The sequence below is a fragment of the Brassica napus genome, chromosome C4 (assembly GCF_020379485.1).
Source record: "Brassica napus cultivar Da-Ae chromosome C4, Da-Ae, whole genome shotgun sequence".
Lineage (NCBI taxonomy): Eukaryota > Viridiplantae > Streptophyta > Magnoliopsida > Brassicales > Brassicaceae > Brassica > Brassica napus.
In genome coordinates, this window is record NC_063447.1 from 26,117,021 (window position 1) to 26,189,109 (window position 72,089).

General features: G+C 35.6%; 4 protein-coding genes, 1 long non-coding RNA gene and 1 pseudogene across 8 annotated transcripts in view; 4 read left to right on the plus strand and 2 right to left on the minus strand.

The window, feature by feature from the left end:
• Positions 1-18,336: 18,336 nt before the first annotated feature.
• On the minus strand, positions 18,337-20,556 carry LOC106395336. The gene is made up of 2 exons (XR_001279212.3): positions 18,831-20,556; positions 18,337-18,590 (listed from the first exon to the last, which is right to left on the minus strand). It is a non-coding gene; the product is annotated as an uncharacterized LOC106395336 (long non-coding RNA).
• A 19,026-nt stretch (positions 20,557-39,582) lies between these two features.
• Positions 39,583-47,284, plus strand: LOC106396061. The gene is made up of 2 exons (XM_048753765.1): positions 39,583-46,408; positions 46,497-47,284. The coding sequence occupies exon 1, from the start codon at positions 39,768-39,770 to the stop codon at positions 40,719-40,721; it is 954 nt and encodes a 317-aa protein (XP_048609722.1). The 5' UTR covers positions 39,583-39,767; the 3' UTR covers positions 40,722-46,408; positions 46,497-47,284.
• Positions 45,163-46,776, plus strand: LOC111213257 (DUF724 domain-containing protein 2-like). The gene is made up of 6 exons (XM_048755666.1): positions 45,163-45,615; positions 45,702-45,784; positions 45,919-46,141; positions 46,211-46,408; positions 46,497-46,584; positions 46,748-46,776. Exons 1-6 carry the CDS (start codon positions 45,163-45,165, stop codon positions 46,774-46,776), a joined length of 1,074 nt encoding a protein of 357 aa, XP_048611623.1.
• Positions 47,285-47,489: 205 nt separating the features above from the next.
• Positions 47,490-50,814, plus strand: LOC106393088 (annotated as a pseudogene).
• An 18,222-nt stretch (positions 50,815-69,036) lies between these two features.
• On the plus strand, positions 69,037-70,399 carry LOC106391255 (autophagy-related protein 8c). 4 transcript variants are annotated; one of them, XM_013831859.3, is made up of 6 exons: positions 69,037-69,250; positions 69,331-69,414; positions 69,641-69,696; positions 69,787-69,863; positions 69,971-70,089; positions 70,194-70,399. In XM_013831859.3, exons 2-6 carry the CDS (start codon positions 69,378-69,380, stop codon positions 70,286-70,288), a joined length of 384 nt encoding a protein of 127 aa, XP_013687313.2. In that variant the 5' UTR covers positions 69,037-69,250; positions 69,331-69,377; the 3' UTR covers positions 70,289-70,399. The 4 variants fall into 4 exon arrangements, with proteins under 4 accessions (XP_013687313.2, XP_013687315.2, XP_013687314.2 ...); XM_013831861.3 differs by having other exon boundaries at positions 69,043-69,250; positions 69,787-69,839; XM_013831860.3 differs by having other exon boundaries at positions 69,048-69,250; positions 69,358-69,414.
• LOC106390494 (ankyrin repeat domain-containing protein 13B) overlaps positions 70,250-72,089 on the minus strand; it is a 4,070-nt gene continuing 2,230 nt past the window's right edge. Inside the window, exons 2-3 of the mRNA XM_013830973.3 lie at positions 70,843-72,089; positions 70,250-70,679 (exon numbers count right to left, since the gene is read on the minus strand). The exon at positions 70,843-72,089 is cut by the window's right edge and continues 119 nt beyond it. Coding sequence (XP_013686427.2) covers positions 71,858-72,089 — 232 coding nt within the window. The 3' untranslated portion in view covers positions 70,250-70,679; positions 70,843-71,857. The remainder of the gene's footprint in view (positions 70,680-70,842) is intronic.

The following is a 72,089-nucleotide window of genomic DNA, read 5'->3' on the forward strand; positions in this document are numbered from 1 at the left end:
TAGCTAAACAATACTCAAAACATAAAATATCTATTGATTCTCTTAGGCCTGGGACTTCGGATATTCGGATCGGGTTCGGATAAGATCCATTCGGGTTCGGGTCTTTCGGATAACTGAATTCTCTACCCAATAGGTACTTGGTAGATTTTGGTTCGGGTTTCGGGTCGGATACCACCGGTTTCGGGTCGGTTCCGGGTACCCAGTTATTATGTAAATCATATACATATTTACTAAATACAATAATTTACATGTAAATTGAAGTGGTTCGGTGGTTATATACTCTACCTTTAGTGTAGCCAACCCAGGTTCAAGTACTTTAAATGTCAATTGTATAAAAAAATTAATATTGAAATAATATATATATTTACAATATAGAAGAATACATATAGTTGAAGTGGTCTGGTGGTAACATAGCCGGTTTTCCAACTATCCAACCCGGGTTCGAGTAGAGGTGTTGAATCTTTTTCTAAAATTATGGGTTTTAGGCTATCCATTTCGGTTTAAATGGGTACCCGGTCGGGTTTCGGGTAATAACCGGAACCGACCCAATACCTACGGGTATTAGAAGCAATGACCCATTGGGTTATATGGTCATATCCGAAATCGAACTGAACCGGTCCATTTCGGGTCGGATCCGGGTAAACCGATTTATTTGTTAAGTTTAGGTATTTTTGTTCAAATTTATATGTAATATATTACTTTGTTTTATATTTTGAAAAATTTAAAGTATATAATGAATTTAAAATTTTAAAATAATTTAAACGGGTTATCCGAACTTTAACCGAACCCACAAAAATCTGAACTAATCTGAATCAAAATTTATAAATACCGGAAAGGGGCTAAAACCTTTAACCCAAAAAATCTGAAATCCTAATAGACCCAAACCAAACCCCAAATGGGTACCCGAACGCTCACCCCTATCGAAAGCTATATATCAATAACAAATTTATAGTTTTTATGTATATCTAATAAAGTTAAGACCAAAAAATATTGATTAATCTATATAGTATGTAAATAACAGTTTTCAAAATATTTATGTTGATAGCTATATGTTAACAAAAGTTTTCAATATCTTTATGTTGATAGTTAGATGTTAACAACAACCTATATTATTTTGCCTACAATATTCTTTGAATATTTGCTATATCTAAAAACCATTATATCCAAAGAATATAAAATAAAATATAAACCACAAAGTCGAAAGATGTTTAATAGATTAAACAATCATGATAGAAGCGAAAAAGTTCTTCCCACAACGTAAATTCAAATACCAAAATACACACAAATGTAAAACATCAGTAGATCTCTTAAACTGTTGTAACTAGAGAATTTAGAGACTGAATATTTCTGTGTTCTTATTAATGATCAAAAGGGTTCTTTTATATAAGGATTACAAGAGGAAGATAACTGGAAAGTATCCAAAACCTAAACTCATTAAGATTAGGAAAACTACTAATACATAATAATGGAAATATTACATCTACTAGGAAAAGGAAAGGGTTTCCTTTTCTCCAAGCTTTGTGGCCGTCTCTCTCTCTCCTAAACTCGGATCTCTCTCTCCTCTCTCTACGGCTTCGGCCGTCTCTCCATCTTCTAGGTATTGGGCCGGTCTTGGTCCGGGCCTGGTTAATGGCAATCCACTCCATGATTTATAACACTCCCCCTTGGATGCCATAACCAAACAGGATTTGTAGTACGCTTCATGTTGCCTCATTAAAACCTTATCAGAAAAACCCAATGGGACAAAACCATGATGAAGGAAAAAGAGTACAACACGCACTACTCCCCTTGATGTGAACCTCATTGTAGGTTTCTACATTCTACGCATCTGGTGCGTGATCTTTCCTGTATATGTAGGAAGGGAGTAATCGGCCAGTTTCATTACTGAACCGTAATTAGACCACTTTGACTTCTTAGGTCGTTTCTCATGTCTTTTGACATCGAGTGTCTCGGTAAAGCATATGTGCTAAGCAATGTGGATCACATTGTCCTCGGAGATCACTATTGGGTCTTTGCAAATCGTGTTTGCATGTGTCCATAGTCTAGACGTGATCGTCTATTGTTAACTCTTAACTTTGATCGGACAAAATAAGTACTTATGGACAATGTACTAGACATGGTTACCATGAACCTATGTCTCGATCTGGCCGATCCATGTCTGGGTCATAGACCTCGTCTATACATGTCCACTACTTGTCTCATGAGTGTTCAAGATCAATGATCATTGTTGTGAGTTTATAATCTCTTATTATGGCTCTGCAGCCGAACACTCTCATGGATGTGGACATCGATTTCTTTGCCTTAGGCAGTACCATATCTATCTCGGACATTGTAGTCCTTTATCCATCTCCTGATGGTGTCTCATGACCTCTGTTGCTGTGGATTATATCACACACTGAAATATATATTATTAGGTCAGAGATCTCGGCTCTCACAAGCTTATGGAATACAATACATTTGTATCCGGTTGATCTTTTGTCTCTACTAGCCCGTGATCAAGAAGAAGGGCAAGACGTCTTTTAGTCTTAAAAGCCGGACGCGTCTAGTAGGATAGCCAGACGTTCTTTGCTGAAGAGTCGGACTCCCTTAGACGGACAGAGTCAGACATCTTTAATTTGAAGGGCCGGGGCCGGACGCTTTTGATCGGACACCCACATAGATTTATTCTATGCCTACTAACCTCTTTTAGGTTTAGTATAATTACAAGGAATTTCAAATATATGGACTGTATTGGATTGTCTTTTATACAACTCCAAGATCAATGATCATGCGTGATCAATTTCTTTTACATACTATATGCAGCTGCTTTATGTTTCAGTCCATTAATCAGCTTAGGAACGAAGCTGTTCTTTCATCTTATCAAGTGATCCATATGCAGCTTACTACATCATTTGTATCTAATTTCTTTCTTATGACCAGACCATTTTCAATTTCGAAAATCTGTAGCAGCATCCACCACATAGGAGTTTATCTCCTTATAATATGTTCCTTTGATCTCTGTGAGTATCTTGTGTAACAAGCTATAATCAAATGCTGTTAGTAGGAAAACATGAACACCTTTACATCATGTACATCTCTCACAGTTTTTTTACTTCTCACAAGATCCATCTATTTCACTGGTTGATCAGATGGCGTTTCTGTATATGTATATGGCCAATACGCCCATCTCTCTTTTAGATACTTTGAACCTCCACGTTTATCTTTCTAATCTTTATGATTGTATGAGTACTCTTTCGTGGGTTCATGATCCTCGTTCATTTCTTTATGTTCAAGTGCTATAACTTTATGTATCTTTATACAAAAGTGTGTGTGTGTCGACACTTTCATGTGGTTCCATTATGTTCCAGACATGATCTATGGATTTGAGATCTTATTATCCAAGACCTTTATTACCTAGTAGCTTGGCGTCCCAAGACTACATGGTTTGGTACCTTAGATGTGTAGCTGCGCAGCCTTTTCTCAATATCTGGTATGGTTTCTCTTATAATCTCGGATCTGTATTCTATGCACCTTTATTTTCTATCCGAGATTCCTTTATCTTATGGAACACTTGGTCTATCTTGTATAGACTCTATAGAAACTTGATTATGTCTCTTCTAGGACATTCATTTGGTGCTAAGCTGGTTAGTCATTTCTCGGGTCAGTGTCTGGCATTTCTATTAGCTTCTCAATTAGCTAGCTTTATATAATCTTTCTTTGGACGTCTTAAATCATAATGTATATTCCGAGGATCTTTGCCAAGACAATGATGGTTAAAACCATTCGTACTTTTAACATCCTTTTATCCAGCTTATAATCTTTCTCCTTTGATATTCGGATTCATTTGTTTCATGCTATCCGTACCTGGCCACTATTTGACCACCCATGTTTTGGCTCACGGTTCTTTTTGATTTCGTGGAGAAGATCTTATTCTTATATATTCCCAATCCTCTTCTGAGGTTCCATCTTAGACGGCACATGTATGGATGTGGTGGTTTATTCAAAATCTCTTAAGATGGTGTATGTCTGGTTTTATGACCCGTATTCAATCTGAGATGGGAATATCTATGCTCACTTATATGGCCTGATGCATATGATCGTATCATCATTCTATACATGTAAAACATAATGTCTCCAAGCTTATAGACTTTAGAATCTTAGTCTTATAGATAATGGCTTACATGGCCGAACCTTTTATAGGTAATGGCTTATGTGCGGCCAAGCCTGCACTATGCATATACAAGTCGTGGCCAAGACATGTATAGGTGATGGTCTTTGCAGCCGACCATAACATGGTCTCTTCGGCCGAGTAATGGCCTCTTCGGTTTGGCCGTTTGTATCATGGCCTCTACGGCCGAGGAATGGTCCTTTATGGCCGGGTAATGGCCGAGCCATACACGAACTTGTAGTATTGATCATGGGTTTATCCTCTCTCCCCCTCATGACCATACTATAAGGTCGTGGTGCTTGGGACAATTAAGCCTAATGAGTTTCCCTTTGTGTACATGTTTCACAACGTGAGATTTTTTACGGGATAACTCTGTGCCTTTTCAATCTTTGCATCAAGTTTAGACTTTAGGATGGCTAATCCTATCATGCCATATAGTGTAAAATTTCGTGGTGTTATCTCAATATGGTTACCACATCTCTTGCCTCTTTATCATACTGATTTGTAGCATAGTTTTGATCAGTAGAGATCATAGGTATAGTCTCGACCACTTTCTTTCAAGGTCTTAGGCGTTTTTCTTCTTAAAATCTAAAGGAACTTGTTTCCTTCCTTACCCATTATTTCTACTTGGAAACCATACATTATAACTTCAATGGGTCACATGTTCTTTTGGGTGTGTATAATGCCTTTTAAGGCAATTCCTTAGCCATAGTTTCTTTACTAGGTTTACTATACCCCTTTTATAATTTCTTACTTGGTTTTATGCCCTTTAGGCAACTCTTTAAAATCATTTATATGTTCAAGTAAGATCATGCAAGACAATGAATTCAAAACCAATTTCATTGTATATATAAAATCGTGAACCATCAAGTAGGTTAAAAGCAAATCACAAAACAAGAACTTTAAAATAAAATTATCATGTCGAGATCTTTCTTTAGTCAAGGTATAAGCCGGCCTCACAATCTATATTTTCCCAGGCGCCTTTCTTGGATTCTTCCTTATCATTTCTAGCCTCATTGGCTTCAGGAAGTCTCATCTCACTATCTCGTTGCTCAATGTATCTTTTCTGAAGTTTCTCAAATCGGCTAATAGTATTTTTAAGTTTCTGCTCTCTTTGCTTGATTGCAAATAGGTATGACAATAGGTCATTATAGGTTGTGAAACCCTTAGCCTTATGTGATAACAGTACATCCTTTGGATGGAATGTGGAGTATATTTTATATAATAAATCATCTTCTGTTACCACTTCACCACATAGTTCAAGACTATGGGCGATTTTCATTAGAGCAGAATTATATTCTTCCACGGATTCAAAATCCTGGAACCTGAGAAGCTTCCATTCATTCATGGTCTTTCGCCAAAATATCATTGAGTATCTTGATTCTAGTCTTGTCCAAAGTTCACAAGGATCCTCTATATTTTCATACTGATTTCTCAGTTCCTCAGTGAGATGGTAGCGCATAATTGTTATGGCTCTATGCTTTTCACTTTCAATTGCATTATTGCCTTCAATGATACATCTCCTGAGTCCTCTAGACTTCAGGGCAATTGAAGTGTTCATTTCTCATTCTTGATAATTATCTCCAGAGAGATTTAGGGCAGCATAATCCGAAGGCTCAAATCTCGACATCTGAAATCATTTAATCAATTTATGATTTAGAATTCTTCCAACCAATTTAAATAATCAGTGCACATGATTTCATAAGTCTATTTATTATGCTTAAGCCACACGGCTTTGCATTGTGATGCTTAGGCTTCACGATTGTTATGTGATACAACGATCTTAAGGATCGGATCATGATGCAATCCGGTTTATAACCATCCGGATACTCGGCCACACGGCCACTTTGATATTCACCAAGCCACACGGCTTTTAATCAATCAAGGGCACAAGGCCGCAAGTATGAACAATGTATTAGGCCACACGGCCATATACAAAACGGGATCTAGATGCATTCAATCCTATTTCTTAGTTGCATATCTATTAGGTTTTAGAATTAAATAATCTAGCAACTTAACTCTCATTCAATATGTAAATTCTTTAAATCAATCTTTCAAGCTTTAAGTAATGAGAGATTTAAGGTTTCAATGCCTTTAGGAATTTTAAAATTCGAGATTAGGGTTTTAGTTTAAACAAGATTCAGATTCAAGTTTTAAAACAATCCTAATCATAGCTCAAGGCGATCAATCAAATACTCAAGTTTCAAATCAAAATTAAAAACCGATTTTTCAAAATTAGGGTTTTAGGGGATTTCGAAAACTTTGATCTTTGATCAAGGGGATTTGATTTGAGATTCAAAAACCTTTAAGGTTCTGATTTTAATTGATCAATGGATCAATCTCGTTCTTAGGTTTAGATCGAACTTATAGAGCTTCGATTTACTCATAGGGGATTGATCTATTTAACCTATGGCTTTTAGTTTTAGAGATTATCTTTTAAGGTTTCAATCTTTAAAAAACAACCAAATTCGATTCTTGTTTTCAGATTAAGAATTACCTTTATTTTGTAGGGTTGAACCGGACCACCAAAGTCAGATGAACCTCTAGTTGCACATGGACGCGAGCTGGCTCCTTACCGGGTCGCAAGATGGGACGGGACGCGAGATGTCTGGAACGGTCTTGCGTCTGGTCACGGATATGTGCTGAGGTAGTCAGACGCGATCGGGACGCGTCTTTTTCTTATCTAGTTCGCGAGTTGTTGCCTTTGCAAGCGGCTAATCTGAATTGCGAGCTGGCTGTGATGCGAACGTGAAGCTGAGGACGTCCGGGATGCAAGCTGGGGACGTAAGAGATCGTCTGAGCTAAGATCGTATCAGGCTGAGATGGCAAAGCTTGCTGGAACGCAAGCAAGAACAATTTAGGGTTCTTCGGGATTAGGGTTCCACAAGACCAAGACGGCGCCGCGTATTGTTTCTGCGAGTGTGGGCGCGTCAGAGATCGTAACGACAAACGGTTTGCGCTGATGGATTCGTCTCGTCAAGAGATTCAATTTGATATGTGGCTCGTCGTCTGGTTCCTCAGGGTTTGAGAGATAGATCTATTTTAAGTTGCGCCTGGATTAGGGTTTATGTGTGACGGATTTTAGGTTAGGTTTTGTGGTTTTGGAGTCTATCGTGCTGATAACGTGTTGTAATTAGAGAGTTTAGAGGCTGAATATTTATGTGTTCTTATTAATGATCAAGGGGGTTTCTTTATATAAGGATTACAAGATGAAGATAAATGGAAAGTATCCAAAACCTAAACTTACTAGGATTAGGAAAACTAGTAATACATAATAATGGAAAGATTACATCTACTAGGAAAAGGAAAGGGTTTCCTTTTCTCCAAGTTTTGTGGCCGTCTCTCTCTCTCCTAAACTCGGCTCTCTCTCTCCTCTCTCTACGGCTTCGGCCGTCTCTCCATCTTTTAGGTATTGGGCCGGTCTTGGGCCGGTCTTGGTCCGGGCCTGGTTAATGGCAATCCACTCTATGATTTATAACATAAATTAATTAATAACAGTAACACAAAGTGAAACTTAACCTTGCATAGCGCGGATCGTATTCTAGTACTATATTATAGATAACTTTCTGTAACAAATTTGAAAACATATATTCTTTGTCTTGTTACGGCCATTACTATTTAGTATACTTACTTATGTACTTTAACTATATTTTTTTTTCATCTATTTGCAATGTAGTGTTTGTATTATATATATATATATATATATTAAATTTTATTGTGAAATAATTTATTTTATCAGGATTTATGTCTTATATTAGAAACTGTTTCTATAGTTTTATATATTTAAATTTTGGAATTGAAATGCGACAGAAATGTATAATTTTTAATTTAAATATACACTTAAAATAATTAATCATTATACTAACTATAGCCATTTTATTTTTAATGTTATAAGGAGTTCTAATATATTAAATAGAATAACTTCTAAATAAACATTTTTCTTGGAAGGATGAAGATATTAAATAGCATAAGTTATAAATAGTATAAATTATAAATTATAAATTATAAATAAATAGTTTTCTAATTTATTATTACTTACAGTAAAATATATCAATACCTCCTATCTAATAATATTTTTCATTTTATTTAATTTATCATGGTTTTGTATTTTTTATTTAACTTTGAATTATTTATTTTTCAATCTATATTAAATAAAAATTATAATTATATTAATGAACATGTATTAAATAATACTTTATATATATATATATATTTTTTTTTTTTACTGATGTGAAAATCGTAGATGAAGAAAAAAAATCTCAATGAAGTTTATTTTAAAACTTGTTTAGTATCTTATACTTGAAGAAAAAAGTATTTAATATTTACTACTCCTTATGTTTCATATATTAATTATTTTATAAATATTTTTTATTTTTATGTAATTTTTGATTTATTGGATATACTATGATCAATCAATTTATACATACTCATTTATGAATTGTTCATTTATGTCTTATATATATAGTCTAATATATATATATACATATATATATGTATATATAATGAAAATGTAACAATTTTCACATTTGTGGTTTTAGTTAAAACTATTTATATTATGAAACAGAGATAGTAGTATTTTAAATTTTTGAAAAAAAAATAAATTGTGAAGGTAGGAAGTAGAAACAAAAAGAAATGTGGGAAAAGAAAGGAAGTGTGTAAGTTCAAAAAAAAAAAAAAAAAAAAAGAAAGGAAGTGTGTTTTTTTAGTGCAACAAAGGAAGTCTGTTTAATGGAGGCAAAGAAATGAACGAAAGAGAGATCGGATTGTATTTGTTTGTCGGATTTGGTTTGGTCCTATAAGAGACAGAGCTCTTATTATTGTGCCCATTCATTTATTACCACATGCTTTCCTTTTCTCACATTAATTTTTTTTTTTTTACCTTTTTCTATTTTTTAATCCATTATTCCAGGAATAGTAATTAACTAGATGATAATATACTTAGGGTGAATTTTTTATATTAATGTGTTCATTAAATGATTTTAACATTTTGCAACACTATAATATTTATCGATTGTAAATTGACGAATATAAATGTTGGTCTCTTACATCTATCTTATTAAAGTAGAAGTACCTTTAAGAAATGTTTGGAAACATGGATAGCAGTAAAAAAAAATTTGTTTGGAAACATAGATAGCAATATATTAAGAAAAGTAATGGGCTTAAGTTATTAACAAAAATTGGAAATCCATTATAGAAACTATATATTTGGGTCAGCCTTAAAATATACGAAAATAGTACAATCTAATTACCTAAAAATATATATTTATATAAAACTCTCTGCTTACAACAGATACATATTTATATAAAAGATAAAGTAAACACTCGTGCGGGTGCACGGTCAAAATCTAGTGTATCATTATTGTTGAAAAGTTAACATATTAAAGCTCATTTTAATTAGTTTTAAGACTCCATATGCATAAAAGGAAATTAAGTTTTGCAGCTGACACAAACCACAAATTCCAGATAGGAAACATCGATTGTAAAATAACGAAACAAGATTAGGCTTTCTGCTCTTGATTTGTTTACTATCGACTCTCCATAAGTGGTTTCATTTTCTAACTCTAGAAATTTTTGCTTTCGGTCTTGTTTCTGTTTTACTGATATGAGTTTTTTTTTTTAACTTCTTCTCTGAATTCGGTGAATTACATAAGTGTCAATTTAAGAAGATAGACACCTATAAAAATTAGTTCCACTCCAGATACATATCTAAGAATCAAATTTTTGAAGAAAATCATCGGCAAACTCTATCAGGTTAGTTTCAAATTTAATATATCAAGCTGATCTAGAATATAAGTGCAAACTCGAAATATAAATGTATGTCTACTATATATTCACTAATTCGATCTAAAAATTTTCTAATTCTAGAACAACAAAATATTACTTATTTTATTAATCTACTTATTTTATTAATCTACACTTTTGAGATTTAGTTAATTAAGAGTATAACGATAAAAAAAAATATAATACTTTACCATTCTAGTATATGTAAACTATGTATAAATTAGGAGATGTTTAATTTATTAAATCATAAACCAGAAAACTTATAATAAATAGTTTAAATCTTTCATTCTTATAATTATAATAGCTAGATAAGGTATTAGGGAGAAACAAAAATTAGACGAATATGATCAAATCTCTCATTCTTGAACAAACTCAAAAGGAGGTGACTAGAATCTTGTCATGATATTTTATTAAAATCTTTTTAGGAATAAACATCAGGACTAAAATATTTAATCTTAATGAAACAATATATATATATATATATATATATATATATATATAGAGCTTCCAATTTTAAAAATCACTTCGATTTGATAAAGTGTATTTCTGGGATTTTCAGGATCAAATACTATATTAGAAACCACCTATTTAAAAAATAATTTGCATCAATAAAAATATATACATTAGAGTAAGCACATAAATCAAAACCAATTCCATTTTTTTATTTACAGTTATGTTTTTGGTAAATAAATCAAAAATCATTTTATTTACTTTATATGGTATATAATTAAACTTTAGTGATATTGACATAAATATATATAGTATATTTTAATATAAATATTTATTATTGACACTTCTTACTCATATGGATTTATTAACATTTGTGTATTTTCTGTAACAAAAATTTAAACCGTTAATTACAAAATTTTTAATGTGAAATTTATCAATACTAATTTCAAAATTAAAATATTAAGATCTCAATAATTTTTCAAATTTAATTTTTGAAAGTAACATATTTATATATTTTTATAAAGTATATAATTTAATTTAAATGGTATTAATATATATATATAATAGGAATATCTATTAATGGGACTTCATATTCATACGATTTATAAACATAAAAAAAAGTTAAACCATTAATCAAAAAATTTTCAATGTGGGACTTTTACTTTTTTATTAATTTATAGTCGTTTTAAACAATTCAAAATATAATATATAAGAAATATATATATTTTTATTATATGCTTAATCTGATTATTTAATATTATAAAATTAAACAAAAAAAATAGAGAGGATACAAAAATTGTTATCAATTATGTATTATTCATAATCATTAATTTTCATATATATGTTAATCATGTTAGGTAATTTTGTAGCTTTTATTTAAAAAAGAATCGATAATATTCTTTTGTACACTACTAATCAATTTGATAATTAGTTTAATAAAAAACATAATATATATTTATATAGACCAACTTATTATTTCAAGGATTCTTTTTTTCTTTTTTGAACGACGATTTGCATTGACTTAAATATAGTTCTTACATAGCAAGCATGGTTGCTAATGCCCTTTTAGCTAGGGAATCAGTGGCCATATTGTCTAACCGTGGAATATGCAGAAAAGTAAAAGCAGAGAGATGACAAGTTAAGTGATGGATGTCTTGAAGCACTCCAAAAAGTCCCTTGATAGGATCTCCTGCGTTGATAGCTCGGGTAATGACCTGAGCGTCTGACTTGAATTCGATGTTGGTGTAGCCGCGTGATTTGGCTTGAAATAAAGCTTCCCTGATCGCTAGTCCTTCGAGTATGAGCGGTGAACTCACCCACTCCTCTGTTGTGCTCCCTTGATGAATGATCTGGCCTGTGTTGTCTGTAAAAATCCACGCTAGTCCGGCTGTTTTTTTTTCCTCGTTCCATGCCGTGTCTGTGTTGATGGTAGTGACTATCGATCTGTCACGATGTGCTGATGGTGCCGCCATAACAGTGGTTGCAGACGGTGTGGCTTCAAGTTGTGCTTCTTGCCATTCACGCGCATAGGTTATCGCTTTGGTTAGTGTCTCTGATGCATCAAAGGTTCTGTTCTTAAAGATTCTTTGGTTTCTTGTAGTCCAGACTGTCCAAACAATCCATGGGAACAGTGATCCCAATCGAAGCCCAATTGGGGGGAGATTTCTTGTTATCTTTGATGCTTTGAGTGCTGAGATGAAGGTAGTAGCTCCTGAAATGGTCGAGTTTCCTAGGATGGGGGCCATTTCCCAGATTGATGCTGCAAATTGACAGTTGATGAATAGATGATGCACAGTTTCTTCCAAGCCACAAAAGATGGAATTTGTATTTGTGTTGAGTCCTCTCGTTGCTAAGTTGCTTCCCAATGGTAATGTTCCTCTGACAATTTTCCATAGGAAAACTCGGATCTTAGGTGGGACTGGATTCGTCCAGATGTCTGACATCCAGTCGCAGTGTCCCGGAGTAACGGTGCCCCTTGCTGTTGCATTTATGCGGTTTAGGCCAGTATAGTATCCTGATTTCGTTGTGTACTCCCCACTCTTTGTTGGTATCCAAGTGTGCGAGTCCTTGCTTCCTGTTTTGCTGGGTCTGATGGTGAAGATGTCTAATGCCTCAATCGGTAGGATTCGGTTGATAAGCTCCATGTTCCATTCCGTTGAGTCCTCTATCATTAAATCTGCGACTTTTAGGTCTTTAGTAGCAAGCTCTAGTGGTCCCATTGGTTGTAGTCTTCTATCTGTGGAGCACCAATGTTCATTCCAAATGCTTGTGTCCTTTCCGTCTCCTATTACTTTCGCTGTGTTTTCAAGGAGGAGGTCTCTACCACATAATATGCTCCGCCATCTATGGGAACACGAGTTGCTAGCTTGGACTTCTAAGAACGTCTCATAGTTGCAGTACTTGCCCAGTAGGACCTTAGCAAGTAAGCAGTCCGGCTTCTGGAGGATGCACCAGCCCTGTTTGGCTAGGAGGGAGTCGTTGAAGATTTCAATGTCACGGAAGCCTAGTCCTCCATCTCTTTTCGACTGTGTCAAGCTTGTTCAAGAGATCTAGCATATCTTCTTCTTATCTGGATCAGCATCCCACCAGAACCGTGTCAACGCCGTTTGTATGCGTTTGGTCAAGCTTTTCGGGAGTTTAAAACACAGCATAGAAAAGGAGGGTGTGGCCGAGAGGACTGATTGGAGCATGACCATCTTGCCCCCTGCTGATAGCTGTCGTGTGCTCCAACTCATAGCCTTTTGGCGTATGCGGTCGACAATGGACGTAAACATAACTCGTTTCCGGCGTCCGAAGTGATCCGGAAGGCCTACATACTTTCCTTGGCCTCCTTCTTTAGCAATGCCGAGACTGTTTTTGACTCTATCTCTGATTCCTTGGGGCATTTTCCGTGAGAATGTGATGGCTGACTTTGCAGCATTGATGGCTTGCCCTGATTCCCTTTTGTATCTCTCGATCACCTCTTTAAGAGCCGCTACACTATTCGGGTTTGTCTTTGCGAAGAACATAGTATCATCAGCAAATAGAAGGCGGTTTATCTTCGGGCTACGACACGAGACTTGCAGTCCTGCTAGGGTCACTCGTCGCTGTGCTGCTGCACAAAGTCCGGAAAGCACTTCACTGCATAGGATAAAGATGTAAGGCGAAAGCGGGTCGCCTTGTCGTATCCCTCGGGTCGGGGTGATCATCCCTTGGGCTTCTCCGTTCAGTAGTATCGAGTATCTGACTGAAGAAAGGCATTGCATGATCCAGCTGCAGAAGTTCTCGTGTAATCCCAGTCTGGTCATCACCGCTTTAATGAAGTCCCATTCTAGCCGATCATACGCCTTGCTCATATCAGTCTTCACGGCCATTGAGCAATGTTTTGTCGCCCCCGATCTCTTCAAGAAGTGTAACGTTTCATGTGTTATCATGATGTTATCTGTGATAGCTCTGCCGGGAATGAAGGCCGACTGATTTTCCGCGATGATGGAATCGAGGATAGGTTGGAGCCGTCTCGTAAGGATTTTGGAAATGATCTTGTAGTATACGCTGCATAGAGCTGTAGGTCTATAATCAGCAACCACCTTAGGAGACTTAATCTTCGGGATGAGCCGGATATGGGTCAGATTAATGTTCTGAGGCCAGGTTTCGTCTCTGAAGAACTCGATGACTTCCGTAGTTACAGCTGGTCCGACTATGCTCCAGTTGGTGCGAAAGAATCAAGCTGAGAATCCGTCAGGTCCCGGCGCCTTATCGGGGTGGATATTAAACACTGCATCACGCACTTCTTTGGCTGTCGGGATCGTTATAAGCTTGTTGTTTGTGTCCTCGGGTATCCTGCTAGAAATTGCTTCCTCAACTACATCGATTGACGATGCATTGCTTGATGTGAACAGGTTGGAGAAGTATTCTGTGATAACTTCAAGTATCTCGAATTCCTCATAAACTGCTTCTCCCGCATCATTCTCGATCACAGAAAACTTGTTGATGCCTCACCGTATCCTTGTAGTTGCATGGAAGAACCCGAAGTTCTTGTCTCCTAACGCCAACCATAAGGTTCTACTCCGTTGCCGCCAGTACTCCTCTTCTTCCTTTTAAGCTTTCCTGAGTTCTTGGTTTATACTGAGGATCAAGCTCTCATCTGCTACTTCACTAGCCATAGCGAGCTCCAGTTTTTGTTTACCTTCCTTTATCTTACGCCTGTTGTTTTCATGAAACGCTATGTTCCATAGGGAGATTACTCTTCGGCAGGCTGCAATTTTATCCTCGACAGAGTTTTGGTGTTGATTCCAGGTGTTGGCGATAATCTTTCTGACTTCCTCGTTTTTGCAGAGCCGCCTGTCATAGCGAAATAATCCTTTCCTCCTTTTCTAATCCGGTTCAAGGTATGAGATGATCGGTCTATGATCAGAACCTTCGAAGTTGAGATAGGAGCATCTGCCTGAGGGAAGCATCTCGGCCCATGTACTGTTGGATAAGGCGCGGTCAAGTCGGCAATGGACGGTATGGTTGTAGCGCACGCCTCTCCAGGACAGGAAGTTACCGGAGTGTCTTAAGTCGAATAAGTCACATTGGGACATGAATGATCGAAAGTCTATGAACGACCCCTCTGTTCTAGGTGGCCCTCCTTCCTTCTACTGTTGTCTAGGATCTCATTGAAATCACCGGTAAGGTACCAAGGCTGTGTTCTTGATAATCCCAAATCTGTGAGTGTTTGGAGAACTTGTCTGCGACGTTGAAGTTCATGTGCACCATATGTGAATGTAGAGTGAATTGTTTTCTTCTTATAAGAGATTTCCACATCAATAAAATTATCACAAGATGATAGTACATTGATTTCCACACAAGCATTCCATAAAAGAGACAATCCTCCTCCGCCAGGGCTGTGAGGTGGGACGTGGTATGATGACTCGAAGTTTAGAGGATCTAGTGTTGAGGTCACAAACTCCGGGGGATTTTTTGTTTCCATTAAGAAGATGATATCAGGATCTAACTCTTTCTTAATATACTTTAATCTTTGGACTGTCATGGGATTCCCCAACCCACAACAGTTCCAACTCAATATCTTTAAGGAAGAGAGTTGTGCGGATTGTGAAAATCCGCCTTTTTTGCCGCTTTTGGAGGTGTCTCCGTCCTGTCCGCATCCCTATTTACTTCAACTGCAGGGCTGGAGACTTCCTCCTCTTCTCCTGCTTCAGGTGTAGCAGTTTGTGGTCTAGGGCCTGTAGGGATCGTAGGCTTCCTGCCTTTCTCCACCTGTCGGCTTCCAGCTTTCCTTGTCGTCATACTCTGGCTTGTGTATGATTTCCTGACTTTCGGTGATCTTTGGATGATTTGGACGTTACGTTTCCTTGATCATGCTCCTCTAAGTACGTTAGGCTTGGGGATTTTAGACGTGTTTTGTCTCCCTTGAGGATGGCCTCGTTTCTTATGTTGGGTTGGTGCAATTGGCTCAACTGGCTCGTTTTCTTCCAGCGGAGAGGTTTCCTCCTGTTCCAAGTTAGAATAGAAGGCCTGATTGCTTGCGCCTTGGTTGTTTAGTGCCTATGCGAGTAGAGAAGCTGCTCTCTCTGCCGTCAAGTTGTGTCTTTCACCCTCCAAGACCTGTTGTCGCCGTGCTTCTCTTTCTACCGGATCAGGTACATTGACATACTTCATCGTTACATCATGCAGTTTCGAAAGGATTTCTTCGTGTAGCTGTTGCTGCGCTTCGGGAGTGATTGTAGCATGTCGGACTACCGGCGACGAGTGAGGTTTGTTAATTTGATTGTTTACGCTTGGTGGAGTCTTTTCTTTCCAAACAAGGTTAGATTCCGATGGTTTGTTGCCAAATGACAAAGAGCGTCTTCTGGAATCATTTCGCAGATGCCTATTCTGGAATCATTTCGCAGGTGCCGAATGACAAAAGGATTCTAGAAATCATCTTAGTCATCTGACTACGAAAATATGTTGTAATGCTCAAAGATTAATATATAGGGGATTTGGAATTTGCCCGTTGTTGAATTTCAAACTCATCCTTCCAAAATTACAAAATTTATATTCTTATATCTGTGATCTTCCATTAGATTCTTTAATCATTAGAATGATAGTTAGGCATTTTTATTGGACTGATTTTGTTAACAAAGGGCTACCTATTCAATTAAATCTATTTCGACAAATAGTAATAACATGTAGTTTTTTCTTTGAGAAAATAATAACATGTAGTTATTATATATACAGATTTTGACAACAAGGGGTAGACCTATTCCACTATATCAATGTCGACAAAAATTTAAGGTTTTTGGTCCTAAACTCGTGGGTATGATGTGAGATGTAATAAAAGATATGCTGCCACTTCGCAGGTTTTTGTTTCTTTTACACACCTATTCATAATTTTAAAACAATTTTAAAATTAAAAATAATTATCACTAAACAGTTATTACATATTCATTTCATTATAAGTGTAATTAAACATCTCATTTTCATATATTTAATTAATTTGAATTACCTCCCAACTTTTAAACTTAAATTAATTTTGTAATTAAACTTCTCATTTTCATATATATATATATATATATATATATATATGTATATCTTAAACATTCTGTTAAGCTCACGACATTTTCTTCTTTACTTATCAAATTTTGTAAAACTTTAAGCTTATTTAATATATTTACTGAAATTTATATGTTATATAATTTGTTACTTTATGAACGTAAATTTTCTAGATTTATTTTTAATTTAAAAAAAAACAATATTTACAAAAAAGTAAATAAATAGTTTCAAATGATAATTTGCATGCGTGATAAAATATGGGCATGCGTCATGCCAAAGTTTATTTTCTTATAAAATAATAATCTGTAATTAACAGTGATATATAAAATAGAATACATATATATGTATATATATATATACTTATTTTCACTGTAATATCATTCAATAAAGAATTATGTACTCATATACCATTTTAGGGTTTAGCTCGTTGTCCACGTGGGTTTGGTCCGTAGTGCATTTATCTTGTGAAGCTTGTACAGCAGTACAAGAAGGGCAATTCATAAAAGCTACCAGAATTAGTTATCTCTCAGTTATTTTTCAATGATTTATCATCACACAAGAAGACATTCATGTTATTTTGGCCACAAAACCAAGCCAAAATGTGCTTCATTCTCAAGGTGTTTCAAAGTGTAAAAAGAAGTTCAATACGTGCTTCTCAGCTGAATGCACTCTAGATTTGTTGGGTTTATAAAGTTATACATCTTCCTGGTTTTATAGTGGTGCCGGTATGTCCAATATGCGGGTTAACGAACATAATCGACACCTATTGTTTGGTAGAATCAAGCCCGTCCCTTGCATAAGGCTCATGAAGCATATGCTTTAGGCCACAATCAAATAAATAGCTTCAGAGGCCACACTTTAGGGATGTTTTTTTTTTTTTTTGGAAAAAGCTTTAGGGATGTTTTAGTGTAGTAGTTTCAGATTGTTTGCTAATACTCGTGACATACGAGAGTTCAACTCCTATTATGCACTTTTTAAAAAACATACGTATCCTTTCACTATTTTTTCTGTCAGTTTTCATATACTATATTGCTTACTTAACAATATGATTCTTTTGTTGACAAATAAAAAAACAATACGACTCTCTTAGATTATTTTCATTCCTTAATAATTTTCTGTATCATATGTTTTATTTATTTTAAATTAAATTCTTAATCTTGTTTTATTATACTACTGCTTAAATTTTTAAAGCTATATATTACTAACTTTAACTGCCATAATTATAAGTTTCCTACTAAATTAAAATAAATGTATTATTATCTTGCTAAATATTGATTCATCATTGAAAAACATATTTTAAATATTATTATAATATATAGCTCTAATACTATTCAATTACAAAAAAAAATTATTCTAATATATAATTACTTGATAGTAAAAAATATGAGGCCACACTAAGTTAATGTGCTTTAAACCACCAAATTAGTAGGGACGGCACTGGGTAGAATAAGGAAACACTTGAACTAAAAGTGCAGACAGATACAAATAACGCAATCTCATTAGTCGGACATCTTTGTTTAATGAGTCGTCACTATAATAATAGAGTAAAAATATTCAATATAAGAAAAAAGGAAAAGAATTCCCCTTAATAACATTTTTATTTGAGTTTCATAGTATTTGCGGCCTTGCAGATTAGGTATATCGATGTCTATATTCAAGGATTACGCTCATTCTTGTGTTATCCGAACTCCAGAACCTGCAGAAGTTAAACATGAAAATAACTCTTTAAATATATTGCTTTTAATGACCTTGTCATTGTATGATTTTTTTGTTTTGGAAAATAAATTATTCTATTATATAAAAAGATAACATAAGAAAAAGTGTGATCCTCGACGATAGACATCGTTATGCCTAGTCTGCAAGGCTGTAAATAATAAACTATGCTTCATAAAAATGAAAAATGATAAAGAAAGTAGATATAGGTATATATATATACCTTGATGAACACCAGCTAGCATGGTGGAGGCCAATTACACTCGTGATATTGGCACGGCTCAATCAAACAAACCGATCTCTACAACAAAAGAGTGTGGATTTCTGATTGAACCGCACCAATATCTCGTATTGTCTTTACGTTAGTAAGATATTCATACGTTCTCGCCGATCCGTTGCTTATTATCCCATACTCAACATCAAAAATAAAAAATAAAAGAATCAAAGAAGGCAAATGACTGAAAATAGAATTGAATTGTACGTGAAGAGAGAACATGGTACTCACCGTTAAGCCGGGTTTTTTACTTGGCACATATGAAAAAGAAAAAAGACAATACGAAACATTTCAATGTTTTTTCTTGGTCTGCAGAGAGAAAGAAGATATAAATACGAAGAGGTGAAGAAGAAAGGCCAAAAAGAAAACAAGCATTGAATTAGGCCAACAACCCCCACAACAAAAAAGGAAGTTGGTTGAGTTAAATTTTAAATTTATATATAATACAAAGTTCCATATGAGAACAGAACACAAAATTTTTGTATACATACATGTGTGTGTCTGTTTGTGTGTTTGTGATTTACTGTAATAATCTCGAATTAAATAGGCCTGCCTGTACTAAACAAAAGAAATATACGAGTTTAGTTGCCCCAATAGCTTTCATTGAACCACTACTAAGAATTATGATTATTAGTTGTTCTGATTTATATAAGTCGTTAAGAGAAAGCTAAATCATTACATACGCTCTTTTAGATTTAATAAGAAAAAATAAAAAACCATAGCTAGTAAGTTACTATTGGTAAAAAGTTTGTCTTGATACCCCTCACGTTATAGAAGTCATGTTCCTTTACAAATACGCTACAAGGTTCACCTAATTCTAGCAAAATATCTAAACAAAAGTCTAGCTGAAGTTTTCCATGAAACAAAACTGTTAAAAGGTTTTAAGATAAAATGTACTATATTGTCATAGGACCGGTTCGGTTTCCACGAGCATTTCTCATGCAGATAGGTTTTTTTTTTTGCTAGAATTTTGGGTCTCATAAAAATAGTTGTTTGACGATTTTCACTTATATCATAAAATAATTGATTAATATATTTTGTTGTTAAATATTTTGATTAATTGGTTCCACAAGCATTTGTTATGCTCAAAACAATATGCATGATGTATCATTCCGCTCTTTACCGGTTAAAACATGCATATTTACAATGATTAGGTTGTTGGTAAAGCGGTGAAAACATTTCTTTTTTATCGGAAAGAAATGTGGTTAACAACCTTCTCAAATGAATACATGAGGTTTGTGCATAAGTTTCTTTGTCAGTAACCTTTTATAAATTTATGGTACGTTTCATGTCATTTATTCATTTGTCTCTAGCCACATATCTTTTTCAACAAAAAAAAGCTCTGCTATTTTTAACTAGTCACTGATCAAATCAAATCAGTAGTGCTGAATCAACATAAATTAATAAATTATAGTAGAAATAAAATTTTGAACACTTCACGCAAGATTTTCCGCTATTGTATTATTTGTTTTCTGGAATGTGCCAGATTATAAAATTAGGAAAGTATTTCTTACATCATTATAGTTCAAATCTTTTCTATTAAATATTTGGATCTTTTCAGCTATTGTATTATTTGTTTGGTATTATTTTTTTTTGTTACTGAAATTCAAATCAATTTTTTTTTGTTTGTAACAATTCAAATCAATTTAGGAAAATTACACCTAATAACTAACAAACGTGTACAATTCGGAATAATATGAGACTGAGTCCGAAAACTTACGCCGGTATGGGATCCAAGAAAAGGAACCTAGCTCAATTCCAAACCTCCACAGGTCCATCCAACAGACCGGGTACACGACAAGTGAGATAACCAAGACAATCAACCTCCACGGCAGCACCTCCGACTGTTATGATACCGTCAATCTCGAAGAAGCAGATGGATTTTCATCTGCGAAATCATGATCTTCCTTAGCGATGCTAAATTGGAACTGTCGTGGGCTGGGGAACCCTGCGACAGTCCAGCGGATCAGGGAGCTTTACCAACAAGCTTCCCTTGATATCATCTTCCTCATGGAAACAAAAAAACTCGGATGTCGTAGTGCTGCAGGAGCTTGATTTCCTTGCATCAGATTATAAGCACCTAGTTCCCCCGGAGAGACCTAATAGTAGTGGGTTGGCGCTCTTTTGGAAACAGGATGTCAACCTTCAGATCCTTTCATCTTCAAATAATGTAATAGATACAATCATTTCGTTTAAATGATCTACTTTCTTTGCCACATTTGTCTATGGAAACCTTGAAGCACCACTTCGATACATTGTTTGGGATTTTCTCATTTCGCTGTCTGTGTCGAGGAACTCCTCTTGGATATTTGCTGGAGATTTTAACGAGATTATAGACAACAGTGAAAAGTCTGGTGGACCGAAAAGAGCAGAAGGTTCATTTGGAGCTTTCAGTAATATGTTAACCAGTTGTGACCTCTTCGACCTTAAACACACTGGTATCTCTTTATCTTGGAGAGGACAAAGGCAACACATTTTTATACTTCAGGCTCGACAGGGTCCTGGTAAACCTAGCTTGGTCTGATTGCTTCTCCACGGGCAGATGTCATTACCTAAATTTCGACACATCAGATCACATACCAGTGCTCACAGTCTTCGACTCGGAAAAACGACGTAGGAATCGACAATTTCGATATGACCGGAGACTGAAAGATAATGCTGAGGTCACAAACATGATCGCCAAAGTAGGAAATGCTGATTCCAGCTTATCCTTGGACGCAAAGCTTTATCTCTGTCGCAAAGCTATCTCAACATGGACACGAAAACAATCATTTAATAGCAAAGAAACAATCAACAAGCTGAATCTGAGCTTAGAAGCAACCATGGTTGATCCCAACGAAGATTGCATCTTTAAATTCCAAGCTACGTACATCATACAAGGAGGAAGAAGAGTTTTGGCATCAACGCAGTAGAATTATTTGGCTCGCTGCGGGAGACAAAAACTCAGGTTATTTCCATGCAGTGGCTAAAGGCTGCAGAACACGCAATAGAATGTCGGTAATAGAGGACGCTGAAGGAAAAACTTACGATGAAGAGGAACAGATAGCGGGACAAATCTCTTCATATTTTAGCAGCATATTCACCACAGACAGCTCTGTTGAGTCACCAACCAGGACGAGGGAGATCGTCAGTTCAGTTATCGCTCCAAGCTTGTCGGATGAGACTAACAATCGTCTCTGTTCCATTCACGAGCCCGCATAGATCAAACAGGCGATGTTTCTCATACACCCCGATAAAGCGCCCAGGCCGGAGGGCTTCTCCGCAAGTTTCTTCCACTCAAACTGGAGCACTATTGGTTCAACGCTGGTGGCAAAAGTGCAGAGTTTTTCCCGGACATGTATCATGCCGAAAACAACCAATGTTACCTATATCATATTGATATCAAAGATTACTAGCGCGAAGATGGTATTTGATTATCGGCCAATAGCCTTGTGTAACGTTTCCTACAAAGTCATCACGAAGATTATGTCTCTCCGCCTCAAACCGACCCTTCAAAACATCATCTCGGAGACACAATCAGCTTTTGTACACATGCGCGCGATCTCCGATGACATTCTCATTACACACGAGATCCTTTACACTCTCAAGACATCAGAGGCTGTGGTTAACTGCGCTATGGTGGTCAAGACAGACATGAGCAAAGCTTACGACCGGTTAAAATGGCCTTTCATTGAGACGGTTCTGCTCCGGTTCGGGTTTGCACCGGCCCTAGTCAACCTAATTTGCAGTGTATAACATCGGCAAATTACTCTTTCCTTGTCAACGATTCTGTACATGGAATAGTTGTACTGTCTAGAGGGATCCGGCAGGACAACCCACTGTCTCCATACATCTTTATTCTTGCGGAGAAGTCCTTTCTGGACTCTGCAAACGAGCTCAGCGGAGTGGGTATCTCTCTGGCCTTAGAGTGGCTACGCCTGCGCCAAGTCTAAACCATCTTCTGTTTGCGGATGATACCATGTTCTTCCTCAACACGGATGCGAATAGTTGCTCGGCACTCATGGACATTCTCGATCAATATAGGGTGTCTTCAGGCCAACTGATCAACGCCTCCAAATCTCCATCTCCTTCTCAGCAAAGACCCCACAGGTAATACGGGAACGTGTTAAACTACACCTCGGGATTGAAATGGAGGGCGGATAGCCAAATATCTAGGCCTTTAAGAGCACTTCGGACGCCGAAAAAAGATCTATTCACGGGTATCGTCAATCGCATTTGGGTTAAGGGGGTTTCTTGGTCTTCGCGATGTCTTTAAATTGCGGGGAAGCTAGTTATGCTAAAGTCGGTTCTCACTGCGATCCCATCTCATGCGATGACTTGCTTTCAGCTTCCTATAAGTCGTTGTGTCCGTATACAGTCCACACTAACAAGATTTTGGTGGGACCCTTCACCGGAAAAGAAGAAGATTTGTTGGGTCGCTTGGGAGAAGCTTACTAAACCTAAAGCATTGGGAGGCTTAGGTATCCGAGATATACAAGCCTTCAACATGACACTACTGGCAAAACAAGCATGGCGCATTGTCACCAAACCCGAGTGCCTACTCGCTCGTGTACTTAAGGGAAAATACTGCAGCAAAGCTCCATTCCTCCATGTCTCCATTACGAAGAAGGCATCTCACGGCTGGAGAGGCATCATTGCAGACATAGATCTTTTGTCAACTAACATGGGCAAGGTTATTGGGAATGGAGAAGACACAAGGGTTTGGAAGGACCCTTGCCTCAACACCGACCATCCCTCTACCCCTTTGGGACCAGCGACAGAAGAAGACCAAGATCTTTTTGTGTCTGACTTTCTGTGCAGAGGCAGTGCTGAAGAGAATTATGAGCTCAGTACCTCACCTACTACCTGAGATACTACGACTTCGACCGAGTATTACAGGCGCTCCAGACTCCTACGCTTGGCTTGCATCAAAATCAGGCATATACTCGGCGAAATCTGTATACTTTGTGGCAGTGGCCATGAACCAGTGTGAATACAGAGATGTTACTGAGGCTCAGAGAATTGTTGAGAAGACTTTAAACAAGGCAGTGTGGGGAAGCAATGTTTCACCGAAGTTGCAGATCTTCCTTTGGAAGATAGTTCATGGAGCCCTTCCTTTAGGGGAAACCTAGCCAAACAAAGCCTACTTACTAACATCACTTGTCGTCACTGTGGTGAACTCGATCGAAACGGCAGACCACCTCTTCCTCCACTGCAGCTTCACACGACGGGTCTGAGATGCACATCTTTGGCAACAGAACTTTAACCCATCAGACTGCCCCTCTTTCGCATCAGCTATTCTCGCCTCATCAAGTTTGGTCAACCTACCTCCACTAGGTGTATGTGAGACCTTGTTCGCGTGGGTGTGTTGGGGTATCTGGATAGCGCATAACTACCTTATCTTTGACAACAGATGCTTCCATCCTGCACAAATCACCGCCAAAGCTATCAACAATGCACGAGAATGGAGCTCAGCCCAACCATCGTCCTCCTCGTTACAGTCGTCACAGCCTGGCCGTATACCTCAATCAATTGAGATCATCAGATAGATCACTTCCTTCTCCGACGCGGCATGGTCTGCTTCCAACAATAGAGCATGTTGTGGATCGTGCTTTATTGCTCCTGAGAATACTGTCGTTTTGCAGGGTACGTGCTCCTTTAAGTTCATCTCGTCTCCATTGATGGCCAAAACGTTAGCTATCCGGTCTGCTCTCCTCCGTGCTGCTGAAGTTGGATTTTCAGAAATCTGCATAAAATCAGATTGCCAGGCACTCATTGTTACCATCTCCTCGAAGCGACACTCGGCTGATCTCTACGGAATCACTCGGGACATCGAGACTCTATCGTTATGCTTTTCTTATATCTCTTTTAGTTTCATTTCGAGATCTTTGAACTCTTTGGCTGACTCTTTGGCTAAGTCTGGACTACACTATGATTTCTCCAATTAGTTTGGTTGGAAGATTTATAATATTTGGTGTTCAAAAAAAAAAACTAACAAATTTTTTTTTAATTAAATAAATAACCAAAATATCGTTCTTCTTTTTTTTCGTTTTTTTTTTGTAACAACCAAACCATCTTTCTTTTTTCTTTTTTTCTCTTCTTATCTTTTTCTACTCTTTCCTTAGAAATTTAGTTTTTTTTTTTTATTTCACCAATTTTCCCATCAATCTAAGTCTATTGCTTAACTACGTCGCGAAGAACGGTAGGTATATTTTAGGTCACTTTTATCTCCAAGATACACATGGATGTATAACTAATGTAATGTACAGGTTTGAAGAATAAGATTTAGTAAAAAAAGAAAGAAAAAAAGGATTTAGTAAAGCAATGACGATCCCATGAACATTCAATTGGTATTTATTACGGGTTTGTAACAGAGACAAAGGCATGTTGGTGGGCTCTGCTACTCCCAGCATCTATTTGAATTTCAAAACTGATGTGGTTTCATTTTCCAAATATTCCCACCCATAATTTGTTTTACCTTGTAGGAGTATTTTTAATATCTCACAAATAAAAATAAGAAAATAATGAATAGAAGAAAAAGAATGATCGAGATGAAGTTTTCAAATGAGAATTTTTGGAAAAACTCATTAGAATCATTGTTTTCATATATTAATCTAGTTTTTATTCTTAAATTAAATCTTAATTAAGAAATTAACTTTTATTTAAATATGAATATGTTTTGTTTGAAATACTATTCTTAGAATATTTAAAGTACGAAGATAGGAGGATCTAATGGTCACTTCTTCTTTTAATTTTCACAATTTTTGTATTTTCGTTTCCTCGTTAAAAAAAAAAGTATACCCCAACCAATCGAGAAAAATATCAAACGTGTTATAAATCAATTAATGGATGTCCATAACCGGCTCGGTCCATAACCGGCCCATACGCTTAAAGAAAGAGACGGTCCAACCCTAGAGAGAGAGAGAGGCGGCCGCGAGACTTAGAGAGAGAGAGAGGCGGCTACATGGTTTAGGAGAAAAGGAAACTCAATTTCCTTTTCCTTGTATGATTAGGATATTTTCCTTTTCCTTTATGTTTATGATTTGTAATCTTTCCTTCTATCTATTTTGTAATCCCCTATATAAAGGGAACACTTTATGATTAATAAAACACAGAAACTTACAGCTCTAAATCCTAAGTTTCACAACACGTTATCAGCACGATAGTCTCTAAACACCCTGAGCCTAAGAAACCAAAATCGCAAACCCTAAAACCCTAAACCTAGCCGGCGCATTCATCTAACCCTAATCCGACGAACCCTAACCCTAGGCGTTCCCTGTTCCGTCTCAGCCTTAGCTCGCGTTCCCATCTCAGCCTCAGCTTGCGCCCGTCTCAGCCTCAGCTCGCGATCCCGACTGCAAGCGTACCGGCCGAGACCTGATAGCGATAGGCGCACGTTCTCTGTCTCAGCCATTCGCGATCCAACAGCGATCAGCTCGTGTCCGTTCGTCCCAGCTAGAGGTTCATCTTTGGTGGTCCGGTTTCAACAATCATCAAACTAAAGGTAATTCGAATTCTGAAAATATAAGAATCGAAACTGGTTGTTTGTAAAGATTGAAACCCTAAAACCTAATCTCTAAGATGAAAGCCATAGGACAATAGATCAAAACCCTAGATGAGTAAATCGAAGCTCTAAAAGTTCGATGAGTAAATCGAAGCTCTATAAGTTCGATCCCCAAACCCTAAAAACGAGATTGATCCATTGATCAATTAAAATCAGAACCTTAAAGGTTTTGAATCTCAAATCAAATCCCTTTGATCAAAGATCAAATTTTCAAAAATCCCTAAACCCTAATTCGAAAAATATTGATTGATTAAAACTTATTGATTGATTGAAATTGAATTGATCATCCTGAATTTGAAATTGCTTGTTAACCAAATTGAAACCCTAAAACCCTAATTCTGAAAAAAAAAATTATTGTTTAAAATTGAATCTTGATTGATTGATTGATCACCTAGAACTATTGATTAAGATTGTTTAAACTTGAATCTGAATGAATTGAGATTGCTTGACTTGTTTAAACTGAAACCCTAAAACCTAGTCTAGATTATTTTGAAACCAAATCTGAATTGTGGCCGTGTGGCCTTGATGCATTCTAGGTTAATAATTCTAGACCTGATCATACTCGTGGCCGTGTAGCCTTATTGCATTCATATCCGAATCTGATCACAATTGTTTGATTCCAAATTGCACTTAGAACTTTAGGAATGGTATTAAATCAAAATCTAGCAGCCATGTGGTTTGTTATTTGCTTGGCCGAATTTTGTTTGTATTGATTGCATCATATAGAAACATTGAATGTTAGGATTGCAATTAAATGAAAAACTATATGCATAATATCGAACTGATTGCATCTTTGGCCATGAGGCATATTAATTATTTAAACATTAATAATATTATTAAAAGACCTAAAATAATTAAATCTATGATTTCAGATATCGAAAATCAACAACCTGGATTTTGCTGCCCTAAATCTCTCTGGAGATAATTACCTTCAATGGGCGCTTGATGCTAAGATCATCTTGAAATCCAAGGGTCTCGGTGAATGTATCACCGAGAACAGTAATCCTAATGAGAAGGATCGTTACAGAGCCATCATGATCATTCGTCATCATCTATCTGAGAGTCTCAAGGATCAATATCTAACCATTGAGAATCCACTAGATCTTTGGAATGAATTGAAATCGAGATATGATCACCAGAGAACGGTGATCTTACCTAAGGCTCGGTCTGATTGGAGAGATCTAAGAATCCAAGAATATAAGTCCGTGGATGAGTACCACTCGGCCATGTTTAAGATTGTTTCAAAATTGAAACTGTGTGATGAAAGTATTACGGATCAGGATATGCTTGAGAAAATCTTTTCCACTTTCCACACAAGCAATGTGCTGTTACAACAACAGTACCATGAGAAAGGTTTTAAGACCTATGCTGATCTTATTTCTTGTCATGAATTATTAATGAGAAACAGTGAGATGAGACCTGTTGGCTCAGCAGCACCACCTGAAGCACACACCACTGAGGACAATAAAGAGTCCCACCATGTCCAAAGAAACGGCTATCATGGCCGTGGTCGAGGAAGTAGAAACGGACGTGGCCATGGCCGAAGTAGAAACGGACGTGGCCATGGCCGAAGTAGAAACGGACGTGGTCGTGGCTCATTTGGAAGAGGCCATGGTCGCGGCCGTGGATCTTCGTTCAAACCTCAACACTCGACCAACTCAAGTAAATCAGTGTGCCATAGATGTGGTATGGGCAATCATTGGGCTAAGAATTGTAGGACTCCCAAGCATCTAGTTGATCTCTATCAAGAGAGTTTGAAAGGGAAGAATCCTGAAGCCCACATGACCTATCAAGACAATGAAAAAGACTTCGATCATGAGAAGGACGATCTTATGGATTATGAAACTTGAGATTGTCTTAAAGACTGAAGTATGATTTCGACATTATAATCTGAAATTTTGTGTTCTGTGTTTTAGTGTTTTTAATTTCTATGTTGTCTTTTATTTTCAACTTGTTTTAAAGACCTATAATAAAATAAAAGTTTCCTTTATATATGAAGTCTCTAAGTAGCATCCTTTTGAATCTTGTTTAAGAAATGAACGAGAACAAGGATGTACTCGTTGTGGACAGTGGATCAAGCCACACGATCTTAAAAGATAAGAGATACTTCATAAACCTAACTCTGAAAAACGCCACCATCTCCACCATTGCGGGTATTGCTAGTCTCATAGAGGGGCACAATCAGGCCAATATCCTGTTGCCTATGGGTACACATCTTGAGATATCAGATGCCTTGTATTCACCCAACTCTAAGAGAAGTCTATTAAGCTTTAAAGACATTCGATTGAATGGCTATCATATTGAAACCAAGGGCGAGGGACACAAATAGTTCCTCCAGATCATTGATCTCGCCCAAGGTCATAAGAAAGTCTTAGAATCCATACCCGCACTATCTACTGGTCTTTACCATACTAAAGTCAGTATGATCGAGGCCAATGCCACTTTTAACAAAGAGGCAATCGAGAACTTCACGTTATGGCACGACCGGCTTGGCCATCCCGGTTCGTCCATGATGCGTAAACTGATCCTGAACTCAAACGGCCATTCCCTTAAAGAGGAACGAATCATCCCTAAGCACCTATCTTGTGTTGCTTGTTCCCAAGGGAACCTCATTTCTAGGCCATCACCAGTTAAAGTCACTAAGGAGATTATAAACTTTCTGGAAAGGATTCAAGGAGACATCTGTGGACCAATTCACCCACCTTGTGAGACATTTTGATATTTCATGGTCATCATTGATGCGTCCACTAGATGGTCGCATGTCTGTCTCCTATCATCCCGAAACCAAGCATTTGCTAGGTTGCTTGCTCAGATAATTCGATTACGAGCTCATTTTCCAGATTTTCCTTTAAAGACAATACGTCTAGACAATGCTGGTGAGTTCACTTCCCAAGCGTTTAATGATTATTGTATGTCCATGGGGGTAAGTGTGGAACACTCCGTGGCACATGTACATACACAGAACGGCTTGGTTGAATCATTTATAAAACGCATACAACTGATAGCTCGACCATTACTCATGAGGTCGAGACTTCCGGTCTCAGCGTGGGGACATGCGGTCCTTCACGCGGCCGAGATCATACGCATGAGGCCATCAAGTGAACATAAGTAATCCCCATTACAATTACTTACGGGTCATGAGCCAGACGTATCCCATCTTAGGACATTCGGCTGTGCCGTTTATGTTCCAATAGCTCCACCACAGAGAACAAAGATGGGACCTCAAAGGAGGATGGGGATATATGTTGGATTTGATTCCCCCACGATTTTAAAGTATCTTGAGTCAACTACGGGTGATTTGTTTAAGGCCAGATACGCGGATTATCATTTCAATGAATCCAAACTTCCAACATTAGGGGGAGATAGCAGTGAAATGGTAAAAGAAATCTCATGGAATCAAACATCCATAACTTGGCAAGATCCTCGAACTCAAGAATGTGATCTAGAAGTTCAAAAGATCATTCATTTACAAAAGCTAGCTAATCAATTGCCAGATTCCTTTGCTGACCCGAAAAGAGTGACAAAGTCATATATACCAGCTGCTAATGCACCAATAAGAATTTATGTTCCATAGGGACACAATCAAGTTGCTACAGAGTCTATACAACGTGTGAAACGTGGTAGACCAATAGGTTCTAAAGATAAGAACCCTCGGAAAACAAAAAAAGGTGCAGAAAATGAAACCGAGGTTCATAAGACACCAGACATGGTCGCGGCCGATCCAGCCAGTGATGTGGCTGCGTCCAACCCTACGGCTTTAGACATGGCCGGACCTGATGCCACTGATGTGGCCGGCCCTGATGTGCCAAACAATGATTCTTGGGACTCCAAGATTCATGGTACTGATGGTGCAGATAATAATGAGATCTCAATAAACTGTGTCTTGTCTGGAAAATAATGGAACAGAAAACATGTCGACATGGATGATATATTTGCTTATGAAGTAGCACTTGAACTTATGGATAATGAGGATAATGAACCCACGTCTATATATGAATGCATGCAACGACCAGAATTGCTTAAATGGAAAGAAGCCATAAACATGGAGTTAAAATCATTGAGAAAAAGAGGTGTATTTGGCCAAATAATCCGGACACCTCAAGATATCAAACCAGTAGGATATAAATGGGTTTTTGTGAGAAAGAGAAATGGGAATGGTGAAGTCGTGAGGTATAAACCCTGACTTGTTGCACAAGGATTCTCACAAAGACCAGGAATAGACTATGAGGAGACATACTCCCCTGTGGTGGATGCTACGACCTTCAGATTCCTAATGAGTCTGGCCGTGAGAGAAGGTCTAGATTTACGGTTACTGGATGTTGTAACCGCATACCTATATGGTCCACTGGATAATGAAATCTATATGAAAGTCCCAGAAGGTATCGAATTGAAAAACAAAGAGAGTTCTCGAGAACAACATTGTATTAAGCTGAATAAATCTCTTTATGGACTGAAACAATCCGGACGGATGTGGTACAATAGACTGAGTGAGTACCTAGTGAAAGAGGGATATAGAAATGACCCTATCAGTCCATGTATTTTCATTAAGAAATTCGAAAACAAAGGATTTGTGATCATAGCAGTATATGTTGATGATCTGAACAACCTTGGAACCTCTGGAGAGATTTCCCAAACGGTTGAATACCTTAAGAAAGAATTTGAGATGAAAGATCTCGGAAAAATGAAATTCTGTTTGGGATTAGAGCTTGAGTATATAAATTATAGTATCCTTGTGCATCAAATGGCTTATACATAAAAGGTACTCAAGAGGTTTAATATGGCCGATTGCCATCCACTGACAAGTCCCATGGTCGTGAGATCCCTCGGCCTGGACACTGATCCCTTCCGTCCCAAGATGGACGATGAGGATGTCCTTGGTCCCGAAATGCCATATCTCAGTGCCATATGAGCTTTAATGTACTTGGCAACTCATACACGGCCTGATATAGCCTTTGCCGTGAACCTACTATCTAGGTTTAGTTCCTGTCCGACCCAGAGGCACTGGAATGGGATTAAACATGTTCTTCGTTACCTTCAAGGAACGATAGACTTGAGTCTGTTTTATACTAACCATAACAAAGATGGTTTAGTTGGCTTTGCTGATGCTGGTTATTTATCAGATCCACATCAAGCTCGATCACAGACAGGATATGTCTTTACACATGGAGGTACGGCCATATCATGGCGTTCCATGAAACAAACCATCGCGGCCACATCGTCTAATCACTCGAAAATATTGGCCATACATGAGGCCAGCCGCGAGGTCGTCTGGTTGAGGTCGATGACCCAACATGTCCGATCAGATTGTGGGATGGTCGAGTGCAAAGAAGCGACCGTTATGTTCGAGGACAATGCGGCTTGCATTGCTCAGCTCAAAGAGGGCTATATCAAAGGGGACAGGACAAAACATATTTTGCCTAAGTTCTTCTTTACCCACGATTTACAAATGGCCGGAGAGGTCAAAGTGGTCCAAGTACGATCCAGTGAAAATTTGGCTGATCTATTCACTAAGGCACTTCCGACCTGCATGTTCAGGAAGCTCACGCATCAGAGTGGGATGCGTAGGCTGAAAGACCTCCACTGAGGTTCACATCAGGGGGAGTAGTGCGTGTTGTACTCTTTTTCCTTCATCATGGTTTTGTCCCACTGGGTTTTCCTGATAAGGTTTTAATGAGGCAACATTAAGCGTATTACAATCCCTTTATGGTTATGGCATCCAAGGGGGAGTGCTATAAATCAATTGATGGATGTCCATAACCGGCCCGGTCCATAACCCGCCCATACGCTTAGAGAGAGAGACGGCCCAACCCTAGAGAGAGAGAGGCGGCCGCGAGACTTAGAGAGAGAGAGAGGCGGCTACATGGTTTAGGAGAAAAGGAAACTCAATTTCCTTTTCCTTGTATGATTAGGATTTCCATTTTCCTTTATGTTATGATTTGTAATCTTTCCTTTTATCTATCTTGCAATCCCCTATATAAAGGGAACACTTTATGATTAATAAAACACAGAAACTTACAGCTCTAAATCCTAAGTTTCACAACAAAACGCCAGGTTTCACATCTCATACAATTTTCCTTTCACATCTCATACAATTTTCCTTGTTAAAGAAAATAGCTGTTACAAAAATAAAAGTCTACAAAACTTAACAAATAGATTCAAACTTTACCTAATACATTTGTTGTTTCTGAAAAATCAAAACGCTAACTAATGGGCTCGAGCTAGTGACATCTGAAGGACAATCCCAATACGATGAATATGCAGTTCGATTTTCGTTGGCCACCCGAGTTATCTTAAATGGTAAGAATATGTGGCTACTGCAGACCTCGTGGGATTAGTCGGTTGACTTCGGTCGCCGTATCTCCATGGTTATAAAAAGAAAAAAAAATCAAAACGCTAACAAAAAAACAATAATTTAACATAATTTAAAACAATTATCATTATGGTTGAAAGAAGTTTTTTTTATATGATACTAGTGGTTTTCCCGGGCTACGCCCGGGTTTTCTTATATAAATTTTAGTTTAGTTTAATTTAATCTATTATATTATTTTTTGAATATATATATATATATATATATATAATGCATATATTGCGTATATATATATTGATTTTTACAAAATACAAATTCTAAATGAAGTTAAAATTATTAAAGTGCATAAGCTAATAATATTGAAAATAGATATTATATATTTTCTGTTTGTTAGCTATGTTAAAATTTTAAATAAATTTACATGATATTTGATCAAAAACTGTAAAATGTCTTGATATTTGATCAAAAACTGTAAAATGTCTAGATGGTATAACTTGGTTATTGATTTGATGATCAATATTTTAACAAACTGATGTGTTTAAAACTGTGTTTCTAGCCTTCTTGGAGATCTCATTCCTCTCACTGATTGTGCGTTGGGTCGTTCAAAAGGCTTTGTGCTGTTTTCTGCAACTCGAGACTGTGTTTTCTTCACTATTTGGTTAGAGCTATGTAAAGTTCTACGTAGTAGAAGGTATAAACTAATGCTATTAGATGGTGTTCTTGCATATAAATTTTTATTTGTCTGGAGATTACAGGTGTCAAAATTCGTTTGTGGTTCCCATTATCGTTAATTTGTGAACTCTTCTGTTCTGAACTATGGCCCGCCTAGTTGAATTTTTGTAACACCTATTGCAATTAATAAAAGGGTGTGGTCATGAATAACAACACTCGGTCAAAACCCGATTTTCGTATGAATATAAAGTTGTGGCCTTGATACCAAGACCTATTGAAAGAAAAGACCAACCATCAAACCTCAGTGATTAAAAATGATAAGATAAGAATGACGTTTAGAGGTGAGCATCATAAAATGGTAGAGAATCTGATGCCACTAAGAGCTTAGCCTCCAAAAGAGCTCATCTGCATGTGAGAATGAGTTCTTGATGGAAGAACCTGCATTTTAGGCATTCCATTTCAATATCTGAACCCCACCTCTCAGCCAATGATATATCTATTGATGATGATTGGGACTAAAAACTATCTGATATTCGCGTAGCTATGGTTCTATTATTTGCAGATTGATGACCATCTTCCCTTGCTGAAGTTTGTGCATACATGTCGCCAGAGGCTGTGAAGTGTTCATTATCGTGAGATTTATTGTTCTTCTGCATAATTATTATAACCAGAGATACTGAAAAGCTTTCTTCGTATCAAACATACCTGTAAATACGGATGATATATTGCAAAGGGAGTACGGTATGAGAGCAGTACTGGAAATACATCTTTAGCTAAGGTCCGTGGGTCATGGTCTTGGTCTTGTGCTGCCATGATTAAGCTACAAAATCACACCACGCAAGTGTTTGCTAATCAACCTGAACCATTTACATTCACAGGCAAACAGATAAATATAGTACTTACCTAGAGAATCCGTTTTCTTTCCACATTTCTTTTGGTTCTTTTGAAGCCTTGGCTCCAGCTTTTGGGGCTTTGATGATTTTACTCTGGGACAACATCATCTACTACTCTGGCCTCAGCTGCCGCAGGTGTGTCTTCTACCATATCAGATGCCCATGGCTCCTGCATTTTTTCAGTTAGAACCGTTTGTTAAAATCAATAGATTTATAAAATCGAGACTCAAGTGAAACAGTAGATGCTGGCAACTTCCATTAACGTTAATCTCAGAGTTATAAACTCATTTGAAGATTATTACATTGGAAGAAACTTGTGCATTACGTTTTTGTGTGTTTATGGCTGTTATAATGGAGCTTCAGTTATAGGTGGTTATCTTGTCAACATATTTAGTATAAGGTTAAGGAACTTATGCATAAAATAAATATTTATTGAAATGAGAATCTATCATGCAAGGACATAAAACCATAAAAACAAAAAACATCAAAAGTGTATTATTCTAGTGTTTTCAGTATCGACAGAGATGTTACTTGGATCAATTGCATGAGCTTTATCTCCTTCTGCAACTCCATAAGCAACATAGCCTCCTCAGTTGACGTCGCAGCTGTTCACAACAGGCGAAACAGATGAGTCTCGTCTGAACTAATTTTTTACAGCGATCTGTCTTCAACTCAGAGAAACGGAGCTGAGAAGTTGCCATTAAGAGAGAACAGAGTTTTTTTGGATGAAATTGGAGGATTTGGAGAAGACTCTAAGGAGGTTTATATATACACGGAATCAAGTTTCTCAAGGTGGAATTAAAGAAGCAATGAATAGAAGGTCGTGGGATTAGTGAGTCAACCGGAAAGTTGAACAGGGTAATTATATAGTTTCAAATCGGCAAGAAGGATGTGGGAATTCGCCATTTTAATAACCGGAAAATTGAACAGAGTAATCTTCTGGTTCTCGTCGAAGCAGTGATTCTCATGTCTGGATGAGGGGTTATTCATACTCGAAAGAAAACTCAGCAACATTTAACCGATGAAATGATATCTATAACCTGTTTTAGAAGCCCAGCAACGACCCCCAAAAAAAAATCGAAAACAGCCGAAGCAACTGAGGTGACACGTGTCTATTTATCCCCCATGGAGAGAAAAAATGCTACTTTATTATATAAGATTTCATTATATGGGTATATATATCATATTGTAAAATTGTATAGATGCGTAAACATTCAACTCTCGATTAAGAAGCAATTTTTTTTGTCAACGATTAAAAAAGCTATAATCACCAGATATTTCAGTTTGCTGAGTTTTTTTGTCGTTTTACTTGGTGCTTGTATATCAGTTCGTCTTTCATGTGCTCGATTAATTTTATTTTAAAAGAATATTTGAAATCTTGTTTTTTTTTTGTAAAATGAAAGTTTGAAATCTTCTCAACTTCAAATTCCAGACCTCAAAACTTTCTCTATATTTTAATTATTCAACACTCTAATTTACAAATTATAAGATTCTACATCTTTTTGTTTTTCACTTATTCATTCAATTTTCATTCAACATTTTCACTTACAATAGTTTCATTTAATAAGATTTAACACCATATTCCATTATTTATATCTCGTATATTTCTTTTATAATTTATTTTGTGAAAAAATAAATAGAAAATATTTTTCAAAAATCATAATAAATAAAATTTAATAAAATTGTAATATTTTTGTGACACAAAAATATATTTCATCCATTTGATACAAAATAGTATTATCGTAGAAAATATTGATAACATTATAATAAAATAAAAAATTTCTATGTTGAATATAAATAAACAAAGTCTCTATCTTTTTTTTTTTTGACATCAACAAAGTCTCTATCTATAGAGAACAAAATGTTATAAATTTTGATATATTTTTTCTATAAAACAATATTATTTGATATAAGATAATTGATTTCAAATAATTAAAGTGTAAGAAAAATAAATAAAATATTATCAACCAATGATATTTTTGCACATGTACTAATATAATATTTTATTTTTAAAAACCAAAATTGCACACTTTCTATTACAAATTTCACATTTGCGGTTTAAAATAGAGCAAATCAATTTCTCATACACAGTTGGCCAATTACTTAGGCGATAATTGGAATAAATATTTTGTAATTATTAATATTATTATTACAATATAATAATAATAGGGATTTAAGAAATCAGTCACACTCTAGTTTTATTCGAATTAAAACATTCTCAGGAGGTATCTGCAAGGAACATATTCAATCCGATATGTTCACCAAGTATTCACGCCAACTCTCATTCTACTTATGAAGATTGATAACACATATAATTCAAATCTAAAACTTAGTGAATATATTCTCTCATTTACATGCAATGGTGCAATGTAAATGGACTAGATCATGTGTATGTATATGGAACGATCATACATATGAAATAGAATATCATATTTTATTTGCGATAACAAAAAAACTTATAAAACTGCAAAACTCAATTTTATCATTTCGTTAACTATACTCACACAAGTGTTATAATGGTTATATTTTACATTTAAAGTATATTATTACAAACTATGAAGATAGTATAGCATAATATTCTTTTTATTGGAAATTTGGTTATTTGACAAATTCATTATTAACACTTTTTAACTCACATTTTTATTCTACTTTTCAATTTTATATAGTATAGTTTAATATTACAAAATATCATACACTATTTCATATTTTTATTTTATTGAAAATCTTGGAAACATATTTATAATTTATATTTGGTTTACACTTTAGTGATTAAGGTTTAGAATTTAGTATTTAGAGGTTGGAATTCGAGTTGGATAGGGTTTGGTATTTATGGGTTGGGGTTGGAGTCCTATACTACTTGAGCGATATGGAATAAAACACTCTTGTACTTTCAGATCACACACATCTACATTCCAGTTTGTTTCAGGCATCTCAGTGTGGTCTCAGATAGCGCAAATCAATGCCATTCCTCATTTGAGATGGGACCATCCCTTTTCAACCATCAATTTTACTGTCTGCAATGTATAAGTATGCAGTAAATAAGTGTGTGACATCAGCAGTATTACGCGATTTAATAGTAAATAGTGGTGTTTCAATCATGTCTATATCTTGAAGCGAAGACGCCATCCATTCTATCTATATGTTATCGAGTACTTTCAAATGGGAAGAGTATAACCAACTCAATCGTGAGCTAAATATTAGTGACTTAATAATATCAAAATCAACGTTATATTTTTAATTTATCTTTAGAAATTGGATACTCAACAAATTAACCTCCAAAATATTAATGAGAACCGAATTTGATAAGTCTTTTTTAACGCCTAAACAGACTTTATTGGTATATCAAAGGACAAATAGAGTTATATAAAATATAAATTATTTAAGAAGCTGAAATATGCGACATATGGTGAAGACGAATTATTTGAAAAGTGAAGATTGATGTTGTTTTCTTGTGCAGTAAGCCTTACATGCTAATAGAACATGTAGTCTGTTATTTTCCTTCTCTAGAATTCGTCTCACGGTGATATGATAGCTATGCCATATTAGCATTTTATTCTTTGTCCAAGTCGTATCGTAAAAACCCATTACATCCGAACATGTTTTGAAATATGGTATCAATTAGTCTGTATTCGTATTCTTGGTATTAAAGTAGACTCTATAATACTCCCTTTGTGACTCCAATAAATTGAACATCTTGTCTGCTGTGAAATCCATCCACTCTATATGATGATGCATTATGATTCCATGGTGGCTTCAGCATAGTTCAATTCTCAAACAATACTACTAACATTTGATTTTAGAAACTAGTATCAGCAACTTCATATCCTTGAGAGCCTTCTCTAAATAGTTATAAACACCAGCCAAAACCAAATTGATGTCCATCAATATCGTATTTTCCTCTTCCATACAAAATCTTCTCTGTACACAAAAGGCCCAAGTAGATTTGAAGACAATATATGCATTCTTAAGGCATTGTCACAGTCTCCCAGCCAAGGCTGATTAAGGAATGATTGCGACTTACAGGATTGATCGGAGGAAAGAGAACATCTTGCATCAAATGATCGGAGATAGCGTCAACAAAATCATCATGAAGTCTTGCTCCGACAAAACCAACGAGATTTGTCTGATAACCACCCTCGAAAGTGGAGAAAATGAAACAGTCGATTCGATGCAATCTCTCCAAAATGAAAATGGAAATAAAATCAATGACATAAGCCATCCCAAAAACGATGTCCGGGGTAAGTGAAGAGAGCAAAATCGGCGAACAGATGAATGAAGACATTGTTTGGTGATGAACATATACGTTCGCATAATCATAGTGAATATGTGGTTACTATAAAAATAAAAGAAAGAAAGCAAAACAAAACGGCGGCCAGAACCACCGGTGGTGATTGGAAAAGTGAAAAGTTGTGTTGCTATGTTAATTGCACTTATGTTAATCGCACTCAGAGTGAAAAGCAGTTTTTCTTTAATAATATCTGTTATTTCTAATTTAATATTCAAGAATTATATGTGTATGTTTTATTTTATGTGGCCTTTTCTTTTCTGATATACCAATAAATTGTGTCGTAGAGTAAACTTGGAAAATAAAATTAACTAGATCTTGACGCGCAACCGTACGGTCTTTGTTTTCAGTTTTATATACGTAGATATTTATTTTAGATCATTAGTAGTATACATTTTTAAAAAGATAATCATATATTTAAATGTTTTTATAACTATTTCAGATACAATAATTTAATAATTTTATAGTTTATATAATGTAGTTAATCAATTGTTTAAAACTGTCATATATTTTTGTTGTTTCTTATTATATATTTATCTTATTGCATTTTCATTTATTTATTAAACAAATAATATATGCATGAAACAACATATTTGAAAATTATTTTGTATTTAATTTATGCTAAATTCTGACCCGTTTTTCTAAGCTGGATTACCTTTTAACATTATTTTTTACTTTTATTCATTTTAGATAATATATTATTGTATGGGGGAATTTTACTTTGACACTTTGTTTAGTACCACTATTCATATATACACTTAGAAGGAGGACATTTTCAGAAATACCTAAATCATTAATAGGCAAAAGATAAAAATAACCCTCTCACAATTCTAACCTAATTTCCTATCTCTTTCTCTCTTGAAAGAAAGCTTCGACAGAGCGACGGCACCGAGATCGAGCGACGACGGTGACGAAATCGAGCGACGACGACGAGATCGAGTGTATCCTCTCTCATGCACGAAGCACACGAGATCGAGTGACGACGGCGAGATCGAGCGACGACGAGATCGAGCAAGAATTACAACTTGTAAGTAATTTTCAAGTCATTTTTTGAATTTGTTATTTCTGTTATAAGAAAATAGAAGGAGATTGGTTGAGGATTTTCATGTTCCTAGTTAGATCTAAGAGAAAGAGTATCATCGATAGTGAACATTGAGTTTTTTTGAAAACTTATAAGCCTTTATAAATGTGGGTTTCAAGTAATTATAAGATGCGTGAACTCAAAAAGTGTTGTCTTGTATTGCAGTTGGATAGCAACGAGTTTTGCACAACCTTGAGATTGCCTGGGAGGGTTTATGAAGCTGTAGAACCACCAGATAATCCCAAAGCGATAATCCATCACTCAAAGATTGATTATGTCGAGAAGGTAGAAGATATATTAGGAAAAGAAGAGTTCTCTTTGATAGAGAACTCTCACATTGGGAGCATTTTGAAGGTGGTTAAAAGGAATAGGGTTCCATTTTCAGAAGAGTTGTTTCATTTCCTAATGCAGCGAAGAGTATTGACGCAAAGAGAGGATCTCTGGTTTACTTTCTCGGACCAGCCTATGAGGTTTTCACTAAGGAAATTTCATCTGACAACAGGCTTACGTTGTGAGGAAGATCAAACAATAACAGAGCCGCAGTTCAAAATAATGAAGAAGCCATACCTTTGGATGCTGGGCAAGAATGATAAGTTTACGGTGAGAACATTGTATGAAATGTTTAAAGAGAAAGCACGAAGCATGCCAACACTAGAAAGATTATCCCTTGGAACAGCAATAATCACAGAAGCGGTAATTATGGCAGAAAACCCGAGTTCTAAAATCCCGAGAGACAGGTTGCAGCGTTATATGAACTATCGCTTACCCAAGATGGCTTGGGGTAAAACTGCTTATAGCATCTTGATGAGAAGTGTAAAAAATTTGAGTGCAAGTTTCTGGACAGGAGATAGTTATGAAGTTAGTGGTTTTGCGCTAGCCATAAATTTGTGGGCAATGTCATCAGTGCATGTGCTTGGTAAATCTTTGGGAAAACCATGCGAGACATCCTCTTCTTCAGATCCGTTGTGTCTAAATTGGGACTCAACAAAAACTCCGACAATAACTGAAGTGTTAGAGCTGGAGAAGATAAACAATGTGAGTTTTTATAAACGTGTATAAATATATTCGTATTGTATTGTTTGAAAAGTGGATTTCTAGGGACTCCTTGAAAAGGTCCACAAATAGGTGTCTTGTATGGATTGTAAATGTGACTTGTGTTTATAAAAGATTGTAAATGTAGTTTTATAGGGACTATATAAATTAATATATATGAGGTTTACAGAGATTTGTTTTATTTATTCTACAGGTTGAGGTTAGCACAGTGATTGGATTGGCCGAGGAATACAAACATTTGGTGGGGGCAACACATAGTGACGATGCTGACTTTCACAGTGTTGTGAAACTAGTTCAACAAGGATACAAAATGAGGAGAAGCGATTGGGAGAAAGGTTTTGTGGATATGTTTGTTGCTACAGAAGATATAGGTCAACAACGTAAGACAAAAGACGAAGATGCAGAGCATGGTGAAGATCTGAACCATAGTGAAGATGAAGAGGAAAAGAAAGATGAAGATTATCAAAAGGATAAGGAGCAAAGAAAAGATAAAGATCATTCCATTTCTAAAAGCGAGACACTTGATAAGCTAATCCAAATGGTTCGTGATTTGGATAAGCGAGTAGTAGTGATCCAGAATGTTTTACGAGTTAAGGTAGCCAATTGAATTTTACCAAGTACTTATCAAATTTCACGTGTTATTTCCCTCTAATGATTTCACTTGTTTTTTTGAAGTTTAATGACGGTTCACCAAACAAAGAAGATTGTGAGAATGGAGCTAGTTCTGGTGATAGAAGAAGTGCACAAAATTATGAAAATGAAGAAGATAAAATTGATTAAGAAGCAAACTCTGGTGATAAAAAAAGTGCACCAAATGATGGAAATGAAGAAGATACAATTGCTGAAGAAGCAAACACTGGGGATGGAAGAAGTGCACTAGATGATGAAATGAAGAAGAGATATGTGATGAAGAAGAGAAATCTGGTACAGAGCATCTAAGGGAAGAAGAGAATATTCTTGGGGAAAATGAGACTACACAAAAAATCACCCAAGACGAAGACACAGAAAAATTTGAAACAGAAAGTTGCTTGAAACAAACGTCGCAGGTATGAATCTAAAAATAGGATATAAATGTTTATAAATTTTTTGATTTAGTGCTTGGCAAATTGAATTTCTTATTTCTTTTGTAGGTTACGTCGCCTACTCCAACATTCAATACTCCAAACTTTGATACAAGGGTACAAAATTAATATATTTTATAAGGCCTTGTAAAGTTTAATGTATATATCATAAACATCTAATTTTCAAATATTTTGTTTGCAGTTTACATCGCCTACTCCAACATTTACGTCTCCTAAGTTTGATCTTCTTTCCAAAGAAAGTTGTCATAGTGGAAAATGTACAAATGAGGTATTTTATAAAGCTTTATAAACTATTTCATGATCGATAAGGCCTCTTAAACAATTATATAAAGCGATTTGCATGAATCAGGTTCTTATGAGAGATATTTGTAAGATTCCTGTTTTCCAACCTCTAATGAAAATTAAAAAGAGATTGGTACAACAAGACAGCCAGGTTTGTTTTCCAAACTTTATGAGTATTGATTTATTTTATAGACATAATAACCCTTCGTAAAAACTATTTTTTTTGTATGTAGGTAAACGAAGATGTTGAGCCTCCACTTCAAAAGAAGATTAAAGCTGATACAAATAATGTTCCACTAAGAAGAAGTGGAAGAGGTCAGATACCATCCATTCATACACAACCCTCATTTACAGGAGCAAGGAAGAAACATCCGATTCTTCATCCCTTTGAGCCAGTTGATAAAACAAGAAAGGAAAAGATGAGAGAATGGAAAATGTCAAAAAAAAGAAAGCAAGTTTTATTCTATAAGAAACTATATATTTCATGAGGTGAAACTAGATACCTTCATAATAAGTATGAGTGTGCAATGTAGGAAACTGGGAATCAATCAAGAGATAGTAACCACAAAGGGGTTTTCAGATATTGAAACTCCCGAAAAAAACTTCCAAAAACGGTTAGACTATATGTGAACAAAAAGTCTTTATAGTCCCTTATAAATTTATATTAATCTTCTTTATAAACTATAAGATCACTTTTCTGAGTATTTGTTATTTCTGTCTCAGTATATTCAAGCAGGTTTGAAGTTGCTGAAACTGAGAAAGATAAACAATCCAGATTTGTTTCTGAACAAAACTGCCTTAGTTGTTGGAGTGAAGTTTCTTGAAGAAATAGATGAGCTTTATGATGAGTTTTTAGGTGACAAGGAAGGTTTCCAATTTGGAACAGGCTTTGACAAGTACAACATAGAGAAGAATATCAACTTCCTCTATTCGGCTATTGCAGTAGAAGAAAAGTATTGGGTTGGAGTTGTAGTCAACTTGGAGAAGAGAAGTATCACAGCATTCAATTGTGCAGCAATGAAGTTCACAGATCTGAGTTTGGTACCTTAAATAAATGCATATGCGATGGCTCTCCCATTCATGATTCGCAACTCCTTCAAATATGTCAGCATGGATACAAGCAAGTTCTCGATAAAAATTGTATCTGAAGGTTTCCCACAAGTAACATCTTTATAACTGCTTATAAATCTTCATGTTAGATTTGTATCATAGATCAAATAACTTATATTATAATTTATCTGCTTTGTTCTTAAGACTAATATATTACTAACACATTTTTGTTTCAGGTTCTTAAAATAGAAGACAGTGGAGTTTATGCATTGAAGCTGATAGAGTGCCATGCAATGCGTATAGTGGACTTGACAAAGCTGAGTGAAGAAAAAATTGCAATCATCCGAGAAAAGTTGGCGGTTGATATCTTCTCGGAATTACAATGAGTACTAATGTGGGAATGAACAAAAACTTTATCACTTGCTTATAGTTATGTGTGAACAACTATTTGTTTTATGCGTGTTTGGTAAACTTTGTTTGTAGAATTCTGAGTATTATGAGTTTATGACTTGGATTTATGGCTTTGCTTTAATTTAGAAAGTTAAATGGTAAATTTGTATTTCGGTAGCTTTATAACACATTATTAAAAATAGTTTATAACCTCTTATAAAATCAAAACAAAATGGTTTATTACAAAATTTATATCTTAGTAGCTTTATAACACCTTATTAAAACTGGTTTTTTTAGCTCTTGTAAAATCAATTGAGTTTAGGATATATAAAGGCGTATTTAAAAGTTATAAAGATTTATAAATCTATGAAAATTAATTTATAAAGGTCTATAATTAATATAGAAAGGCTTATAAATTGGTTTAAACAATTAATAATTATTTTCAAGAGCTCATCAGTTCATAAACAAAAAGAATTAAGGTTTATAAAGTCGTATAAACAACCAAAATAATTAATAGATCTTTATAAACTAATTTATAAGGGCATATAAATTTATATAAGATAAAAATAAATGTTTACAATGAAAGACTATGTGTCCTATAGGTTTAAGTTTCCAAATTTGTATTTCAATATCTTTATAACACCTTATTAAAAATGGTTTGTAGACTCTTATAAAATCAAGGGAAACAAAATGGTTTATTTCAAAATTTGTATTTCAGTAGATTTATAACACTTTATTAAAACTGGTTTTTTACCTCTTGTAAAATCAATAGAGTTTAGGATATATAAAGGCGTATTTAAAAGTTAGAAAGACTTATAAATCTATAAAAATAAATTTATAAAGGTATATAACTAATATAGAAAGGCTTATAAATCAGTTTACAATATTTATATACTAAAATAATGATATATAAACACCAATACTAGAAACCATGTTAAGCATAACGAGTATGTGATATGGTCTAGTGGTAATTTGAGGTTCCCTTAAAATTCAGTTTAGTCGGAATCCCGGGTTCGAACCATGTCCTCAACAATTTATTTGTTTTTTATCATTTGACAAAGCGATGGCAAAACAGTAAATTTAACTCTTCCCACGCCACGTTTTCATCCTCTTCCATCCGACACGTTTGTTTTGCTTTCTTGTTTTCTATCATTTCTTCATCGTTTTCTATGTCCGTAAATTCCAAGAAGAAGAATCAACACAACGATCTTCCTCATTTTGAATCATTATCGTGGCAAAGGTAATTGAGTTTCATCATCAATTTTGAATCAACAATCTAAATCGAATTGAATTTTTGTTTGGAACCTAATTGATTGACTTAAAATCTCAATCTCTTTCAGTTTCAATTCAATTCAACTTGAATCGATTTTGGCAAAAGTTAATTCAATTACATTCTCTGTATTCTCTTTTGACTTTTTATATTCAATTTAGATCAAATTGAATTTTCTCTTTGCTTTTGTATATACACTCCAAAATCAAATTGAATTTATGTATGGAACCTAATTGATTTATCTAAAATCTCTATTTGTTTCAGTTTGTTGGATGCATGTCGTTCATTTGATCTTTATTCACCTTCTTTCTTTCTTTTCTTGATTTTTTTTTTGTGCTTTGCATTTCCGATTCCTTTTCAGGAGTAACCAAAGATGAAGAATTTGAAGAAAGAAGGAAAAATTTTGTCTATTGCCAAAGGTTGTGAAGTAGAAGTATCTCTTCAAGAAGATGGATTCAAAGGTTCTTGGTTTAGAGCTATCCTCGAGCAAAATCCAACGAGAGTGAAAGGAGAAAAGCTTCGGGTTTGTTACAAAACTTTGCTCCACGAAGACGGTGTAAATCCTTGCAAGGAAACTATTGAAAGATGTTTTATTCGGCCGGTCCCGCCAGAGTGTATGAATGAGGGTGTCGTATTCAAGGAAGGGTCGGTGGTGGATGCTTATTTTAATAATGGTTGGTGGACTGGTGTTATCGTAGTTGAAAGGTCAGATGGTAGTTTTTTTGTTTACTTTGATGAACCACCAGACATAATGAGATTCATCAGAAGCCAACTGAGACCTCATGCTGATTGGATCGGCTATAAATGGGTCAAAAGCAAAAACAAGGTATTGTTTTCTTTGTATGTTTTAAGTTCTAAAATTTTGAATTGTTGAGGGCTTTATGCTCATGTGTGATTGTTTTGGAATTGAAGGTATTGAGTCAACAAATATTTAGAACAGGGAAGTTGGTGGAAATGACCCGTGAAATTAGTGACAGTGAAAAGGAAAAAATTGGGTCCGAGCATTAGTAATTACAGAGATTCAAAGGGGTGATAGAAGGAAATTTTTGATCAAAAGATGTACAAGCTCACAAAATTCAAGTGATGAAGCGGAAGGAAAACATTCAATAGTTGATATTTGCAAAATTAGGCCATCTCCTCCTCGAGATCTTTGTGCAGAGTACAGTCTGAACCACATTGTTGAAGTGGTTGTTACACATGGGTGGCGCAAAGGTCGAGTGACGGAAATTTTCATTGAAAACAATTACAAAGTGTATTTCGATGCCACAAAAGAGGATGCGGTTTTTAATTACACTGAGATTAGGATGTCAATGGAGTGGCTAGGTGGTGTTAGTTGGATTCACGCACGTAAGGTATTTTCTCACACATAAGTTGTATTCAATTTTGGTGTAATTAAAAACCTTCCTACACCATTTTTTCAGAGAGAATTTGGAAATAATGCTGCCACACCAATCAGATCCGCTCAAGAGAGCCCTAGTAACACACTTGTTTTAGAATTCAATGAAGATGATACGGTGAATGATGATGCCACCGAAATCACATCCTCTCGAGAGAGCCACAGTAACACTTCTGGTTTAGAAGCCACTGAGACTGAAAAACAAAACCATGAAACCGTAGATGTAAGTTTTAAACTATGACCCCCTTGTGTGTTGTCATAGGCTTCTTTTTCTTATCGTTAAACTATATGTTTTTACTAATGACGTGTAGGGAGTGGAGTTACCATTGCCTCATGAATCAGATGATATGATGGATGATGTAGCCACTCCAATCATAGACCCTCAAGAGATACCACGAGGTAAAATGTACATTAGGATTTATAAAAGCCTATAAATAATTTATGAAGACTTACGAATCTATATATTATAATTTATAAAGTCCAATAAATAATTTAAAAGAGCATATAAATAGTTTACAAGGGCTTCTAAATCTATATAAAAAATTTGACAATTATTTTGAAGGGCTTATAGGGATTTATGAAGATTTATGAAATAAGTTATAAGGTAATATATAAAGTCCTATAAATAATTTAAAAAGATTTATAAATCTGTATAAAATGATTTACAAATTTTGCGAATAATTAATTTATAAAGACTTATGAATCTATATATAATAATTTATAAAGGCCAATAAATAATTTATAAGAGCATATAAATAGTTTACAAGAGCTTGTAAATCTATAATAGTTTATAAAACCATAGTATTGTTTCCTAAGCATTAAACCATATATATACATGAGCCTTAAACATTGATAATCGAAATTGGGCCTTAGAGATAAAACCGTCACAATTAAGGGTAAAAAGACGGGACCTTTCATCGTCTTCCTCCGTTCGCGTCTCTTCCGATACAAATCCACAACCGCATCTTTTGATCTGTTTTTATATTCCGCCGTTTTCCATTTCTTTGATTACAAAAACCTACTTTTCACTGGTGGTTTTCAATTACCATCGATTTCTCTTAACGCCGGTAATGTTATTGGTTCTTCTTGGTGATTCTTCTTCTCGTTCTGCCTATAATAGATGTGTGATTGATACTAGTGTAATATTTGACTAATTTTGTTAGAGGTTGTGGCCTTTAGGTTTAGTATGTCGTAACTTGGAATAGAGTAGATTAGGGTTTTTTTTTTGTCATTTGCGATATATTTCATTGCTAGTTCTATCGTTATTGATGTGGTTCAACAATTTTAGATTGATCTATTATGATTTACAAGTGTTGATAAACAAAAATTTTATAAGTCATTATAAAACATATCTTTGACATTACCATTTTGAATTGTATCAGGTCAAACGATGAGTAAATCTGATGATAAGATTGCTTTGCCAAAAAGAATCTCCGAACCTGGTACAAATGGAGGCGTATTGGATAGAATTAACAAGCGCTCCAACCTGAAGTTGGTTGGTACAGTTGAAAACGTTTTGGGCAGAGAATTCAAGAAGCTTGAAGATTCATTCTTGGCTCCGGTAATTAAGATGGGCAGGAGGCAGAAGCATATGGTGTTTTCAAGGCATTTGATTCATCACTTACTCTTAAGGAGAATTGATATAGGCAAGAAGGGTTTGTGGTTTTCTTTTGGAGAACAACTAATGAGATTTTCTCTAAGAGAATTCCACTTGGCAACGGGTCTGCCTTGTGTTGTTGACAAAGATGAAGAGGAAGTGGAGACTTCAGCAACAAAAAACAAGAAGAAAGACCCATGGATGAAGAAGAATCAAACTTTAAACACCTTGCTTAATCTACTTGTGAAAAAGAGTACAGAGCTTTCTGCTGATCAGAGATTAAGGTTGGGAGCTACAATCCTTGTGGAAGGGATATTAGTGGCAAGCAATCCAGTGACAAGTATACCAGAAGAGCGTCTGCTTAGAGCTAGAAATTTCAAAGAGTTTTGTAAGTATCCCTGGGGGAATTTGGCCTTTGATTTTTTACGAAAAGAAGTGGAGAACTTTACCTATACAAAGTTGACGGAGAAAGATCAATATGCGATTTGTGGCTTTATATATCCACTTCAGCTATGAGCGTTATCTTCTGTGAATCAACTAGGCACGTTCTTTGATATTATGGATGATGAAATTCAATTTCCCTTGTGCTTGCATTGGATAGAAACCAAATCGCTTACTACTGATGAGGTTAACAGATTCGACAAAATGGAGAAGGTAACCTTTTATAATGTTTTATAAAATGTTTTAATCTTTGCATTCTTCTTTTATCGATTGTTTGATCATATGCAAACACTTGTCAGGTTGATGTCAAATGTATCCTTGGAGATCCCGAAATGCATAGCGACTTGGTTGAAGATGTTGACAGTGAATTTGGAAGAGTTATCGATCTTGTCAAAAGATGATATCGTTTGAAGAGACAAGATTGGCTTAATGGAAGTGTCGACATTGCCGTTGCTGAAGCTGAAGTGGACGAAAATAATTCTGCTCCTGGGATTGATGCAACTGATCAAGAACAGATTGAATTCCTCACTAAGAAGGTAGTGTCTCTTGAAGAAAAAAGTGAAGTACCTTGAAGGTCTTTTGAACATTCGTGGAGAAACATTGAAGGTAAACTATTTTCTATATTTGTTACGTGTTGTAGATGAAAAGAAAGATTCATATGCTTATCTATAACGTCTCCATATTCTTAATAAAATGTATTTGTATTCACATATAATTTTTCAGGTAAATGGACAGAATGCCGATTATGAAGTTGGTGACACAGAAATTTTACAAAATTATAAAGAAGCCAAAAGACAGGAAATCGCTAAGGTTGTTGTGTTTTTGATATTTTATAAGGCTGTTATTAAATTCGAAATTGCTAAGCTATTTTTTTTGTCTTGTAATATTAGGGAAAGAAGAATGGTAAGACCTCCACGTGAAGTAGACCATCAAAACGAAGATGATACAAAAGTCAAACACGGGGTTAAAGAAAGTGACACATCAAAAGTCAATGAAGTAAGTTTATTTATAACCCTTTATAAACTAAACAACCGTTTTAGAATTATAAATCATTACGAATATGTAATCTTTTTTTTTTTTAAATAGGAACAGCCACAAGAAGAAAAGGAACACCAAGAAGAAGAAGATACAGAAGTCGATGTGGACGACATTGCTAAAGGGAATGCAAATTCTAGAAACAAATAAAGTAAGCTGATTTATAAATCTTTATAAACTGAACAATCGTTTTAAATTTATAAATCATTATAAAAATGTAATCATTTTATTGAAATAGGGACAGACACAAGAGGAAGATGAACAACAACAAAAAGATGACACATAAGTCAATGCAGATGTGGACGTCGGTGCTAAAGAAAATGAAAATTCAGAAACCAATGAAGTAAGCTGATTTATAAGTCTTTATAAACTGATAACCCTTTTAAATGTTTAATATACTCTATCTATGTAACTTTTTTTATTGTGTCATCAAAATTGAAGGATGGAGAAGTAAATGAGGATGCATCTAAAAAGCCTGTGAAGGTTACAAAGAAACGTGGAAGAGGAAATAAGGTAAATATCTCCGTGTATAATAGTTTATAAAATGTTCTTTCAAATTTCATAGACTACATTCAATTATCATTTCTGATTTACAAAGGCTGTTATTAAATTCGAAATTGCTAAGTTATTTTTTTGTCTTGTAATATTAGGGAAAGAAGAAAAGTGTAAAACCTCCACGTGAAGTACAACAACAATTAGAAGATGATGCAGAAATCGGTGCTAAAGAGAGTGAAAATTCAGAAACCAATGAAGTAAGCTGATTTATAAGTCTTTATAAACTGATAACCTTGTTAAATGTTTAATATACTCTATGTAACTTTTCTTATTGTGTCATCAACATTGAAGGATGGAGAAGTGAATGAGGATGCATCTAAAAAGCCCGTGAAGGTTACAAAGAAACGTGAAAGAGGAAATAAGGTAAATATCTCTGTGTATAATGGTTTATAAAATATTCTTTCAAATTTCATAGACTACATTCAATTATCATTTCTGATTTATAAGGCTGTTATTGAATTCGAAATTGCTAATTTATTTTTTTGTCTTGTAATATTAGGGAATGAAGAAAGGTGTAACACCCCCACGTGAAGTACAACAACAAGTAGAAGATGAAGCAGAAGTCGATGCTAAAGAAAGTGAAAATCCATAAACCAATGAAGTAAGCTGATTTATAAGTCTTTATAAACTGATTGACTTTTTAAATGTTTAATATACTCTATGTAACTTTACTTATTGTGTCATTAAAATTGAAGGATGGAGAAGTGAATGAGGATGCATCTAAAAAGCCCGTGAAGTTTACAAAGAAACGTGGAAGAGGAAATAAGGTAAATATATCTGTGTATAATGGTTTATAAAATATTCTTTCAAATTTCATTGACTACATCCAATTATCATTTCTGATTTTCTTAATTGTTATGCTTATAAAGGAACCTAACGTTGACACCTCCAAATCAAAAAGACAAAAGAAACAAGAAGATTCAGCTGGTGATGTGATAGGACGTGTATTGGAAGATCTGAAAAAAAAACCAATTAGAAGCATGGCGAATTTGAAGAAATGAAGCTCTTTCAGTTTTTTAGTGCTTTTAACTAATATCAATGAAACTTTTTCAGTTTTTGTGTTATCTTTTGTTGATGTCTTCAATGAGGAATATCTTTTGGCTTGTACTTTAATCCTCCATGATGAGGAAAATATCTTTTGGTTTGTACCTTAATCCTTCGATAAGGAAACATATTTTATTTATGTTCATGCAGGTAAGCTAAGATATCAAAAGAACATATAATTTCTGCAATTAATCTGAATCCTAATGTTTTATAAAGGTGGTTAATGTAACCACACATTTCGTATAATAAGTAACATAACTTCTATTAGACACCTGTAAACTTTATAAAGCATTATAAAATGATAAATGTAAAAAATAAAAGGTTCTCTAAAAGCTATGCGATTCCAATTCTCTCTTATAACATCATATAAAATAATCAATTGCACACAAGTTTTTATACTACTCTGTTATCAAATAGGCACTACACAACTACCTTTGTTGTGTCCTTTCGGTCCACATCTGCTACATTTGTAAGACTTGGGTGATGGTTTGGATATGGGCCGATATTTTCCATACTCCCACAAACTTGGTATCCTCTTTTTTTCCTCCTGCCACTAGGAAAACCTGTAGATGGAGGGCGACACACAAACGAAGCTATATGGGGAGGAATATCCCAATATGCTTTATCACCAACAGGATAAACACTCTCTGAATATGCTAGTGTAAACCTAATAATAAAATTAAGAAAATTAGATATGGTACAACCAAGAAAGAAAAATGAAAAAGAAGTGTTGTAGAACAATGTTTATAAAACCTTATAAATTCGATCAATTATATAAACATATAAAAACGTGGTAAAGTATTACCACAATGACTGAGAGAACGCACCTTTCATTGGAGAAAAACTCATCGACATAATCATTTTCATGCTTATTTTCAGCCTTTGTAGCGCCAATTGCATGAGGACAAGGAAACTTCTCAACATCAAACACAAAGCATGAACAATGCCTTGTTTGAAAATTCACCACTTGATCTCTTGTATCTCCCTTAACCTCAAACTCTGAATCATTGATTTTGAAAACTTCGAGAAAGCGAGACGTAAAATCATATAGCTCCTTCATCTTGTTCCCCACATCGAAAGTGACAGGGTGCATGTGACGAACTCCTTGCTCACGTCGTTCAGTGAACTACTTAGTCATTATTATCCTAATAGTGTCAAAAAGACAGACTATTGGATACTCACAACTCACTTTCAGCAAAGAATTTATAGATTCGGCCAAGTTTGACGTCATGATGTTGAAGCGATTAGCAGGAGAATAAGCTCGGGACCACTTCCTGAAGTCTGCTTTACGAAGATAATCTGCTAATACAATGTCGGACGCCTCAATCTCATGAAAATAGCAATCAAAATCATCCTTGGTGTAGGCATAATCAGCTTCAACAACCAAAGGGACAAGTGTTGAACTCTTGAAATTGCCCTAGATATTCTTTTCAAAGTGAAAGACGCAGATTCCATGGTGAGCAAGCAGATAATGTCGTAAAAGAGCGTTTTCAATAGAGGTTGCACGATCAGAGACAAAAACCAAATCCTCTTCATCAGGAATAATGGTTTTCAGACATTTCATATACCAACTCCATGAGGCATCATTCTCATAATCAACTATAGGAAAAGCTATAGGATACATGTGAAAATTACCATCTTGTGATGTGGCAGCAAGTAGAGTCTCTTTATACTTTGCTTTCAGATGGGCTCCATCAACAGAAAGTACCTTCCTCATCAACTTAAACCCTCTGATAGATGGACCAAGCGACAAAAATGCGTATTTGAATTTCCCAACATAATCAACTTCGATAAAAGTCACAGAACCTGGATTCTTTTCTTTTATCATGTGAAACCAGCTGGGCAAAGCTTCATAACTGTCATCAGGAGTACCCCTAGCTATATCTTGGCCATGCTCTTGAGACCTCCAAGCCTTTGAATATGAAATCACAACACCATGATCTTTTCTAGCTTTTTCCATGATCAGTTTAGGTTTCAGCCCAATCTTTCCTCCTTCATAATGATTGATGACCATAGTTCCCAACAGTTTTGCAGTAGCTTGCTGATGACTAACACTTCTCAGAGAAGTGTCACAAGTATGTTTAGATATACATAATGGCGAACAAAAAAACTCTGAGATCCTTTAACTGATTTTGCATGAAAACTCCAACTGCATCTTTCATCCACGCAACTAAGAACATAACGTGTTTTATCTGAATATTCTGTGTGGAACTCAAAGCTTTTACTAACTGCATGCAACCTCAACTTTGTGCTCATTTCCTTTTTATCCTTGAAAAACTTCCCGCAGAACAAATCACCATCATCATCACATTAATTTGTTAAACAAATTGGAGACAAGATATCTGAATGGGAATGTGAATCTTCTCCCATGCTTTCTCTACCACGTCTACTAGAAAAAGATGTCAATTTTTACTTTCCAGACCCATATACAACAAGTCCAATCGAGTCCAATCCTCTCTAAGATAAAAACATGAAACATGTACATTAAAAATAGAATTTATAAGCCATTATATGACATTGATTAAACTCTTATATATTTATATTTAACAAAGGAAAAAGTTATATGTACCTTAGTGCTAACAAGACCACTTGAAGGAGAAATAAGACTGTCTCTAATACGAGTATGTTGTATACCAAACACTTCGTCAACTCTCTGAATGCTGTTCCATTCAGTCTTCGGGTGTGTTTTTGTTCCTCTCTAGAAAATTAAACATGTATATATTACCTTTATAAGACATTATAAAATAAAATCCTTATTTACAAAGTTTTAATAAGTACATCACAACCAGCAATAGCTCAATAAGAGCCAATATTGCCAAAGTAACGATATTAATGTAGAACTCCATAAAGTCTAATTTCTAAAACAATTTATAGAACCTTATAATTATGAATGTTAAGGTAAGAGTTTTGAAAAGTACCTCAAATACATTACTACGTCCAGCGATAGGCGAATCATGAGTACTGAAAATTTCATCTTGTGTCTGAATCATGTTTGACATAATCAATGGTGATTTTTGTGTTCCTCTCTGAAACATAAAAACATAAAGCTAGTAATGAATCTTGTAACTTGTATTTTATAAGGTTGTTATAAACTTTAAAGGTGTCATAAATACCTGACAGAAATTTCTACTGCCAGCAATAGGCAAATCATTAGTAATTAACACTTCATCCTGTGTCTGAACCATATTTGACACAATCTTTGGTGATATTTGTGTTTCCCTCTCAAACATAAAAAGAAAAAACTAAATATAGAATCATTTATAATGTTTTTATAAGGCCTTATAAATATAAGAGTTGTAATAAATACCTTAAGTGGATTACTATTTTCAGCAATAGGCAAATCATGATTAATTAAAACTTCACCCCGTGACTGGATCATATTTGACACAATCATTAGTGATAATTGAGTTCTTCTCTGAAACATTAAAAAAGCATAAAAGCTAATAGTTAAAATATATGTGGTAATGATCCTCCAAAATGCACAATTATTATTATAAGGTCTTATAAATGTAAAAGTTGTAATAGATACTGCTATTGCATACTTCCTCAAGCAATGAGCAAATCATTAGTACTACATACTACCTTATAAAATAACTGATAACACTAATAAACAAACAAGTTAGCAAAAGAGTTTCATGCAGTTACCTTAATGGTTACACATAGATGAAGGTCTTCATTCTCTTTAAGTTTGTTCAGATAAGATGTTACTTGACGATCATTCCTAATAAATGCAATAAATGCTGGAGAAAGTTCTTTTGTACCAAAGTTTAATTTTGAAGGTGAGGCATAGCTAAGATTTACACTGTTTCTGTTGCCATCAATTCCAAAATCTTCTAAAACAACCACAATCAAATCATTGTAGCTGATATCTTTATGAATCATACTAAGAGAGGATCCTCGTTGATCATCCACTATGAAATCCCAGTGAATTCCATTTATTAGTTTCCATTCTCCACATATAGAACATATTTCGATCATCATAACCTGATTATAAGAACATGAGGATTAGAGAAGGAATGATCAACAAGATATATCAAAAAGAAAAATACATAACACTATGTTCCTCATAGATAAAAATTTATAAGGTTTTATAAATCTGAGATTTGAAAACTTCATGAGAAAAACTTCGTCTCCTTCCCAGAAACCGATCAATTTTGAGAAACCAAGCACAAATTACAGAAAATACACGAAAATCACTATCTATTATCCTTTGACCTTTGTTACGCGTTCGTAAAGAGAGATTGTTCTATCCGTTTGAGCCTGTAGTCTTTGCCAAATCTCGTCGGACGTCAAAGTCATCGGAATAATCAAATCTCGCCGGGTAAATCGCCGGAGTCGTCGAATCTCTCGCCGGAATCGTCGAATCTCTCTCGCTGGAGTCGTCGATCAATTTGGGGAATTTGAAAATTCTTGTTGGAGAAGACATATGTTTATGTTTGATTAGATAAGGGTATAATGGTACTTTACCCATTAAAATTTTAATGGTAAAGTTGAAAAGTGTAAAGTTGAAAAGTGTAAAGTTGAAAAGTGGTATTAGAAAAGTAGTATTAGTGTCAATTTCCCTTATTGTATAATTTTTTTTTTAATTTTATACATGTATTATATAGTTTGTTAATGTTAAGTCGTTCGGTCATCGTATTATATTTTTACATGAATATTTTATATTTACGAAATTGAAATTTATAAATTTACCAATTTAATATAAATTTATCATTTTAGTTCAATATAATAATTTTATTTTAACACAATTGATTATGATTATAAAATAGATAAAAATATGATAGGATTTTTTTAATGCATAATAATAGTTCATTGCTAATTACAAAATTAGTGAAAATATCTACAAAAACCTTTTGAAAATTAAAATATTGTTAAAATATTTATCAAAAGATATTTTTGTATAAATTATATACATATATATATATATATATATATATATATATATATATATATATATTTAGAATGAAATGATATCATGATTAATGTAGTTACAAATATTTTATATTATTAGCTTTAATGATTTATTTTCCAGATTTTCATAACAACTTGAAACTGAATATATTATTGTATAATAATATTTCAAAATTAATTATAAAATTAGTGAAATATTTACATTTTTTTTTTTTGAAAATTAAGATCTTGTTAAAAAAAACTTGAACATATTTGTTAGATTTTTTAAAATATATATTTTTATATTTAAAATGAAAAGATATCAAAAAATATTATGGTTAAAGTAGTTCAAAGATTCTATGTATTATTAGGTTGAGAAAATGCCCAAAATAACACCAATCTAAGTTTATGTCTCCAAAATAGCATTCAAGACCCAAAATCACAAAACTAGGTTTCATTAAAAGGTTCATTTATCATAATACCCCTTCTTTTATTTTCTATTTACATTTTTTTTTCTGAAAACTGGAGATCTTAATCTCTCTCAAGAGGCGACGGCTTCTCGGATCGGAACCGATCATCTCTTCCGTCATCATCTTCACTTCTCCAGCGTCGGTCATCCTCGGCGAGTCAGCATCATCATCTCCGCCGTCACTCAGCTCTGTTGCTGCGGCTTCTCGGATCGGAGTCGATCATTTCTTTCGTCATCATCTCCACTTCTCCAGCGTCGGCGTCGTTCATCCTCGGCGAGTCGGCGTCATCATCTCCGCCATCACTCAGATCCGTTGCTGCGGTAATCAAAGGAATCCGCCGCCATCCGCCGTAAAGGTATTAAAGGAAATGCTGCTAAGATTCACTTTGGCTGCAAAGGAATCAGATTATTTCGTTGTATCAAAACAGCTAGAATTGGAGATTTCGCTTACTTTGGCTGCAAAGGAATCGTTTCAGTCTTTGGTATGTGAGAATTTTTTGATTTATTTTGTTTTGTAGCACTATGGAAGTTCTTTGCGTCTGTGGACAATGGAGGTCAAAAGATGCATTCCAGTGGGAGTTTCATGTCGATTTGAACAGGAATGCATCTTTCATTTCCATAGAAGAAGATCTTCAATTTGAAGATTTGATGAAGATTGTCTCTGAAGATTTTAAAGAGGAGGTGATTGGTTTGAGTTATGGGATGTCGCTTGACATCAAAAGCACTGTTGAAGGTTTCCCTCCCATCTCCGTTGCAAACACTCGCCATCTCAGAAGCTTTATTGGGAAGAGTAGATCATTTGATGGAACCTGTCTGTTGTGTGTTAAGGTTTGTATGATTTTTTCAACTAAATTATTCAAGATACCTTTCCTAATGACGTATTAAGCCTTTCAGAACGACTTGACTTTTGCAGGTTAATGCTGATTCAGCTAGCTGTAACAATCAAGCTTCTGATACATTTGCTTCGCCTGTTTCTACTGTCCAGAGAGAAATACAGGTACATCGTTTCTATTTTTGTTTTTGGGTTGTTTATGTTAGTATGATATTTTAGACTGTTCAGGATAGGCTTCCTAATCAAGTACTAAGCATTCCAAAACAACTTGACCTTTGCAGGTTCATACTGATCCAGCAAGCTGTAACAGGCAAACTAGTGATACATTTGCTTCTCCTGTTCCTGTTCCATTGAATGCCATTCCAGTGTTTTGTTCTACTGTGCAGAGAGAAAAACAGGTACATCGTCTCTAATTTCCTTTTTTTTTTTTTTTTCTGTTTGTGTTTGTATGATTTTCTTCTTTTTTAGACTGTTCAGGATAGGCTTCCTAACCAAGTACTAATCCTTCCAGAACATCTTGATTTTGCAGCGTCTTCTTTATGAAGGTGTTTCTACAGTTCCTCTGAATTCTCTTCAGGATTTTTGTCCTGTCCATATTGGACTTTCACCAACAACGAGAGGAGCTGGTGATATTAAGATGAATAGATATTTTAAGACCAAGGGAGAGTTGATGTTGAGGATGAAGAAATGGGCTTTAGAGTGGAAGTTTGAGTACAAGACTGTCTCTTCTAACAAGTCAAGAGTGTTATTGAGTTGTGTTGATGACAATTGCACGTGGAGGATGCGTGCTACTAAGCTACCTCTTTCAGACTTTTTCGTTGTTAAAAAGTATGTTCATGAGCATACATGCGATACAACACACAGGAATGCCAACCACAGATAAGCATCTGCAAAGTTGTTGGGTTCTTTGATTTGCAGCAATTATGGAGAAAAGAAGGAAGGTCTCAAACCGAAACAGATCATTGAACAGGTCAGGATCCTGCATGGCGTTCACATCAATTACAAACAAGCTTGGAGAGTGAAAGAAGAAGTTGCTTGGAGAGTAAAAGAAGAAGTTCAGTTCTTGGTTAGAGGGACTCCTGAAGACAGCTATTACAATTTGTCTAGGTGGTTGTACAAAGTCACAGAGACAAACCCTGGTTCGTTAACTTATCAACAAGTGGATGCTGCTGGAAAGTTCAAGTATGCATTTGTTGCTTTTGGTCCATCGATAAGGGGATTCTCATTGATGAGGAAAGTTATTGCAGTAGATGGTACATTTCTGAACGGAAAATTCAATGGGACTTTATTGGCAGCTTGTGCTCAAGATGGGGATTATCATCTATATCCTCTGGCCTTTGCAGTGGTCGACGCAGAAAATGGCGCCTCTTGGAAATTGTTCTTTAGAGGTTTGAGCCAGATGATCCCGGACGCTTCGGATCTTGTTTTTGTATCAGACAGGGCTAACTCCATTGCTTCAGCGTTGGAGGATGTTTATCCCTTATCTCACCATGGAATCTGCAGGATCCATCTGCTCCGCAACATCACTCCTACATATTCGAAGACTGGTCTGCTACCTCTGGTGGAAAGCGCTGCTGATGCTTACACGTGTCACGAGTTCTGGTTAATCTTCAAGGACATAAAGGATAAATGTCCTGAATTGGCCAAGTATCTGGAAGATTCGGATTTTAGGAAGTGGGCACGATGCTTTGCGCCTGCGAACAGGTACAATATCATGACTACCAACATTGCAGAGTCTCTCAATTCTATGTTGAAGCTGCCTCGTGAGTTGCCACTGATCTCTCTCCTTGAGACGATCAGATTGACACTCACCACTTGGTTTTTTGAGCGACGCGAAGCGGCTGCGAAACATAAGCACCTGGTTACTCCAAAAGTTGTGCAGAAGTTGGTATCCAGGTTTGGGGCTGTAATGGTGCTGAATGTGTATCAAGTTGATCAAAACGAGTTTGAGGTGAAGTATGAAACTATGAAGTATGTTGTTGATTTGGAGAAACGGCATTGCACTTGTAATGTTTTCGACATTGACAAGATCCCCTGCATTCATGCAATTGCTGCTGCTAAGTATATTAAGAGAGATGAAAACCGTTACGTCGATACTTCTCACTTGACAGAAACGTGGGCTAAAGCCTATGCCGAAAGCATACACCCTGGTGGAGAGTTGTCAACGTCCTCCTACAAAGAGAAAGAGATCCGTTGGCGAGTTTGGTGTTCCTGGATCTAAATCTCAGTCCCACAAGTGCAGCAGATGTGGCACAGGAGGACACAACAAGATCACATGCAAGAGGCCTATAGGATGAAGATCTTTATTCATCGTTGCTCTATTCTTTTTCATTTCCATGTTTTTTACATTTTTATTGATCATTCATGGATGTTGGTTATTTGATGGTTACATGATATGGACCAGACGATATATACATTTGCCTTTTTGGAACCCTATTCTGAATAAGTATGATGTCTTCCAATTTTTGTAATATACAACCTAGGTTTTAATGCATTACTCTCCAAAACTCCAAATCACAATTTGAAATTTCCTTATTTTTTGTACTATACAATCTTATCTTTTGCTCTCATTTCAATTTTAGTTCAAATTTCTTTGCTAGAAAGAAACACAGTAATATTCAACTATTCTGGAATCCCATCCTGAAACTCAGAGTTTCTTTCCAAAGTTTATAATATAACGTTTGCGGTTAAATTCATCTATGTGGACACATATATCAGATGATTCACCTCAGCCTAGCGGCTACACCACCTATCTTTCCAAATCTGAAACACTTGTCCCGACCTGGTTCGATACCCCTTGGAATCAGATTTTTTTTAAAAATTATAGTTGAATACAGATAAAAGAAATATATTCTGTTACTTACTTCACCTAACGATTGAAACACACTTGGTCTAGTGGTATACCTTATTCCGCCTTTCCTCCCAGACATTTCAGGTTCGAATCCTGGGAGATGTGTATATTTTTATTTTTTTTTCTCCAAATTTTGCTAATCACAATTTGTACGGTTAAATATGTTTATGTGGAAAAATCTACCAGATGATTCTCCTCGGCCTAGCGGCTAAACCACCTATCTTTCGAAACTTATACACTTGTCTCGACCTGGGTTCGATTCCCCTTGGAATCAGATTTTTTTTTTAACGGTTCCTTTCTAAAACAGACATCATTTATCTCAGTAACCGTTCAATAATCGAAAGGTTGCTTTCTAAACCATTTTATAGTAATCGAAGGGTTACTTTTCGTTCTATATATACAAGGGAAGATATCAGATCTCTCTTTTACTGACTTTCATTTCTTCTGTGTTTATTCTTTTCTCATTCATCAAGTTTCAATGGAAGGGTCAAAGAAGATGATGAAGCGTCCCATAAAGGAGGTTTACGGATCTGATGCTTCCGATGGTTTCAACAAAGGAAAGGCGGAAACTGTGGAACGTTACAGGGCTCTTCTTCGTTTGTCCAACGAACACAGGCTATCTGAAATTGAATGGCATCAGGCAGCCAGCAAAGCAAATTCCATTGCTTCCCAAATCGAGTTGCTTGAAGAGATTATCAAGGCTAAAGGAAAATTTGACTTCACTGCTGAGTTGGAAAAACTCAAAGAAGAACTCATGGAAGCGGATGGAATGCTTGCTGATGTGAAGGTCAAAGTTCCTGATTGGTGTAAGCTTGAGGAAAAGTGGTTGTTGGATGAGTAATCTCATGTTATGATCTTCTCTTTTTTTATGTTTTAAAGCTTATGTTTTAAGAAACCACATTATGATTTGTTTTAAGAAACCACATTATGATTTATTTTAAGAAACCACATTATGAGTAATCTCATGTTATCATCTTCTTTTGTGTTGTGTTTCAGTCAAAACAAAACAAAAACACTGATTAAAATGTAGAGGATTAGTGGTCTTATATCTGGCTAATCTCGGTTTCATATTCGTTTCTGGAAAGCCATCCTGAATTTGACACAAAATGCGGTTAAATTCATTTATGTGGACACATATATCAGATGATTCACCTAAGCCTAGCGGCTAAACCACCTATCTTTCCAAATTTGAAACACTTGTCTCGACTGGGGTCGACTCCCCTCGGAATCAGATAATTTTTTTAAATTATAGTTGAATACAGATAAAAGAAATATATTTCATTACTTGCATCACCTAACGATTGAAACACACTTGGTCTAGTGGTAGACCTTATTCCGCCTTTCCTCCCAAACATTTCAGGTTCGAACCCTGGGAGATGTGTATATTTTTATTTTTTTTTCTCAAATTTTGTTAATCACAATTTGTACGGTTAAATATGTTTATGTGGAAAAATCTACCAGATGATTCTCCTCGGCCTAGCGGCTAAACCACCTATCTTTTGAAACTTATACACTTGTCATGGGTTCGATTCCCATTGGAATCCATTTTTTTTAAACGGTTCTGGAAAGCCGTCATGAATTTGACAAAATGATATCCTATGCTTACTCATTTCAATGATAACTCTATTTTCAATTCATTCACACTCATATTCAGCTTAATCTCTCGTAAAGCCATTCTGGAAAGCCATCAACAATTTAAACTTTTAACAGTAGATTCACATAGAGAAACAAGAACAGACTGCTTAAACAACAGAGCAACCATCCTAACACATCAGAACAGAGCACAATCCTATGAAAAAAGACATTAAACAGACACAAACATCTAACAGAAACTGAATGATCACCTTCTGCAACCTTCCTGGAAATCTTTATCCATAAACTGATCGAACATCTCACAACATAGCTTGCTTCGTAAATCCATCGCAGTATCATCATTTATACTGGACATTTTCTTCAATCCTAATGACCTGCATTCTAGCATCTTGACAACAAAGAGACCACAATTGAAAGGAAGTTTTGTCTTCGGGAGCCCTTCTGCCTTCTTAACTTGAAACGGGACGATATCGTTGAAGTTTATCTCTTCATTCATCATTTCCAACTTTATGGCAGGAATCAACACTGTCAGAACACAAAAAAATGTTTTCATATTCGTTTCTGGAAAGCCATCCTGATTTTGACAAATGATATCCTATGCTTACTCATTTCAATGATAACTCTATTTTCTCATATATAAACAAGAACAGAGCGCTTAAACAACAGAGAAACAATCCTAACACATCAGAACATAACAAAATCCTAAGAAAGAAGACATTAAACAGACACAAACATTTACCTGCCAGTTTTTGGATTAGAGGGTTTTCTTTAACCTTGTGAACGCCACAATGAAAGATTGTGATTGTGTTCTCCATCAGATGTATCTCCACCCCGATGAAGTGATCCACAAGTCTTTCATGAACGACACCATAGACAATGTCAACATCTTGCATCCACATCTTATTTGGACGTATTAAACCTCTCACAACTTCGCCTACCCAACCCTTTAAGATGTTTATTCCTTTTTTATCTGGCTTCTGGAGATTTTCATAACAGTATCCAACCGTTTCTAAGAACTGGACTGGTACAAAGCAAGCTTTTGGGATACCTTGCTCGCTGAACCAAGAAGATTGCTCAATTCTCTTTTGATTTAGCATTGCAAATGCAGCATCTACGTGCTGCCAAAGTAATAATATAGTTAGAAGATTTCATAGACACAGTGGAATTTTGACAAATTGAATAAACAAGAATAACATCACGCTATGTAACCACCGAAACCAACTTTCTTTTTTGAACAAAATCCACAATTGCAATAACAAGAACATCTAGTATAGCTCAACCTAATCTCTTCCTATTTATATGCACAAAGAATAGTTGTAGGATATGAAACATATTTTAAATTAATTACCTTTTCTTTGAGATTGTTTTCTGCATTGTCAAGGTATTCAAAGAAATCTTTCTCTATTTTATTTTCATTGATATAGAGAGGCCTGTAACAAAAGTTAAAAGTATCAATCAAATCTCTGTCAAAATAAATTACGAATATTTTATACAAGGACAGAATTTGCTTACACATAATGTATGCCACATAGCTGCATCCAATATCCAAGCCTTGAAAACAGAGGAAATTCAGGTGTCACAAATGGATCAATAGGAAGGATAACCTCAGGTGTTACAGGCATAGGAGGGTTTCTAGGTACTATTGGCCTCTTCTTTTCTCGTTGAAGAAAAGCAAGACGATCTACTGACTGAGCAGTTGCTTTCCTCTTCATACCAACAACAGGCTTCCCCTTTAATTAAAAACAAATACAAAGTATCTTAGAAAGACAAAAATTCAGTATCATTTTATCTTTTATTTATGAAAGCCTTCCTAATATGATGTATAAATATTTCATACCTTTTTTGCATGATCTACTGGATGAGCAGTTGCTTTCCTCTTCATACCAACAACAGGCTTCCCCTTTAATTAAAAACAAATACAAAGTATCTTAGAAAGACCAAAATTCAGGATCATTTTATCTTTTATTCATGAAAGCCTTCCTAATATGATGTATAAATATTTCATACCTTTTTTGCATGATCGTCTTGTCTTGGCTTCACACTCTGAGTCTGCTGTACTTCTATCTGAGAAACAAAACCGATATATCAGAATATTGAAGTGAACTTCAATCTAAGTGGATCTTAGGCATTTGGTTTACCTCTTTTTCCATCTTCCAAACACCATCTACCCATTCTTTAGGTATGCGCAGATCAGAAAGGTTGAACTTAATGAATTCAGTAGAACTGTTGAAACGGACAGAATATATGTCATTACTTAAAATTATATGAACTTCTCCACTGCACCAGCCGTCATTGTGGTACGCCTCCACCTTATCCATCAGTTCAAAACCTTTTGTATCTCCAGGTGGTGGTTGAGGACGGATACTGTGAATGGACACACTTTCCTGAAGTTTCTTTGTCTTTTTCTCTTTGTCACGAAACCGTGTTGAGTACTCAACCTTCAACATCCCAACCCCATTTCGAATATCTGTCTTCAACACAATTCCTGGATACCATTTCACATATATGTCTTCATCTTTTGATGCAATCTCCACATTAGCACCGACATCAAAGTGAGTTTGAACTCTGGGTTCTTCGTTCTGTGATGATTTTTATTCAAGGATATAAGTCATTTTTGATAGTAAAACAAGAAAAATTAGGAAGGCAATCCTAAATATGTATAACATCAATGAGTAATACCTTATTTTGCTCTCTTAAAATTTTTGCGCGAGCTCGAGTAAGGCGCTGTGTGTCCGAAATGTTTTGTGAAATGGTCTCATTCATAGGCTCCTTAGTATCCTGAAGTCAGGAATGGGAACATGAACACGTACAAGGGTTTCTAAAAATTAATTGAAAAGTCCAATATGTTTTTGAGCATCTACCTGCTGCGTCTGATCTGGATTGGCTTCATTTTGTCTGGAAGCCGTCTGATCTGGATTGGCTTCATGCAATGGAGTCTGTGCAAGTACAACAAAAATCAGGATGGCAATCCTAAATATGCATAGAGAACTGTAGTTCAACTTATCTAAGATATATAAATTACCTCATCTGCCATCTTCCACACTCCATCTAGCCATTCTCTATGAATTCTCAAATCTGAAGCTTTGAATTCAAGTGTTTCCATCGAGCTATTCAGATAAACAGAAAATGTGTTCTCACCCAGAATCATTCTGACTTGTCCACTGCTCCAGCCTTTACTGTAAAATGCCTCAACATTATCCATCATCTCAAACTTCTTTTCTCTGTCATCAGCGGGTGGCTTAGGGCGGATTTTGTCTGCTGTTACAGTAACTCTCTTTTGGTCCGCAAACAGTGTTACTGCCACCTTCTCTACCCCATCACACAGATTTGTAGCAAATACATTTCCAGGATACCAGATTCGACAAGTAGCGTCAACGCTAGTTGCAATCTCAACATCTGCCCCGTTTTCAAAGAGAGTAGAAAGTGGTGAAGATGCACTTGTCTGAAGATGATGTGTTTCTTCAATAACTCGTGAAATTAGTGAAGAGACTGGAGAGGAAGGTGTGTTATGCACAGCATGTGTATCCTCCTGTAATAAAATAAAAGAGGTAGTTATGAATGAGTTTCTACGATTTAAAGTTTAAGTTGAAGCTATGAAAGAGTTTTTCTGCTTACATGTTTATTGATTGCTGAAATTATTTCAGTCGAAGGCTCTTTATTGGTTTCTGAAATGATTTCAGTCAAAGGCTCTGTAGAGTCATACGTTCCCTCTGTTACCATCTGCAAAACAAAAAAAAAGTCAGGAATGGGATCATGAACAACTACAAAAGCTTCCAAAAATTAATGTAAAAGTCCAAGATTTTTTTTGAGCATGTACCTGTTGCGTCTGAATTGGAGTCTCAATACTCTGTGGAGCTATTGGAGAGACAGGTCTCTCATTCGTTGCCTCTGTTCCCACCTGCAAAGCAGAGAAAAACAGGATTTGGATCATGAACAAACACAGATATCAACTTAAACAAAGTTTAAGTTGAATCTATGAAAGAGTTTTTATGCTTACCTGTTTATTGGTTGCTGAAATTATTTCAATCAAAGGCTCTGTAGAGTCATACGTTCCCTCTGTTACCATCTGCAAAACAAAAAAAAAATTCAGGAATGGGATAATGAACAAGTACAAAAGCTTCCCAAAATTAATAAAAGTCCAAGATTTTTTTGAGCATGTACCTGCTGCGTCTGAATTGGAGTAAAAACTGGAGTCTCAGTACTCTGTGGAGCTATTGGAGAGACAGGTGTCTCATTCGTTGCCTCTGTTCCCACCTGCAAAGCAGAGAAAAACAGGATTTGGATCATGAACAAGTACAAAAGCTTCCAAAAATTAATTGAAAAGTCCAAGATTTTTTGAGTATGTACCTGTTGCGTTAGAACTGGAGTACAAACTTGAGTCTCAATGATCACAGTCGCAGGCTCTGTAGCATCCTGGGAAAAACATTTTCTCATTAGTTTCTCTACCAAAATACCATCAACTATAATTTTAGAAAAAAATCTTACTTCATCGCTAAGATTTTCTTTTTCATTAGCATTGGATGGCGTCTCATATGATCGCTCTGGGTCATTCTGCAAGAAAATCAGTAATGCCTTTATATGTACAAAAGCTTACAACGCTACTTTTATACTCTAAGTATAAATCAATATTTTTGAGCATATACCTCTGGTGTCAAATTAGGAGAGAATTCTTGAGTCTGAAGGGAAGTTGTCTCATTCAATGGCTCTCTCCCACTCTGCAAAATTCAGGAAAGGTCATCCCAAATGTGCACAAAAGCTTCCAAACATTACTTCAAAACTCAAAATGTAAAACAATATCTTGAGCATATACCTCTCGTGGCAAATTAGGAGAGAATTCTTGAGTCTGAAGGGAAGGGGTCTCAGGCTGTTGAGACATTGGAGATAAAGGTGTCCCACTGGATCGCTGTGTGTCAAAAATTAGGAGGGCATTCAAGAACAGTACAAGATTTTCCAAAAATTACTTGAAAAGTCCAAATGTAAAACAAGATTTTTTGAGAATTTACCTGTTGTGTCACATTAGTGGGAAAAACTGGAGTCTGAGTGTGTGGAGCAACATTCTGGTTTCCTTCCAACTCTGACACACGGGCTCTAAGCTCCATGTTCTCTGCTTCCAGTAAGGACATTCGATCCTTCATGCTCTTGGCATTCTCCATCATTAACTCGATGATCTTGTTCAGTTTGGTATTTTCTGAGTCATCCTCAATCGAAGCAGAAGCTTGGCTAGTCTCCACATTTTCCGTCATATGAATCGTCATATGAATAAGAGCATCCAATGTGTCCAATGTGTCTACAGACCTATTTTTCCAATCATCGGCTTTAAACTTGTACCCTTTCTTGGATATATCTTTCACAGATTCCAACTCGTCACTATGTTCGTCTTCCATGGAGACATCATCTTCTGGATCATGAGGAATAGGAGGTAGGATGCATGTGACCTTCAGCTGAAAGCATAAAAAAAGAGAAACCAATGAGAATAAGTTTTTAAAAAGAAGAAGCGAAATAAACAGAGAAAGATATCAAAACAAGGTCACTGTAAAAGCTTGCCTTTTTATGAGCTTCAATCTGTAAAACCCGTTCAAGTGATGGATTTTCTAGCTCAGTGTATTTCTCACACAAGTAAATCGGTCCAGGAACATCAACAGTCGGTGCCCAATTACTGAACTTATCTCGTAGCAAGGGAATGGACTCTAGTATCCAAAGATGGAATACTAGAGGATAACCTTGCAACTCGAATTTTGAAGTATCCTCCAGGTGGTTTGCGACAGCTTTTTGAATTGACCTCAGGAGCACCAGGTAAGCGTCTCTTCCCCATGGATACATCATATCCTTTGCTTTGTTGACATACTCCAAAGGGAAAGTCCCTTTGTTGTTCTTCGGCAGCAATATGCTCTCTACCAGGAGGAGCATTGCGAGGCAAACTCTCTCATCAGAAGCATCTACTCTTGTCTTTTTGAGCTGGTTCAACACGTCGCTTAACTTATGAGTACGCCCCTTTAGCAAGTCCCACTCATATTCCCCTCGTGGTCCTTCTACATCACCATTACATTTCAAACCGGTCACCATATGAAATTCTCTTATAGAGAACTTCATTGGCTGACCAGCGAAATGGAACCAAGCTTCATTCTTTTTGACAGTAACGATGCTTCTTGTGAGAATACCGTAGACAGTCTTTCCTGATAATTTCATTTCACTCCTCCCACTGAGCCTCATTACAGGTCCCAAAAACCCTCGTACTCTCTCAATCTCATCTGCTGTTAGAATACTCTCAACAATGGAGATATACATCGAGGTTGAATGTTGGTTTATTGACACTTTTTTTTCCTTTGGCTCTGAACCAATAGGGTACTTGAGCTCAGGCAGAGTTAGTGTGAGAGGTAATGAATCTCCCATTTGTTTCTATCCTGCGTAAACAAGGGGAAAAAACAATTTCAAACTTTTCTGGAAGGCTTTCCTGAAACAATACAAACCCTTCCTGAATTGAGAAAAAGAAACACACACACATACTTTCACAATCCTATCCATTATCAATGCAACTCTATCAATACCTCAGTCCCAAATTCAAAAGCAACACGAGCTAGGAAGGATATAAGGCATTTTTGATAGTAAAACAAGAAAAATTAAGAAGGCAATCCTAAATATGTATAACTCTATCAATACCTCAGACCTCAGACCCAAATTCAAAAGCAACACGAACTAAAAACACACACTCGTGAACTCTCGGATTTCACCAAGCCTATACACAAGCAAGAAGCAGTAGACAACGAGATCACTCACAAAGAAGCTTGAATCTGCAACATACCATTAAAGCACAAAGTAAAATTGTACTTTTTCTTCATAAACCATTGATAATAACGATTAAAGCATAAGAAAAAGCTACAATTTTTGTGTGTGTTCTTAACTATGAAATTCTAAAAATTTTAGATTAACAAAGCTTGGTTCCATTTAGAACCATAACAAAACGAAGAACAACACACACCATTCAGCTTTGAAACAATATCAAATCGGAACAAATTATCAACAAAAAGAACTCGGAACATCAAATATTCAAACAACAAATCGAAATCCCCAAATAGGAAACCCTAAGAAGAGGAATCATACCTTGGAGAGTCAAATCTTCGTGAGATGATCACCAGAATTGATAAAACGAAATCGGAGAGCGTCGCCGCCGTCGCGTCGCGTCAAAGAGATCGAGAAGAAGAATCGCCGTCGCGTCGCGTGAGAGAGATGCCGTTCTGATTTTTTTTTTTTTCTGTTTGTTTAATTAATTTTAAAACAAGGGTATCAGAGACATTTTGCCAATTAATGAATGTCATTTTTGTGACTTTCTCCTTCTGATGCTATTTTGGTGACAAAAACTTCAAAAGTGCTTTTATTAAAATTTCTGAAAAATAGTCTAAATTAAAAAGATCACGCATGAAATAAACAACTACTTCTATTTTTTTTTTTTTTTTGAAACATCAACTACTTCTATTTAAATGGAATAAAAGAGTGACGGAAGAAAAGAAAAGAAGGAATGAGAACCGAAATTAATCTAAACCATATTTTCCCGGTACACCTTTCCGGGTTACCCAATAGAACAAATGGCAAAACTAAAAAGTTTCCAATGACGACGTGTCGATAACTAAAAAAGATCAAAGTTTCATCCTTTCAGAGTTTATCAGCTTCGCGCAGCGATTACAAATATTCTTCAAACCCTAATTGAGTTGTCTTCTTCTATTTCGACAATCTAAATTGGAGAACGAGAAACCCTAATCTTAGGTATGATCTCTCTAATTTTCGTAATTTCTGGGGCTTTCGATGGATGATTCGATCTCGCGAGATTGCTAATCGAATATCAGATTTCAATTGGTGTTGATTGATTTCAGGAATTCGATTCTCAATCGCCATGGCTGATATCTCTTTCAAGTCGGAACACCCGCTGGGTAAGTTGTTTGTAATGTGTTCATCTTACCTTTCTTCATGTGGGTTTTGTTAGTGATCGATCACTAGAAAGTATGTATCTTTGTTACTTTCTTGAAAGGATAAGATTTCCATTTGGCTTGTAAGATCGTTGATAGAGAGACTTGATTAAGATTTGATCAATCACTAATGTATTATAATGTGTTATGTTCTGTCATAATCAATCCTTTTGGGGTTTTGTTATGTCAGAGAGGAGACAGATTGAAGCTTCTCGCATCAGGGACAAGTATCCAGACAGAGTTCCAGTAAATACCTTTTTTTTTATACATTGCTTTGATGTGTATATTCTTCTTCTATGTAGCTTTCTTCTTTAACAGATGAAGTGTATGTTGCAGGTGATTGTAGAGAAAGCTGAGAGAAGTGATGTTCCCAATATCGACAAGAAAAAGTCAGTAGTATACTTTTGCTTGAGGTTGATCTCAATACAAGACTTGAAGAGTCTTGTTATCAGAGAGGGTAACAAAATAGATGACAAAGAGGTCTTGTTGATCTGTGACTTTTTGGGTTTGTGTGATTCAGGTTCCTTGTACCGGCTGATCTAACCGTGGGGCAATTTGTGTATGTTGTCCGTAAAAGAATCAAGCTGAGTGCAGAAAAGGCAATCTTTGTCTTTGTCAAGAACACATTGCCTCAAACTGGTAATTTGTTTTGTTCTCATGAAACTCTGGTGCTAATTTGCGCAAATAATTCTCAGCAAACTGGAAACAGCAATGAATGCTTTTCTTGATGTTTTTATTTGTAGCTGCAATGATGTCTGCAGTCTCTGATGAGAACAAAGACGAAGATGGGTTTCTCTACATGACTTATAGTGGAGAGAACACTTTTGGTTTGGTTTAAAATCTGTCTACTTTTGAAGTGTTTTCATGTACATATATGCTATGCTCTTTGAATATGGAGAATTTTTTTATGTTGCTTTGGACTGATTATATGTAAATTTTGCTTTGGATTTTTTTCTTCTTTTTCTAAGTACTGGTTTTTACACCTTTACTATAAAAAATGTTATTCATAACAAATACAATGATAGATTAAGATCTTGAGAGAAAAAAGGGGTCTTCTTTTCATTTTTTTAAGAATAAATGTCCCGATTTGACCTTGCCGGAATTCTTGCCGCACTTTTGATGTTCTCTTCCTCCAGCATTTCTTTGATCTCTCCGGTTCTTCTTTGATGCCCAATTTGGTGCCTCACTTGTCATAGTCCAAAATCTTAGTGCAGCACAATATCAAAATCCTGGATGAAAAAAAGTAAAATATTAAACATCTTTCTTTTTATTTTGAACAACGTAATATTAAACATCTAGAGACATATTACTTGTTTATTTGGGTATAGACCAAAGATGAATTATACTTCTAAGTTCTAAATTAAAGAAATTAGAGGAGAAGAATGTATGTACCTCTAATGTGTTGAGAGTTTATTGGAGAAGAAAGACGATTTTGATATTAGCAAAATGAGTAGGGAAAATGGAGACTATAAAAACTAAGGTTGTTCTTTAATTTTATTTCTTCTTACAATATATATTGTAAATTATTATTCTTTAGGTTGTCCTTTTGGTGTTGCCAAAGGTTCAAACTTCAAATCTTTGGATTTATTAGTTTGTTAAATATTGTATTTTTGGGATTTGTCATTGGATGCACTTAACTTCCTCAAAGTTTGTTCGTTTCCGACTTGCAAAGCAAACGTTGTTTTGGAATATCTAGGTATAAAGCATAAGATGTAGGTCGTGATTTAAGACATCTAAACATTTCCCATTCCATGTGACATTTCATCTTGTGTTGCAATTTTTTATGTATAAGAAAATAATAAAAAAAAAGACTTTCTTTCGACAAATCCTATGAAAAATGTAAGTGTCACGAATCTACTAAAGCATGTCCCACGCAATTACCTTCACCTCCAAGTTTCCAAGACCCTCTAATAATGTACTAAGTATTTCAGTTTATCATACCAAGAATAAGATTTTGCGTCTTATGTAACCTAAAGCAGAACATTCATTATTGCTGTATCAAAAGTCATTAGTTCGAACTTTAGTACAGAATACCAAGGAATATATATGTTGTTTTGGTACATAGAAAAGTTAATTCAACGTCTGGTAACCTATGTTGGCCCATAAATAAAAGCATGAATTCATAGCTGTTTCTCTACGTTTCTTCTTTTTTACTTTAGTCTTGCATTCATATAAAGCATTTATTATTAAAGTCTTTCAGACCATGACCAAAAAAAAAAGGGGGGGTAAAAATGACAGTATTTGAATCCCTACTTATAACCATTTCAGATTTTAAAAAAAATGTAGAGTAAACAAAAAAAAAAAAACTACATCCAGAAATAATTCCTCTATATTGACTACTTACTAATTTCAGAATATCAACAAGAACAACAACAAAAAAAAAAAATACTAGAGATTATATCTTCTTTCATTTAGCTCTCTTAGTAGACTTTGATCTCTTCATTTTACTATCGGACTTATTGTTGTTCTTCATGCTTGTCCACTTATACCCAATAGGTATAGCAAATGGGTCCGGTGATTGTTGCTCCTCCTCCTCTATCCGCCTCTGTGAGCCTAATCCGGTGCGTCTCAGCCACGAAGATGGCCGTGAGGTTGAATTCCGAGCGTCTGATTTTTCCTCATCATCATCCCATTGGTCT

Bases quoted from the DNA above. Each gene is read 5' to 3' on its own strand.
- LOC106396061 (XM_048753765.1), top strand. From the start codon at position 39,768: ATGTGGGTTTCAAGTAATTATAAGATGCGTGAACTCAAAAAGTGTTGT.
- LOC111213257 (XM_048755666.1), top strand. From the start codon at position 45,163: ATGAAGAATTTGAAGAAAGAAGGAAAAATTTTGTCTATTGCCAAAGGT. The intron at 46,409-46,496 runs GTAAGTTTTAAA...AATGACGTGTAG, and splicing joins AAAACCATGAAACCGTAGAT to GGAGTGGAGTTACCATTGCC. The intron at 46,585-46,747 runs GTAAAATGTACA...ATTATTTTGAAG, and splicing joins CCCTCAAGAGATACCACGAG to GGCTTATAGGGATTTATGAA.
- LOC106391255 (XM_013831859.3), top strand. From the start codon at position 69,378: ATGGCTGATATCTCTTTCAAGTCGGAACACCCGCTGG. The intron at 69,697-69,786 runs GTAAATACCTTT...TGTATGTTGCAG, and splicing joins AGTATCCAGACAGAGTTCCA to GTGATTGTAGAGAAAGCTGA. The intron at 70,090-70,193 runs GTAATTTGTTTT...TTTTATTTGTAG, and splicing joins GAACACATTGCCTCAAACTG to CTGCAATGATGTCTGCAGTC.